We start from the raw sequence: 72,089 nt of genomic DNA, 5'->3' as shown, positions 1-72,089 counted from the left end.
GGCCTATTGCAATTCTGAAATCCTGCTTGGTAGGTCTTATTAAAGCCCTTATGCTAGGGAGAAGGTGAGTTATTTAATTAAGCTTTAATTCTGCTACTTGGGAACAATTCTCTTTCCCTCTTTACTCCTTGGACTCAGCTTTTAGGAGTTCTTATTGTGTATTTACTCCCTTTGGTAACAGCTGAAATGAGTGTTACCAAAAGTCTGAGAACCAAAATGTGATTTTACAGCTCAGCCAGTGAGTTTTTTAGTCTGATATTTTGGATTTCTTGACAATAAAATTTTCATCAAAAACATGCTAGACTTCTGTTGCATTTGCTCCAATCTGTAAGTCTCAGGTCTTTCTCTTCCCTCCCTCTCCTTAACAGCTACTTTTATTAGGGTTTCATATCACAAGGCTTCACTCTTAATCAGATCCTTGACCTAAAACTAATTCATGCTAGCCAACTAAAAAGTTTTACTGGAATTTCATGGCTCTATTTAGGATCTGGAGGCAGTTGGCTTCCCAACCACTTTTTACCCCAAGTCTTTGACTGTCTATTGTTTTCTGGTCAGCTTGAAAACTGAGCAACCCTGTCTGAACACATCTCTTTTTTGAAACACCTTACCAGAGGAAGCCAACACACTGATTAACATGCCCTAAAACAAGGGTTCTCAAAGTATGGTTTGCACACACCTAGGAATCCTGGAGATTCTTTTAGTGGATCCACAAGTCAAAACTACTTTTATAAAAACTCTAAGAGGTTGTTTGCCTTTTTCACAGTGTTGACAACACTTGCACAGATGCCACACCAGCAGTGGTGGATGGAACTGCTGGTGCCTTAGCACAAATCAAGGCACTTTCGGCAAACTGCATCACTGTGTCATTGGACTTTGGGTCCTATTTGTCACCATAAACTTGCTGCAAAAAAAAAACAAAAACAAAAAAACAAAAAAAAACACCTTTCACTTAAGAATGCCCCTGCTGAAACAGGAAAAATTATTCACTTTATTAAATCTCAACCCTCGTGTACAAGTCTTTTCAATATTCTGTGGGATCAAAAGGAAAGAACACGTAAAGCACTTCTGTTGCATACCAAAATACAATGGTTGTCTTGGAGGAAAAGCAATATGTGATTGTTTGAGTTGCAAACTGAACTCATCTCTTTTTCATGGGACACCATTTTTACTTGAGAGAACAAGTGATAAACAAAATATGGTTATTCAGACTTGGGTATTTGGCAGTCATTTTCTTGAAAATAAATGAAGTGAGCCTGTCACTTGAAGGCGAACAACCTGACAGTATCTGTTGCCAATGATAAAACTCAAGCTTTCAAGTAAGAATTAGAATTTTGGAAAAATCATCTCTGACACCATGCGCCTGACAGTTCTGAATCTTTAAAGACTTTTCTGAAGATATCAGTACTGATATTAACAAATGTGATTTTTAGAAATATTATATAATGAGGTGTGCCAATGTGTAAATCAGTGAAACAATATTTTCTAAGAAACCGATGAAAGATATTACAAAATCATGCATGGGTAAAAGATCCCTTTGAAGTACAGTAAACTAATAGATTTTAATGTAATAATGTGCAAAAAGTTCCTTGATATGGTTTCAGAATCCATTTAATGTAATCAATTTAAATTATCACCTGTTGAATTATTACATAGTATCAAAAACTATCCATAGTTATTTGAAAAGGCTATTCGAATACTCTGTCAAAAGAAGATTGCCCTTCTCACAGGAAATATGTCCACATCTGTGTCAGGTCACGTTTTCCTCATATACTTCAACATATTGTAACAGAGCAAATGGGAAGGCAAATGAGAATCTCTATGCCTATTAAACTGGACCGTATAGAGTTTTGCAAAAAATGTGAAACATTGTCATCCTTTAATAAAGTGCTTCTGAAAATACAGTAACAATATATTGTTTATTTTAACATAATGGATTTATGATTATTTTCAGCTCATTGGTATCTTTAACTTCTCAGTTTTAATGTGGTAATTCTTCCTAAATATAGCCCATAAACAAAATCTTTTTGTAATTCTCAGTAGTTTTTAAAAAGATAAATCAGTCCCAAGAAGAAAGTTTTTGAGAATCACAGGCCTAGAGAAAGGATCAGCAAACAAGTGCCCACAGGTAAAATCCAGCTGTTTTGCCTGTTTTGTAAACAGATTTTACTGGAACACAGCCTACCCATTTGCTTACATATTGTCATGGCTGCCTTCATGCTCTAACAGCAGAGTTGAATATGTGCAACAAAGATGATAGTGCTCTCAGAGCCCAAAATATTTACAATTTTGACCTTTACAAAAAAGCCAATTGCTGATCTCTGCCTTGAGCTTTGGTTCTCAAGCTTGGCTGCATATCAGAACTACCGGGAAAACTGTTAAAATGCTACTAATGATCTTCCCCTTCTCCAACACATACACACACGTTAAGTCAGAATCTCTGGGGGTGGGGACAGAGCATAGATAGTTTTTACAGTTCTTCAAGTGATTCTAATATGTAGCCACGGTTAAGAATCACTATCCTAAAGCTATAAGATTTTCAAGCATAAATCATGCCTTCTGGATTCCCAGACAACATCCAAGGTTCTTCCCATTCATGACCATATTTGCAGCTTCTAATATCACAGTCCTCGCTGCCCACTGGCAAACACTAAATCGGTGCCACATTTGTTGTTATACCGGTGCCCCACTGGTAGGTACAAATTTCAAAATCAGTTAGGATAAGCTATCTGCTGTAGCAAACACTTCGCAAATTTCAAAGACTAACACAATAAAGGTTTATTTCTCAAGCAAATCATGGTGCAATGTGCTTTGGTAGGGGTCTCTGCTCCACAAAGGAACCCAGCTGCTTCTAGCTAGAGACTCTACCATTCCTCAGGACTTCAGAGTACATTGCTGGATCCTCCTACATCCAGCCAGGTGAGGAGAAAAAGAGCATGGAAGATTGAGTGAGAGGTGTTTTATGGGCCATGCCTGGAGAAGGCATTAATAACTCCTCTTGGCCAGAACTTAGTCTTCCTGGTCACAACTAAGTGCAAAGAAGGTGCAAAACATAGCCAACCTTTCTGCCAAAGAGGTTAAGCAAAATCGTTTTGGTGAACTAGCTTATCCCTGTGGCAACCACCTTCCTTACCAGTCTTAAAGTCCAGTGCTGTGAAGTACCTTCAGGACCCCTGTGATAGGGAGAATGGCCTCTAGACTCCCTCCTTTATTTTTTACTGCTAATTTGATATATCCAATTTAGTACTTAGCTCACTGACTTCATCTGCCCCTTCCTCTGCTTTTAAAAGATTTGGAGAGAAATTCCTAGCAAAAAGGCTAGGAGTTTGTTCTTTCATGCATTCATTCTCTGAAAATAAGTTCGTCATGACACAGACATCCTCAGAACTTAATTCTGTGGGAAGGTGTTCAGTATCACAAAAACAACAAAATAGGAAAACCAGACAAGCTTCTAAACATCTTTTGCAGTATCTTTCCCGGGATGGATCTCCTATTCATTTCAAAGAGCTTCTTTCCTGAAGAAATGCAAAACAGGAAGGAAGTCTGAGAAGCCTACATAATGACTATCCTACCGAAGAGGACTACCATGAAACTTATATTCTGCATGTTCCTCTTCCAGTGAATTTCTCCAGTTTACTCAAATTTCATGAAGGTGTATAGCGCCTATAATTTCAACACATACCTATAGCAGATAACCCATCAGGGGGCTGTTTGTATGAGTCCTTTCATTTGGATGGATTTATTTCATCTGCCTATATAAGAACTGGAAGAAAAACTCAGACTTTTACAAATATTCTGAGTATAGAATATTAAACTTATATTGTGAAACAGTTTTGTTGTGGATTAGGGTTGAGTTTTTCTTGAAAAAGACACTGGTCAGCTTCATGCACTGACACATTTTCCTGGTAGAGTCAAGCACTCCATGCAAGATTCACATTCTATTTAATTAAGTGGACAAGGATCTTCCTCATCAATTACTCAATTTCCTTGCATCTGGATAGTTTAGGTTCACCACAATGAACAATAATATATTTTACTCAGTAATATAACTGTAATATAGGAATTGTGACCTGCTAATTGATTTACCATTTATAGAGAATATTTTGATAAATTATCATCACTATTGCAGAGCCATTCTGCAGAGCCAAATTCTAATGGACTTTCAACCATTTCTTGAACTATTTTGCACCTACTATGTGTAAAGACAGATAAGAAACACCTGTGGAATAATTATCATTTGGTGGATTGAGTCAAATTTATTCTAACCATAGACACATGATTTTCAATATGAGTCCTAAATGTCCGTACATCAAGTTTCTCTGAACATCATCCCTTATCTTTTATTAAAACCTCTCATTCAGAATCTGGCAGACATTGAATTCCTACTGGCCCCTGTGGTTTAGTGTTCTTGCACACTAGGTATTAATAGTAATTATTAATTACTGGGCACCTGGGTCGCTCAGTCATTAAGCATCAGGCTCCCTGCTCCCTGCTCCCTCTCCCTCTTCTACTACCCCTACTTGTGTTCCCTCTCTCGCTATGTCTCGCTCTGTCAAATAAATAAATATAATATTTTTAAAAAAATAGTAATTAGCTGTTGTCCTCATCCTCACCTCTCAACACAGTATCAGTTTTCCAGTGGCCATTGATTCTGTACTATGAGCTCTAAACTGCTAACCACAGTGATAGAGAGTAACCATGGAATTATCCTTCTCAGAGGATAAGAGGTCTTTCTACCCTTTAGTCAGTGATCATTAAAGCCAACTAATACATTGTTAAGCTTAACAAATCACAATGCCTGTAGGGACCCATTGGGACTTCACCATTGAAACTGCAACAGTGAAGTCACAATTATCCAGCAATTAGGTTTACAGCTGTATTCACCTTTTAATAGTCAAGTCTACAAAAATGTGCCCACACTTCTTTCCGTTGAACTTAATCTGGAAGGTTTATAAAGCCTTCATTTTTATGTAGGTTTCTGAAACCAAGGAAGCAATTGCATCTGAATGAAGTAATGACAAATTTTATGAAGCAGAAAAAACAATTTTTCCACCTAACATAAGCCTTATTTTAAAAAATGGGGTATTTCCAAGTTATATTTCCAAATGGAATATGCTCTGAGCCATCATAAAAATCTGGCTGCCAGAAAAGTATCTAGTTTAGTAAATATGAACATGGATACCTAATGTTTTAGGAATGCTTTCAAATATAGGTAACAAACAGCCTAACTAGAGTGACTTTTTTTCTTAAATTAGGGAGTTATTTTTCCCCCTACAGTGAGAAATCCAATTACTAATGCTTGATTGGTTCAGCAGAGCAGTCATGCCAAAGACTGAGATTTCCTTGATCTTCCTCATTATTAAAAAAAAAAAAAAAAAAAAAAAAAAAAGACTGCTGCATCTTCTATAAATACATCCTCTTTCCCCCAAGCAGGAAGAAGGGACAGCAAGAAGGGATGGTGCCAATATGTTTTAATAGGTAAAATCCAATTTTAACGGAAAGATCCCAGAACATGTTTGAATCTCTTTGGCCAGAATTTTGTCCCAGAGTCACTGCTGGCCTAAAAGTGGCAAGAGAGAAGATAACACGGATAAAAAGAAAAGCAGCTTCTTACATTCAGAAACTGGCCTAACACAGCCAGACATTAACAGTGTTAAGGACTAACGCATCACTCACAATAGGCCTTGATATTCTACAGTTGATCATAAATAAGCTTCTAAATCACCACCAATACCTGTGACGAAGAAAGACAAAACTATTCCATAACTTCTTTAAGCACAGAAACAAGGTCATTGTGCAAACCATAGAAATACCAAACATCCCCATGTACTGGCTAATATGGAAACTTGCTGCTCTTTTCCCAACTGCGGCTTTGGGCTTACTTTACTTTTCCCATCTTATACACAGGATTTTTAAAAATGTCCAGTCTTAGTCCGGGCTTAAGTCTTAGTTCAGTTGGGTTCTGGGTGTCTCAGTCAGATAAGTGGCCAACTCTTGATTTCGGCTCAGGTTATGATCTCAAGGTCCTCAGACTGAGCCCCATATTGGGCTCTGCTCTCAGTTTGGAGTCTGCTTCTCTCCTTCCTCTCCCTCTGCCCCTCCTCATGCTATCTCTTTCTCTCTCTCAAATAAATCTTTTTAAAAAAATATCCAATCATAGAATCATCCCCAACTATGGATAACACCCAAATGAGGGCAAAGCCACTTCCTTAAACCATCCCCCCAAGTCATTTCACATTTGTCTTGATCCTGTGATAAGCCCTTCAAAAACTTCTGAAATGTCTCATATTGCCCAATGAAATTCTCCCTTCCTTGCACCCAGGAATAAATCTAGCTTGTCCAGTCATAGGTATGTGTTCCTGGTGGGCTTTCCCTAGACGGCACTGAGAGATTGGGTCAACCAAACAAGTGTATTCACCACACCTTTGCTTCATTCTAGTATATTTTCAGTTAAAATGCAATACCTTGATATGCCATGCTTCAAGATCCTTAATTAAGAAAGAGAACTGGGGTACAGTGAACTGAGCATAGGATGAATAATTAAGAGATAAGGATTCTAGTCTGTTTTGTCCGGTTAATTAGTAAAGTGACTCCAGGTAAGTCATTAGAGTATAAGAAAGGAACTGACCTCACAATAGTCTAGTGAACCAGTTAACATTAACCATGTTTGAAAGATGGCAAAACCAATGTTCCAAGAGGTTGAGTACATTTTCCTATTTACTTTCGGTAAGTGACAGAACTAGGATTTGAACAAGGGTTCTAACTCTAAAGTCTAGAGGTTCTCCACCTTCTTCCTCTGTGAACCAACCAAATTGTTGAACTAGAGCTTTAAAGGTCCTTTCCATTCAACATTCTAAGACTTTGAGTGATGTGTCATAATATTTGCATTTACTCTTTTTTAATCCCATCTGATCTGTAGGTGAAAGGTACAGGAATAATGTGAGATGATGTATGTTTATAGAGTTCTGAATTTAAGCAAGCCCTTTTCTAAAGGGCATAAATCATAAATTTGATCTACCATTTGAAGTTCCAAGTCGAATCAATTTTCAGTTCCTTTTAAGTCAAAATAGGACCACTTCACTTAAGGAACTGTGAGACCCAGTACAAAAAGGGCTGAGAACAGCAAAGCAGGAAATGAGAAAAAGCAGGAAAGCAAATAAGCATGTTCCTTTTTTATATTCAGATCTCAACTTTAACACCTTAACATTTACATATTCATGTGGCATACCTTTACAAATCAGTAATAGACAAATACAAGAAAATATAATCACATAATTGAATAAGGACAAAGTAAAATCATATGCATTTTAGTCTTACTGATTTAATAAAAATTTTTTTAAGAGAAATAATCGAGGCTTTGGGGAAATAAACACTGAAGGACTGGAAGAAGTGATGTCCTTTTGTACTTGCTTTTGAAAGGCAATTTGAGATATATATCCAACAGTTCTAATATTTTTACATATCACATTTGACCCATAATTTACTTTGAACAAAACCACAGAAGTATGCAAAGAGTTAGCCACAAAAATGTCTGTGGAAGTACTATATATAATTGAAGAAAATTAGTAAAAAGTTAAAAGGTTAATGATACAAGATTGATTAAATTGGGGTTTATTCATGCAATGGAAGTCTTTGGATGTTAAAAATATAAAGAAAAAACGATATGGACAAACATGCAAAACACATTGCTGGGTGAATAAATGTAAATTCCAGATGTGTGATTGTGTTGTTTTAAATAGATGTAGATACAAGAGTGATTATGGATTAAGTATTTATGTGCCCCAAAACTCACCCATCGAAATCTAATTCTCCATGTGATGGTATTTGGGAGGTAATCAGGTCATGAGGGTGGAGTCTTCATGAATGGGATTAACCCCCTTTAAGAACCAAGATGCCCTTCAACGGATGAATGGATAAGGAAGATGTGGTCCATATACACTATGGAGTATTATGCCTACATCAGAAAGGATGAATACCCAACTTTTGTAGCAACATGGACGGGACTGGAAGAGATTATGCTGAGTGAAATAAGTCAAGCAGAGAGAGTCAATTATCATATGGTTTCACTTATTTGTGGAGCATAACAAATAGCATGGAGGATAAGGGGCGTTAGAGAGGAGTAGGGAATTTGGGTAAATTGGAAGGGGAGGTGAACCATGAGAGACTATGGACTCTGAAAAACAGTCTGAGGGGTTTGAAGTGGCGGGGGGGTGGGAGGTTGGGGTACCAGGTGGTGGGTATTATAGAGGGCACGGCTTGCATGGAGCACTGGGTGTGGTGAAAAAATAATGAATAATGCTTTTCTGAAAATAAATAAATAAATAAAGTTTAAAAAAAAAATTATTCTTAAAAAAAAAAAAAAAGAAGTGGCCAGAGGGCTAGTGTGCTCCTTCCACCCCTGTGAAGATATAATGAGTACTCAGCAGTCTGCAACCCGGAAGGGAGCCCTCACCAGAACCCAACCACACTGGAACATTGATCTTGAAATTCCAGCCCTCAGAGCTACAGGAAATAAACATCCATTTTTACAGGCCACCTGGTCATTGGTACTTTTTATAGCTGCCAAAACTGAGTAAAATGGTATAAGTGAATTTTTAAAAGACTCGAAGATATCCAGTAATTATCTCTGATAGGAGATAGGATTACGGGTGGTTTTGTCTCTTTATTTATCTACATTTTCCAGATTTTCTATGAGAAATATAAATGTTTTTATAATAATTTTTTAAATGTATTAATTCTTAAAACAAATACTAATATATATTAATAAAAATATACTGTTTGGATGTTAGCTACACTTGTGAGCATAGCTTAACACAGAGAAGTTGAATCACTATGTTGTACACCTGAAACTAATGTAACTTGGTACATCAGCTATACTCAAAAAAGAATTTCTTTAAATATAGTCTTCAGTATCTCAACTGCCACATTCACTTGTCCTAAAAAATAAATAAATAAATAAATAAATCAAAGATAAGCCCTTAACATCATGACCATCAGATCACAGACCCCATGGCTGTAGATACCAAGCCAAGGGCCATTTCTGTTCTAAGAAACACAAATACACTTAGCTCAAGGAGGCTTTTCAAATAATTATATTAATTCTCTTTCAAACTTGGAAATCTAGGTTGAAAGGAATACTGTGTATACAAACTGGAATTTTTAAAAAGCAAAATTATTTTTTAAAAGTGTTATTTATTTTGTAAGGTTTTCCATTGTGGTATTAGCCACATTGACTTTGGAATTATAAAAGAAATTTGTTTACTTGGAATATTTGCTTTAACAAATATTGCATTTCTTTTTTTTAAGCCAATGCAATGTTGCAAACCAACAGTTGTGCAATGATATTTGGCAAGAGTTAGTATCACAGCAGAAACTTGTATTTAGTTGTTTTCCTTTGGGCATTTTTTCTTTTAACAGAAAGGACTTTTAAAAACAAAAGTATGTGCTTTATTAAATGGCAACATTAATGACATAAATTTACACCCTATTAAAAAAAGTTGAAGAATTAGTTTGCCTTTATAGAAAATAGTGCAATAGCTACCTTGTATTTGTTGCCTATTGTTATTTAGGTTCTTAAATAAATGCTATCTTATTTTATCCTCACAGCCACCCTGTGAAGGAGATATGATTACCCCCATTTTGCAGATGAATAAGTTGAGGCACAGAAAGTTTTGAATAATTTGAAACTTTAAATTACTTGAGCAAAATCATACAGCCCAAAGGAGGAGAATCAGGATCTGAACTCAAGTCTCTGACACTAGTCTTATGTTCTGTTCACTAAGTAGGTTGTTCACAATATACTATGGGATTTTCTTTGGGATTACATTGTATTATTTGGCTACTTTTCTTCTTTGGAAAGATGCCTGGGTGGCTCAGTCCATTAAACATGCAACTTTTGATTTTGGCTCAAGTCATGATCCCAGGGTCCTGGGATTGAGCCCCCACATCAGGCTCCATGCTCAACAGGGGTCTGTTTGAAGATTCTCTCTCCTTCTCCTTCTGCCCCTCCCACCATTCCTGCTTATGCTCTCTCTCTCATTCTCTCTCTCTCAATTAAATAAATCTTTTAAAAAAAATGATGTCACACTTATTCTTCTGTTTGTGACTTGATTTTTCTCTCTTCCCTTGTGAAACAAATACCAGAGGGTAGCCCATGGGGGATGAGTTACCTTAGGAACTCATGTGTACTTTGAAAACTCATAAAGAAAGACTTCTGACAGCTAAGTGAACTTCCCAGGGTAGAAAACATGGGTAGGTTTTACACCATACTGGGCAGACAGGATACCAGTCTTGGGCCAGGACTTGTGGGAGCTACAGTACTTTCAAAGAAAATTGATACAGGGAGTCAGGTTGCTGGGTGCTAGGAACTGTAAACCTGGGACTCCAAGGAAAAGCAACCTGGATTGAAAGTAACACTCAGCTACCTCGTGTGCTCATGCAGTGAACAAGGCCAGAAAGATTAACACTCTCCCGCAGTGTCAACGAAGGGTGGTCATCTGAAGAGAGAGGGTCCGTTTACAGAGCCGCAGGGGTACAGCAGGAAAAATGCCAGCAAAATAACCCCAGATGGATTTAACACCAGGGCTCTTCCTGTTTGGGTGTGGAAATCTAATGGACTCCTCCTGGGAGAGAGATAACCTCAATCAAGATACTAAATCAGCATATGGATGCTTTGATCCCCTTTTAGTTTAATTTGGGGAAGTAAGGGGTATGAAAACTGGCATAGCCATTGCTTCTCCCATGCCTTTCTCTCTCTTCCAAGTTAACTGCAAGGGGCATGCATTACCTTTTAAACTTAACATTATTCCCTTAAAATCATTAACCAGACAAATTGTATTAATTAGTTATGTATTATCTTACATGTTAGTTCAGTGTTTTAAGAATATACTATTGGTTTAAAAAAAATTCATTGTACTTTCAAGCCACAAAGCTATCATACAGAAAGTTTTACCTCAATGTGCTAGAAGATAAGAAATGTTACTAGAACACGCAGTGAACTAAATAGGCAAAAAGCCCTTAGAACAAATGTTTCTTGTGGACATACATGGCCCTCATGTTACACATTCCCTCATCTCCTACAGGAAAGTTTTAGGCAGGGAGAATGTAAATATTTTGCTTGTTAAATGTTGGGTCCTGTTTTATGTAATTCTGAAGATTTCTTCCTAAGAACAGTCATAACAATAAAAACCTCCCTTCTTTTTCTTTGGGTCACTTTGGAGATACAGCTCATTCATCCTTGTGCCAGAGAGAGACTTTGGTTTTTTTGTTTTTTGTTTTTAATTAAAAAATATATTCCTCAAGTGTCCAACTCTTGGTTTTGCCAAAAAAAAAATATATATATATATATATATATTTTTTCTTGTCAACTTTACCCTATATCGTCTTATGTAGGTTGGCCATGTCTACTCAAAAAATGTATTGCCAATGACTGATTATTGTTATGTAAAATAACCAAGGAGAAATTTAAACACATACACCCACACGAAGTTTGCACTTAGACTGTCTGAAATAGTACATTCAACTGTACTTTGACTTCCTTAAAACTATCTAATGATTTATTTTAACCTCTTTTTCTTTAAGAATTTTTTTTTTATTTGACATAGAGAGTGAGAGAGCACAGCAGGGGGAGAAGTAGGAGGAGAGGGAGAAGCAGGCTCCCGTCTGAGCAGGCAGGGAGCCCAATGCAGGGCTTGATCCCAGGACCCTGGGATCATGACCTGAGCCAAAGGCAGATGCTTAACCAACTGAGCCACCCAGGCACCCATATTTTAACCTCTTGTATATAGAAGACATTCTGGCAACAAAATGTATGAATTATTTCAGAGAAGAAATATATAATGTTATTTTGATTAAGAGAAATCTGATTTCTGGAATAAAATAGAATTAAAATTTACCACTTCTTACTTTACTTATATTTTATTTGCTTTTGACAGAAACTTTCTGTTTGTAAACTAACACACTGGGAAGAAATAAGGAGAAAAAGCAATTATTTACTCTCACAGTGCAAGCTTTCAAGGACTCTGGTAAAACTGCTCATCAGTTGCTGAATCTCAGTAGCAAAATATCAGTCAATCAAAACCAAAACACTTTGGCTAGACTCTATAAAATCAGAATTTCCTGAAAGACCCTCATTGCTTCTTTTTAGTTTAAACTCATCTACTTCATCTACCATCTACTCCCACCCACCGTGGTTGTACAGAACAGTAGAACTGCAATTTAAAGTAAAAAATTAATATATTACAATGGATTTCAGAGTGAAGCATTGGAACTAGTCAGACAACTTTCTGTGATGAAAACCCACAACTAAGAAAATTAAACTTCCTATAATTTTGTAAATTATAGCAGGAATACCTGTAATTACCCACATAAATGATGACAAAAAAATTTGCCCTTAAGGGGTTGGATTACATTTGAAGGGAGGCTGCCTTATTTGCTATGCTCAAGAAAGAAGGCATGTTGACACACAGAGAATAATAGCTAATGTGTTTTGGGCACTGAGAAGAAAAGGATTTTTAAAGAAACCTGATAAACAGGACATGGCTCTTTTCTATAAGGAGATTCAGCAAGCCCAACAAAACAAGAAGCCACCTGTGGTAGCCAAAACTATCTCTAAATCTACACGCGCACATACACACACACACACACACACACGTTTTCAGCTACCTCTATCGACACAACATTAACTGGCAGATTGTAATCAGAAGTGAATCCAGATATAATGTTTGTTTTCCTTTTTGTATCTGGCTGCCGAGCCTAACTCCCCTCAAATAGGACAGAGTACTATGTGCTCAGGAAACTACAGAATTCCTGCCCCTGGGTGGACAAAGACCACAAATGTTAAATCCCATCACAAAAAAAAAAAAAAATCACTTTACTCCTGCTAAATTAGACATATAAGATAATGAAAATGGCATGCGATATCCCTACAACCAGTCATCTAAAATACATGGGCTCATTTATAGATAGATTTGCAATTTAAGAGATATCTGAAGGCAGACAAGCTCCAAGTTAGAACATGTTATGTCAAGCAATGTGGAGAATCCCATAACTCATGTTAATTTTTTCCCTCCACATACAGTTCCCATTCATCATTCCAGATAGAAGGTCCATCAGTATCCTCCAGCACATTATGAAATCCTGATATAAGTGTCTTCCATCTATAAGCAAGGTATTTCTCCTCCTTAACTGTACACAACACATGAATTGGGGAGAGCAAATTTCCTCTAACACTTTATTCCTAAGAAGGCTCTTTCCACCACTCTTCCCACAAAGTAAGCACCGATCTTTGTGCAAGGTTTTGACATTTACCTACTTAAATACAAAGGTGGTTTGAAAATTCTTGTTAGGTTTGTTATATAATTCTAATGTGCCAACACCCTTCATAAACAATCCAGTGTTCTTCAAAACAGAAGTAGCTTATTTAGCCCAGCCAAACACATGTGGGAAGTATCACCAAATGGAGCTATTCTCTAAACCACCAGCTACAGTCCTCACTAGTTCATTATTCATAGAAACACATCTATGTTGAAAATTTTAACCAATCCATAGAAAACTGAAAGGAGCAAACTATAAACTGCTTTATTAGAGATAAAAAGGTAATTATATATGTATGTGTGTGTACACTAAAGATCTTAATATAAGAAATAAAGTTATACACACAACCTAGATATGCAGGGGTTTTGAGGTGACCAACAGAACACATCTAGAGCTATAGTCTTTATAGCCAGATCCTTCTACAATTGCTCCAGAAATGTAGTCTGGACTTTTGCTGCATTAGCTTGCCCCAAACTATCAAAGTTCCTAATTTCCAATAAACAGAGCATTACCTATGTTAGGCTGACAGTACAGGAATCCTAGCAAAATGCTTCTGGATGGCCTTTTAAGGTCGTTTAGACATCACCAGATGTTTTTAATTACATTGTCACCAGAACTTATATCTCTGTTTATCTGTCATTGCCTCAAGTCGTGGTTCCTGCTGATTAAATCTGTCTTAGCAACAGTTACATAATTTTGCTTCTAGATATGAAATGGCCATAGGGACTCTACTTCCTGGTTAACCTGTCTTAATGAAACATCACATTTTCATATCTTCCCACAGGAAAGGAACAGGGTATAATAGAAATGAGTTAAGATATAATGATCTCTCCCCCACCTTTTCCCTGCACAAGTCTCTGAATATTCTTGTATCCTTTCATTCATAAATAAGGAAACCACTATGGATTTTAGCTTTTAAAAAGCAACGCTAACAGTGGTCACATTTCCTGCAAAGACCTAGAACCCATTACAAACTTTTTAAAATGAACAACAAAAAAGGAACTGATTCTCCAAAAGGTCAAAGTTTCAGCTAATTTACATAATCACTAAAAATCAGCACCAAGTGATACTGAAAAAGTTAGAAACCACCTCACCCCTAAATCTGTCATTCCTAGACCATACACATACATATTCACTAAATAGGAAAATACCTGGCCACAACTCTCAGATTTCCTTTGTTACACTTCAAAGTATTTTTCCAGAATTACATAAATCATGATCTCTTAAAACTCCTTGTATCTGCTGTATAAGGTCAAAAATTATTGGTATTTAATGGTAAGTAAAGTATATACGCTGACAAATTTTTTGTATACAGATAACATTCCAGAAGCATCCCATTGTTATTTTCACGTACTATTTAGACAAAAGGTACTGAGAATGAATGTGTTGAGAGAGTATTCACAAAACCTCTTAAGGGTAGGCTGTCCACACGTTGGAGGAAAAACAGCCTGCCAGGCACTTATCACTGTCAGGTTTTAAGGGACCCCATATCTCTATGGAATTCTGAGACCATATAGGCTGCTCCAGGACAAATCTGGCTTCTGGTGGATCAATGATAGATCCATCTTTTGTTATATTTTCCTACTTATTTTGCTAAATAGGTTGCAAAACTCTCCTTCTGTAAGGCCTATGTGGTAAGCATTTTTTTTCTAGGAAATAAAACTGGGATACCAAGAAAATTCTCAATCACAATAAAACATAAAATCCTAGCAATGTTCCAAGGCTTATGACAGTCAAGCACCTAATCCATTTATTGGAGACTCCTATCAAATACTAGGTGTTTGTTGATAAAGCCTAACCTCTTAAACTTGCCTAGAGACCTCTGAGATTTTGCCACCAACTTCATTTTCCTCCTCCTATGTGGAATACTGTAGATTGACTTCGAACTGCCAATATGCCTTATTTCTACTGGTAGAAGTCCAGTCTGCATGTGCTCCTTATGATCATTCTAGGACAAAAATCACAATGTTTCCTTTTGCCAGAAAGTCATTCTTGCACCTACTTTTGCAACTAGGAGTGATTGCATTTCCTGATAAAGGGAACAGATGTGGCTGGAAACTTCTCTTGCCTCTTCTTCCTTTTTAAAAATATTTTATTTATTTATTTGAGTGAGAGTGAGAGAGAGAAAATGAGCTGGGGAGGAGCAGAGGGAGAGGGACAAGCAGACTTCCTGCTGAGCATGGAGCCTGATGTGGTGCTCGAAATCAGGACTCCAAGATCATGATCTGAACTGAAATCAAGGGTCAGACACTTAACCAGCTGAGCCACCTAGGCACCCCTTGCCTCTTCCTCCCATATGGAAATGACACTTGATGCTGTGGTAGCCATATTAAAAATCAGGGAACATCAAGCAGAGGAGGAGAGAGCCAGCAGATGAAGAAAAACAGAATGAAAATCTAGAGTCTATATGCTTGATAGTGAAAAGAACAATGGAAACAAGACCAGCAATCAATCACCCATTATCTTGCTTCTTGCTATGTGAGACGGGAAAAAAAAAAAAAAAACTATTTACTTAGACCACTATTAGTCCAATTTTCTGTTACTTGTAGCCAAAATCATCTGTAATAACTTCTGCTTCATGGCTTCTGTGCAGTCCCATCAGTCAATATGCCTCGCCCCAAACATCACACGCTTTCCTACCTTCACCTCTTTTCTCCACTTGGCTTTGCATTTGGTGAGGGTTTAATAAATATTATAAAATGAATGATGTAAACCGATTGATGAAATTTTAAGTTTAAATTAGTGGCCCATGTTTAGATAAATAATAATTATTCACTAACTATGGTATGTAAGGCATGGTGCTATAGTTATTTTACATTTTGAGCTTTCATTTATTCAGAATTATTTCATACATTCCAAATGAAAACTTTTGTGCTTTGCTTTTATAAAGAAACAAAAGGCCTCAATATATATATATATATATATATATATATATATATATATATACAGGGTGGTTGTCTAGAGGACAGGAACCAGCTCTCATGTAGTGTTTTATAGAAAGTCTAGCTCACTGCTGGCACTCAATGAATATTAAATTATAATAATACTGCTATGGGTATCATTCAGATTCTGACATTGTTATAACTTTTGACTCTGTTTCTGAAGTGTATGAGATCCTATAGTAAAAATGTTTTATAGAAGTGAATGCACATTACATACAGTTTGTCAGTCATCTTAGCCAGGTTGTATTAGGAACGTGTTGGGCTCAAATAAAAATGTGCTTTAAAATTCTATGTCTAAAATGTTGATGTGATTCAACTGCTAGGGTATAAGTTTTCTAATTTACTATAATAAATTTATTTTCAAAAACATTCTAAGATTGCAAGTATATTCAATATCCACCCTTTTCTACAGGAAAACTGAAATAGGGCAAAAAAAGATTTTTAAAGTATAAAATCTTGGGACACCTGTGTGGCTCAGTCAGTTAAGTGTCTGCCTTTGGCTCAGGTCATGATCCTAGGAACCCCGGGATCAAGTCCCACATTGGGCTCCCTGTTCTGTGGGGAGTCTGCATCTTCCTCTGCCTGCCAATCCCCCTGTTTTATGCCCTCTGTATATGTCTGACAAATAAATAAAATTATATATATGTATATATATGTGTATATATATATATATATATATATAAGTTTAAGTCATACTTCTATTTAAAAGAATTCCTACATGATTTTGTTTTAATAATTTTAAAACTATTGCATTTAGAAGAAGCATATAATTATTAAAGAAAAAATTTCAAACTCATTCATATAACTACCACTTAAATAATACAGTCAGAGTCCTGACATGGTTCAGATGGCATTCGCCATATGTCAAAACTTCCAAAGATATCTTAATGCTTTATGGAATTTTGCTTGAAATTGTCCTTGCTTATCAACCTAAGGAATTATTAACGCAATGATGATCCACTGTATTTTTGATGATCCACTGTCTTTTAACTATTTGTTCATCCACTCCATTTCTGAAACTCTAGCTAACAAACTTTCTCTTTGCTTACTTACCTCTGTTTTCATAATCAGCCCTTCTTCTGAAGGACACCATTGAAAAAAATGTTTAAACTTTAAAGTAGTTCTTTAATATGGAATAATCTTCATTTTAAAACCACATTTATTTTACTTCTGGGCATTTACCCTAAAGAAATAAAAATCTGAGCTCATACAAAAACCTGTATACTAATGTTCATAACAACTTTAGGTACATTAGCCAAAAATTGGCAACAACCCAGGTGTTCTTCAACAGTTGACCAGTTAAACAAACTGCAGCATATCCACTACCATGGAACACTACTCAGCTATAAAAAGAATATTGATACATGTAAAAACCTAAATCAACTAGAGAACTGTGCTGAGTAAAAAAAAAAAAGCCAATCCCAAAAGGTTACGAAGTGTAGGATTTCATTTACATAACATTCTTTAAATGACAAATTTATAGAAATGAAGAACAGATTAGTGGTTACCAGGGTTTAGCAAGGTAGAAGGGCAGAAGGGAAGTGGGTGTGGTTATAGGATGGCAACCTAAGGGATCCCTATTCTGATGGAAACAGTCTGTATTTTGACTACACTAATTTCAGTATCTTGATTGAGATATTATCCTATAATTTTGCAAAATGTGACCATTAGGGAAAATTGGGTTAAAAGATCTCTATTTCTTACAACTGCATATGAATCTTTATCTCAAAGTAAACTCTAAATTTTTGCCTAGCTTCCATTCCATCTCCTTATAACAACTTTTGGATGTTTCTTGGAGATACCTGTCTTATTTTTTAGTCCACGTGGTTCAGATGGTCTAATCCAGCCTAAATTTCATGGCATTTAAATGACATGTAAGTCAGACCTGATCAACCAGCACAGTCCATCTCCTTATTTCTAGCAATTGGTTGAGGATTAGTCACTGCAGTGGTATTCAACTAAACTGTGGAGGAAGAGAAACTTTCTTTACTGCAGTTGCTTAATTTGGAAGATGAAAAGCTAGAACCAACAGGCTGACCTCGACACTGAGCCAGTGCAGGGGAAGCAGAGCCAACAGATGGAATCTTGGGTCCTAACAACAGTTTGCACCCCTGAATCCAACCATGCCTAAAACTTGTATACCTTCTAGACTTTCCAATTATGTGAGCCAGTATATACATTTTTAAAAACCTTTATTTTAAAAGATCTTCAGTGAAGATTAGAATCACATTCAGTATATGACAAATATTTCTTTTTTTTTTTAATTTTTTTTCCAATTTATTTATTTTCAGAAAAACAGTATTCATTATTTTTTCACCACACCCAGTGCTCCATGCAAGCTGTGCCCTCTACTATACCCACCACCTGGTACCCCAACCTCCCACCCCCCCGCCACTTCAAACCCCTCAGATTGTTTTTCAGAGTCCATAGTCTCTCATGGTTCATCTCCCCTTCCAATTTACCCAAAAGCACATACCCTCCCCAATGTCCATAACCCTACCCCCCTTCTCCCAACCCCCCTCCCCCCAGCAACCCACAGTTTAGTATATGACAAATATTTCTATAACTATTGTAGTGAAGTTGGAAATACTTCCCACTGTAAGGAAAACATTTTATTATTCCATTAGTAAAAATTCATTTCTGTACTTTTATTTCAGGTTTAATGTCAGTTACCCTCTTCTGATCTTGATCTGCCACTAATTTTCTTGAACAAAGTTTCTGGGATATACTATATTTTTGTGTTTTGCACATATTCTTATTAATTTCTAAGATTTTTGTATATTAAGGATAGTAGACCTCTGTCTCATGCCCATGTAAAATACTTCTGTGTACTGGCCATTTGTCTTTCAATCTCATTTGGAGTGTTCATTCCATACAGAAGCATTTTAATTTTTATAGTTAAATTCATCAATCTTCTTCTTTTATTGTTCCTGGCTTTTATATCATACTTAGAAGAGCTTCCCTACACCAATATCATCTTTAAAATCTACCCATACTTTCTTCTACTAGTTTTATAGTTTCCCAAATGGTTACATATTAAACATTTATTCACTAATGCATATTTTCCTCACTGGTTTAAGACTCTTTCTCAAATGCTAAATCCTTATACAGAAAAGAGTCTAAGGATAGGTGTTCATTTGTTTCTTAACCATCTATTTCTCAGTTCATATTATTTCAATTTCATCAGCTTTATGATACATAATATCTGGTTAGGCAGATATTCCTTTTTAGTATTTTGTGTTTTTTAGAACCCTTTCAGCTATACCTGCACATTTATTCTTCCACTGAAAGTAGAGTCTTAACTCTGCTAAGATTAACATTTTGTCAAGTTCCACCACACGTCCCCACAACACATCAGGATTTTGGATGATGACCACCTTGTGTATAGCATAAATTTAAACCAAGTTGACCTCTTCAAAAAAATTAAGCCTACTTTTCCTAAGGCATGTCTGTCCATTTATTCAAACCTTCTGTCATGTTCTCAAATCTTTTTGTCACACCATTCTATATGTTTTAATTTTATTCATCTAGTTTCTGTACATTTCTTAAGAATTTTCCAGATATGGGTGCCTGGGTGGCTCAGTGGGTTAAGCCTCTGCCTTTGGCTCAGGTCATGATTTCAGGGCCCTGGGATCAAGCCTCACATCAGGCTCTCTGCTCAGCAGGGAGCCTGCTTCCCCCTCTATCTCTGCCTGCCTCTCTGCCAAATTGTGATCTCTCTGTGTGTGTCAAATAAATAAATAAAGTCTTAAAAAAAAAGAATTTTCCAGATATTAAATGCTATACAGCTGTAGAAGTAAATGCAATGTTTCCCTTTATATTTTCTTTATAAGAATGTGATATATCAGAAAACTATTGGTACTTGTTTGTAGCCATTTACCTTAATGAACATCCTTGTTTTCTTAAAACTTTAACAAGTCTGGAAGATGGATCATTTTTTCAATATTTTCAAAGATCAGACGATTTAAAATAGCTCAAGAAACAACTGGGTCATCAGAATAACTTAAAATGAAAAAAAGCGATGCTGGTTTAAAATATATGCACACACATGTCCTACACAAATATATACATATGAATCCTCTAGATTGGGACATGCTTTCTTCTAGAATTTAAATATTAGCAAAAGCAAGGATTTCAGTATTTTTATAAAGCACTCACACTGTTCATAGAGCTCTTCCTGTTATACCATACTATTTCTCCAATGAGAAAGATTGCCCTAAAGAACTATTTTTTCTGTGATTCTCAAAAATCAAATATTGCAATTTTAAAATTGGTATAAGAGAAACATCTCATCTGATGCTTCTGCTACTTAAAAAAAAACAAAAACAGGTTCACAACATGTGATTAACAATGCACATAAACTTGCCTCTGTGATTTTGTGTTGAGATAATGGTTAAAATCCATTAAAGTATCCTTTTATGGTTGATGATCTGTCAGCTGAACATCCAGCAGTTTCTTTTTATAGAAATATGATTTGATCTGCAATGTCCTGGAACATGTTTTTCCTGCTATTTGGCTTCAAGTTTATGCTAATTAATGGGCTTTATCTCACAATTTCCTTGGTACATTAAAATCCCCTCCCTCTAGAAGCATTATTTGAAAAACCAATGGAATTTCTGCAGCATTTGCTGTAGGTACTACTCAAATGATAAGACTTTTTTTTAAAATCCTTTGTTGTACTAAATTTTTACTTTCTGTATGTCTTCTTTCTCTATACCACTTACAAATTCCTTGAGAGAAGAAGAAATTAATAGTTTTTGAACTCCTAAGTGCCAAGTAGTCTAATTTTTTAAATACACTTTTTCATGGTAAATATTGGTTCCTATTGACTGTTCTATCTCCTAAGAGAATCTAATGCCCAGTAAATAATAGATGGCTGTTACTTATATAACTGTTACTTAAACAATTATTAGTATTTCTTTCTTAAATAATTTCCACCTAAGTGAAATAATAGTTTCCTTATTGGCCTGATATTACTGTAAGTTGCTAGTATTAACAATCAAAGTTCATTGCCAGTCCAGAAATGTAAGGAATTTGAGGCTTTAATTATGAAGAAAATAGGTTTCTATTAGAGAATTATATTTTCTCAAAGAAATACCCTGAGCTGTAACAAAGCCTTGTGGAAAGCTAGAAGCTTCATTTGTCCTTTTGTAACTAATCTTTTGTCAAATAATTACATTGTAATTTTAGTTAACTCCTACTACTTTTTTTTTCCTCACTGATTGAGCTAATGACCCATGGATTAGCTTGTATCTGAATCCCAAAAGTATAGATGAAACGCCTTCATATATACATGAAACGAGACTAATAACAGCCATTTATTGAGTGACTATTATGTGTCAGGTACTGAACTAAGGGTTCTACATGCTTAATTTGATTTAGTTATCATGACAACCCATGAAGTTGATATTATTATCCTGATTTTAGTGCTTAGAAAAAGGCTTAGAGGAATAAATTCAAATAGAATGCAAAGCCTGAATTCATTCATTTTCATGCACAATAAAAGAGTCTAAGACTTGAATCCCCATTAGCATCAGGAATGAGCTGTCTACCTTCCCCATGAACTCTCAAAAAGCAGGGAATGTCTATATGACAGATATTATGACTGGAAACAGAAGCTAGGATAGTGAGAATGAGCTCTCACTGAAAATATTTTCAAAAATATTTTCTCACTGAAACTCCATGACCATCCTATTAAATTAGTGTTGCTCCCATTTACAGATGGGAATACTTCAAAGTCACATACCTAGGAAATGACAGAGACAAACCTATGTCTGGGTCTTATAGATCCAAGACCAATACTCCCCCATTTAACTCTAGTTCAAACATGACAGAAGAGATGGCAAAACCTGTCCCTCACAGTGTTATACCCATGGTATTGCAAAGTTCAGATCACCTTCAGTCTAGACACTGTCTCAAGCATGCATTAACTAAAGTAACTGCTGATCTCTAACTTTATAAAAGAAAATACATCTCTTAACAGTATATTTCCTTTAACACCCTGTTTTTCTTCTTCTGGTGTCGGGGACCACCTCCAGTCAGGAAAATCCCCGCCATTACAAGATGGCACTTGGCTCACTGCCAGCAAAATACGCTGCAAGTAAACAACGAATGTTCTGGTGAAGCTCACCTAAAGGAGGACATAGTCATTGGCTGTTTCAAATTTAATCAGCATAGTAACAGGACTCTCATTGGCTCTCCCCATTGTTTGGCCCCTTATTGGTCACACTGCTCGCTGATTGGTCATGTAAATGTATATAAGCGTGTAGACTTGCGGAAATAAAGAGAGAGAAGATACATCTGAACCGGGGCTTCTTGTCGTCCTTGCGGGTCGAGGGCGACATTCTGGGGTATCAATAATGTTCAGTTCAAATTCCATAAATAACTTGTAGTCCAATTGATGCTATACAGTTTGACTATATTTTATCAAAGTAGCTATTTGAAAATCATGTATGTAAATTATTTCAGCTTAACTATTGTGTACAATTCCAACATGCCACTCACCATGGACATTTTTAAAATCTTCCAGTTGCTTCCCAAATTCTCCTACATACTCTGGGCCCTATCTACCTATGGCCAAGCTAGCTGTGCAGCCCCCTCCACCTCAGTCTCTCAAGCAGTAAGACTGAGGACATAAGACCAGGTTGAGCTAGTGAACTACTTACATATTAAATCATAAAATGTCACAATAAGGTAGATATTATGTGTTTTATTAGATTCAGTCTATGTCTACTTGACATCCATTGATTATATGTCCAATTATATTAACTATATTTTCTGTATGTCTGATGCTCTGGTATTTGGATACCTCACAGAACTGGAGAGAGATGCCCTCCCAGGACTAGCCAATTCTTAGAGATAGTAAAAAGTTTGTCTGGGAGCAAATGTCCTACATGCAAACCAGCCAATCCTGAGTCTGTAGCTCCAACCACCTCTTTATCTCATATATAGCAAGCTTATATTTCCCTGCCTGAAATTACCTCAGGGCTAGATATCCGGCCACATGAAACCACCCCTTTAGCCTGAAGCCCATGAGAATTATTCAAACTGGCCAATACTAAACTGTTTACCCTACCCTTCCTTACCTTTTCTGTGGAAACCCCAAGAAAAGCCCTGGTGTAGATTTTCCCTTCCCCCCTATTTTTTGCCACCTGACCAAGACCTGGCACTTTCCATATGACCCCTCTTTGGGACCTGTAGTCTCATAAACTTCTTCCTTCCAAGCCCCTTTCCCTTGGCTATGTCATCTTTACCATACCACATTCAACAATCACATTATTGGAGCTGTAGTTACTATCTTTAACCTCATTTTAGAGATGATGAAACCGAAGTACAGAGTGTTTAAACAATTTGCCAGAGATAACATGATGAACCAATATTCTAAACCAGACAGGCAGGTTCCAGATAGCACTAAATCAAGGCTTTGTCTCCTTTGTTGTCCTCTCCCCCTCTGCCATACCTGGAATAGTTCCTGGCCTTATGGTTTTTGTTTGCACTCAACTGATGGAATATAAAGCCACTCATATTTTTGGTGTTCTCAAAAAGCAATAGCCATAGAGAGGAGCAAGATTGCAGAGGAGTAGGAAACCTAAATATTATCGGGTCCTAGGAATTCAGCTAAATAGTTACCAAACCATCCTGAACATTTGCAAACTCAACAAGATATCAAAGAGAAAAATAGTAGCAATTCTAGTAACAGAAAAGCAACCACTTTCTGGAATGTAGGATGTAGAGAGAAGTGAATCTGATATGATATACAGGAAGATAGACTATGGATGAAGGGCAGGTTCCCAGCAAGTGGTAGAGCAGCAGAGCACAAAAATCAAAATTTTAGAAGTCTGCTCCACTAAAGGATGTTGTTCCAGAGGCTAAGCAGGGGGTGGAGCCCACACTGAGACACTGGGGTCTCAGAACCTGTGGGGTCACAGAAAACCAGGGGTATCTGAGAGTGTCAGAGCTACTAGGTATTGGAGTGGGGAAGCTGACTGCAGAGACAGGGCTGAGGAGGGGGCTCTCAGCTCAGAGTTACCTTAAACTGTGAGCTGAGTCATAGTCAGGCCACCACTCGTCGAGCAGGAAACCTACAAGCTGAAGATATGGGGATAACCCCCCATCCTCCTCTGGGAGGAGCAGCACAGGAGTATGCAGCAGGAATCTGCTGGGTTTGAAGACTCCAAATAGGGCTGTGCGCCAGAGATAGAAATGTTCAGTCATAGGCCACATTGGCACAAAGCACAGCTGAAGACCAGGGAGATGGAAGTGATTGCATTTTCTGAGGGTGCACTGAGGAGTGGGGCCCTGAGCTCTTGGCTCCTATAGGGCCAAAGATTGGGAGGCCTCCATCTTAATTCCTGTCCTCCAAATCTGTATGGAAAGCATTCAGAGAACAAAAGATACCAAGAGCGAACCAAACGGATTACTCAGCCTGATCCCTGCCAAAGGCGGTGCAAGTCCACCTCAGGCAAAGACATTTGAGACTCACTAAAATAGGCTCTTCCCCCAGAAGATCAACAGGAACAGCAAGCCAAGACCAAGTTCACCAATCAATGAAAAGTGCAAAACTTCAGAGCTATGGGAATACAGCACATAGAATGCATGGCTGTTTCCCCATGATTCTTCAGTCCTTCAAATTAATTTATTTTATTTTATTTTTTTCTTCTATTTTTATTTTTTCCTCCTTCCTATTTTAACATTTTTAAACTACTTTATCTTATCAATACCTTTTTAAAAATCTTTTTAATTTTTCATTGTTACAGTCATAGTCTTCATTGTATTTAACCTTATTTTTATAGACATCTAGGTTTTTCTTTCTTTAAAATTTTGGTATACAATTTTCTCTAACAGATCAAAATATACCCTAATTCTGGCACATGACTTTGTTATAGTCTCCAGCCTGATCACATTCTTTCTATTTTATTGCCTTTTTTCAAACAACTTCTTATCAATTCCTTTTTTAGAATCATTTTAATTTTCATCTTTATAATCATACATCCCATATATAAATATATGTATACACACACACACATATATATGATTTTTTTTCTCCTTTCTTCTCCCCCTGCTTTCAGATCTCTTCTGACTTCATTAGTGAATATTTTTCTGGGGTCATTGATACCCTATTAGTATTTTGTTCTCTCATTCATCAATTCTTATCTGGACAAAAAGACATGGTAGAAAAACTCACCTCAAAAAAAAAAAAAAAAAAAAGAACAAGAGGCAATAGTGATGACTAAGGACCTAATCAATATGGATATAAGTAAGATGTCAGAACCAGAGTTCACAATGATGATTATCAAGCTGCTAGCTGGACTCAAAAAAACCAAGGAAAATAATGGATAATCCCTTTCTGGATAAATAAAATCCTTTCTGGAGAAATAAAGGACTAAAATCTAACTAAGTTGAAATCAAAAAGTTCTCAATGAGGTGCAATCAAAAATGGAGGCTCTTAATACTAGGATAAATGAGGCAGAAGAGAAAATTAGTGATAGAGAAGACCAAATGATGCAGAATAAAGAAGCTGAGGAAAAGAGAGATAAACAGCTACCAGACCATGAAGGGAGAATTTGAGAGATAAGTGACACCAGAAGATGAAACAATATTGGAATAACTGGGATCCCAGAAGAAGAAGAAAGAGAGAGGGGGGCAGAAAGTGTATTGGAACAAATAGGAGCAGAGAAATTCCTTAATTTGGTGAAGGGAACAAGCTTCAAAATCCAGGAGGCACAGAAACCCCCCTGCCCCCCCCCAAAAATGTTCATACCCCATCATCTAAGAGTATAACTTATAAGTCTCAGTGACAAAGAAAATCCTGAAAGCAGTTCAGGACAAGAGGTTGGTAACATACAATGGTAGAAATATTAGATAGGCAGCAAAACTACCCACAGAGACCTGATAGGTCAGAAGAACTGGCATGATATATTAGGGCACTAAACAGGAATAATGTGCAACCAAGAATACTATATCCAGCTAGGTTGTCACTGAAAATAGAAGGAGAGATAAAAAGCTTACAGAACAAACAAAAACTAAAAGAATTTGAAAACACCAAGCCAGCCCTACAGGAAATATTGCAAGTGGTCCTCTAAGCAAAGAGAGAGCCTAAAAGTAAGAGACCAGAAAAGAGCAGAGACAATATACATTAACAATCACCTTATAGGCAATACAATAGCACTAAATTCCTATCTCTCAATAGTTACCCTGAATGAAAATGGACTAAATGCCCCAATCAAAAGACACAGGATATCAGAATGAATTAAAAAAAAGACTCATCAATATGCTTTCTGCAAGAAACTCATTTTAGACCCAAAGACACCTTCAGATGTAAAGTGAGGGGGTGGAAAACAATTTATCATGCCAATGGTCATCAAAAGAAAGCTGGAGTGGCAATCCTTACATCAGATAAATTAGATTATAAGCCAAAGACTATAAGAGATGAGGAAGGACACTATATCATACTCAAAGGGTCTGTCCAACAAAAAGATCTAACAATTTTAATTATCTATGCCCCTAACATGGGAGCAGCCAACTACATAAACCAATTAATAACAAAATCAAAGAAACACATTGACAACAATACAGTAATAGTAGGGGGCTTTAACACCCCCCTCACTGAAATGGACAGATCATCTAAGCAAAAGATCAACAAGGAAATAAAGGCCTTAAGTGACACACAGGACCAGATGGACATCACAGATATACTCAGAACATTCCATCCTAAAGCAACAGAATACACATTCTTTTCTAGTGTGCATAGAACATTCTCCAGAACAGATCACATCCTGGGTCATAAATCAGGTCTCAACCAGTACCAAAAGATTGGGATCATTCCCTGCATATTTTTAGACCTCAATGCTCTGAAACTAGAACTCAGTCACAAGAGGAAAGTTGGAAAGAATTCAAATACACGGAGACTAAAGAGTGTCCTACTAAAGAATGAAAGGGTCAACCAAAAAATTAAGGAAGAGTTGAAAAAACCATAGAATCATAGAAGAGATCAATGAAAGTAGGAGCTAGTTCTTTGAAAGAATTAATAATACTGATAAACCTCTGGCCAGACTTATCAAAAAGAAAAGTAAAAGGACCCAAATTAATAAAATCGTGAACGAAAGAGAAGAGATCACCACCAACACCAAAGAAATATAAACAATTACAAGAACACATTATGAGTAACTATACACCAGCACATTTGACAATCTGGAAGGGATGACTCCTAGAGACATATGAACTACCAAAAATGAACCAAGAAGAAATAGAAAACCTGAACAGACCCATAACCAGTAAAGATACGGAAGCAGTCGTCAAGAATCTCCCAAAAAACCAGAGCCCAGGGACAGACGGCTTCTCAGGGGAATTCTAACAAACATTTAAAGAAGAATTAATTCCTACTCTCTTGAAACCATTCCAAAAAAAAAAAAAAATAGAAATGGGAGAAATAGAAACCATTCAAAAAAAAAATAGAAATAGAATTCCAAAAAAAAATAGAAATATAGTGTCCATCATCATCAGTTCATTTTATGAGGCCAGCATTACTTTCATCCCCAAACCAGACAAAGACACCATCATTTACAGAGCAATATCCTTGATGAACATGGATGCAAAAATTCTCACCAAAACACTAGCCAATAGGAACAAGCAGTACATAAAAAGGATTATTCACCACCACCAAGTGGAACTTATTCCTGGGCTGCAAGGTTGGGTCAACATCCACAAGTCAATCATTGTGATACAATACATTCACAAAAGAAAGAATAAGAACCATATGGTACTCTCAATAGGTGCTCAAAAAGCATTTGAAAAAGTATAGCATCCTTTCTTGATCAAAACTCTTTACAGTGTAGGGATAGAGGGTACACATTTCAATATCATCAAAGTCATCTATGAAAAACACACGGCGAATTTCATTCTCAATGGGGAGAAACTGAGAGCTTTCCCCCTAAGGTCAGGAGCATGGCAGGGATGGCAACTATCACCACTGCTATTCAACATAGTTCTAGAAGTCCTAGCCTCAGCAATCAGACTACAAAAAGAAGTAAAAGGCATCTGAATGGGCAAAGAAGAAGTCAAACTCTCACTCTTCGTGGATGATAGGATACTTTGTGTGGAAAACCCAAAGGAGTCCACCCCAAAACTGCTAGAACTCATATAGGAATTCAACAAAGTGTCAGGATATAAAATCAATGCACAGAAATCAGTTGCATTTCTAAACACCAACATCAAGACAGAAGAAAAAGAAATTAAGGAGTCAATCCCATTTACAATTGCACCCAAAACCGTAAGATACCTAGGAGTAAACCTAACCAAAGAGGCAAAGACTCCGTACTCAGAAAACCAGAAAGTACTCATGAAAGAAATGGAAGAAGACACAAAGAAATGGAAAAATGTTCCATGCTCATGGATTGGAAGAACAAATACTGTGAAAATGTCTATGCTACCTAAAGCAATTTACACATTTAATGCAATCTCTATCAAAATACCATCAATGTTGTTCAAATAAATGGAACAAACAATCCTAAAATTTATATGGAACCAGAAAAGACCCTGAATAGCCAGAGGAATGTTGAAAAAGAAAATCAAGGTTGGTGGCATCCCCAACCCGAACTTCAAGCTCTATTACAAAGCTGTCATCATCAAGATAGTATGGTATGGGCACAAAAACAAACACATGGATCAATGCAACAGAATACAGAGCCCAAAAATAGACCCTCAGCTCTATGTCCACCTAATCTTCAACAAAGCAGGAAAGAATGTCCAATGGAAAAAAGACAGTTTCTTCAACAAACGGTGTTGGGAAAATTGGGACAGCCACATGCAGAAGAATGAAACTGAAACATTTCCTTACACCACACACAAAAATAGACTCCAAATGGATAAAGAATCTCAATGTGAGAAAGGAATCCATCAAAGTGTTTGAGGAGAACACCGGCAGCAACCTCTTCAACCTCAGCCACAGCAACTTCTTCCTAGAAACATCACCAAAGGCAATGGAGGCAAGGGCAAAAATGAACTATTGGGACTTCATCAAGATGAAGAGCTCTTGGGGCGCCTGGGTGGCTCAGTGGGTTAAAGCCTCTGCTTTCAGCTCAGGTCGTGATCCCGGGGTCCTGGGATCAAGCCCCGCATCGGGCTCTCTGCTCAGCAGAGAGCCTGCTTCCCCCTCTCTCTCTCTGTCTGCCTCTCTGCCTACTTGTGATCTCTCTCTGTCAAGTGGATAAATAAAATCTTTAAAAAAAAAAAAAAGATGAAAAGCTCTTGCACAGCAAAGGAAACAGTCAACAAAACCAAAAGACAGCTGACAGAATGGGAGAAGATAGTTGGAAGTGACATATCAGTATAAAGGCTAGTATCCAAAATCTATAAAGAACTTATGAAACTCTACACCCAAAGAACAAATAATCCAATCAAGATATGGGCAGAAGACATAAACAAACTTTTCTGCACAGAAGACATCCAGATGGCGAACAGACACATGAAAAAGTACTCAACATCACTTGGCATCAGGGAAATGCAAATCAAAACCACAATAAGATACCACCTCACACCAGTCAGAATGGCTAAAATTAACATGTCAGGAAACCACAAATTCTGGCAAGGATGCTGAGAAAGGACAACTCTCCTACACTGTTGTTGGGAATGCAATCTGGTGCAACCACTCTGAAAAACAACATAGAGTCCTCAAAAAGTTGAAAAGATAGCTACCCTATGAACCAGCAAGTGCTCTACTGGGTATTTACCTTAAAGATACAAATGTAGTGATCCGAAGAGGCACCTGCACCCCAATGTTTATAGCAGCAATGCCCACAATAGTCAAACTATGGAAAGAAACTAGATGTCCAAGAGCAGATGAATGGATAAAGAAGATGTGATTTTATACACACACACACACACTTACATATACAATGGAATACTATGCAGCCAGCAAAAAAGCCTGAAATCTTGTCATTTGCAACAACACGGATGGAAGTAGAGGGTATTATGCTGGGCAAAATAAATCAGAGAAAGACAATTATCATATGATCTCTCTGATTTGAGGAATTTGAGAGGCAAGTCAGGAGGTCTTGGGGAGGGCAGGGAGGGAAAAGTATGAAACAAGATGGGACTGGGGAGGGAGACAAACCATAAGAGACTCTTAATCTCACAAAACAATCTGAGGGTTGCTGGAGGGTTGGGGGGAGGGAGAAGATGGCTGGGTTATGGGCTCTGGGGAGGGTATGTGTTATGGTGAGTGCTGTGAATTGTGTAAAACTGATGATTCATATACCTGTACCCCAGAAGCAAATAATACATTATATGTTTAAAAAACAAAAAAAAGCAATAGCCTTAGGTTTAATACTTCAACTGGCAGTCTGTTATCATGAATCCTAGCCTTTTTTTTTTTTAAATTTTACTCCATTTTCTCAGTTTCAGCCTGACATTTCTAGATACCCTTCTATTCCATTGTCTTCACCACCTCCTGGCCACAAAGCTTTCTCAGTATTCTTGCCCAGCTCTGACAAAAATCTGGTCCCATTGTTTCAGAAATACATAGGGGGAGGAAGACAACAAAGTCTGGAAGTTTATTCATAAAGTATATTCACAAAGACAGGTAAAATAGCATATAGGAGGATGAGAGCTGACCTTTTTTCTAGGTTAAACTATATCCAAGTCACCTGTACATCAAGGTATCAATATTTTCACCAGTCTCATCAAAGCTCCCAGGATTTCTGCTACACTCAAGCAAGCTAATCTAGCATGACTGGATATAAAACCAGATATTATAGCCCCAAGCTTTGGTGGAGAAAGAAACAGGGCAAAATTGATTAAGAATGTATTAAGTTAGTTCCTCCCAAGAAACTCTCAATACAATCTCAAGACATCTAAAAAATTCCTTGACCTCCATGAGTAAAGCTTATATTAACTCATACCCACAAGGGTCCTTTGGAAAAAGGCCAGAATACTTATATGGAATTCCTAGGCAAGAATTCATGCGTTCATATTAGATCAAGGCCAAGAGCAGGGAAGAAAGGTTTCATACTAATCAATGTACAATTGTTTATAAACAGCAGTTTTTCCTTGTATATATTCAGCTTTAGTGTTAAAATCTTTTTTAGTGGGGGAAAAAGAATTTTTAATAAATATTGCCAACACAAGTAGAAAGATAAAGCTGTTGTTAGAGAAAATTACCAATACCCTAATCTCCTGTTTCTAAGAAAGAGCTTCTAGAATAACACTTCCTCCAGCTTCTCCACATTCCCTTCTGTGTTCCCCAGACAAGAAGGAAAGACAGCTGATGGGGTAGATTAGAACAAGGAGCTGTGTAAGCATGGCTCAGCCTTTCTACCTTCAATCTTTCAGGTCTACAGAGAATAGAGAACTTTCTGTAGGATGATAGAGAACAGCCCAGTCCTGGAGAAAAATATTTTGGAGGTCCCCAGTAAGGGTAGACTAACAAAAGTCCTCATTGGATTCCAAATGCAGACCCACATCCTTTTCAGACCAGCAGCCCCAGGAGCTTGTACTGACTTCTTCCCCCTTTCACTGACACTGGCCTTCTTCTCCAGATCTTAAAATTTTTGTGGTGAATATTCATAGGTCAGGGTCCCAAATTCTTTCTTAAAGAACCATCTCCCTCCTTGTCATCTACTATAGTTCAGCAGATGTGAGGCGGGAAATCAAAGTACATCTTCTTTAGAGAATTCTGGCAGATCACCCCAAAGCCTATACTTACAGGAAAATAGTCAGAAACAGTCAAATTTTCCTCTACTAAGGGAATATCTAAGAAATACACCCAAATCTGGCCTTGTGAGTCTATCATTTGATCCTGATCTATCTGGCTTTACTTATTTCTCATTCAGGTCCAAACTCGGGACTTATGGGATAGAAACAATGATCCTCTACCTCTTCAAACTTCAACAAAATCCTGCCAAAGGTAATCTAAAAAGCTCTAAAATGTTTAACACCTAGCCTGTATTGAAGAAAAAAAGAAATCATCAAACCTATCTCCCTCGGTCCCAAGTTCACTTCCTCATAACATCAGGTATGGGTGTATGCCTTCATTCTGACTTGGACTTCCCTGTTGAACTCCCAGAATCTTGGAACTGAAAACAACTGTATGGACTACTAGAGTAAGGATCTCACTCCAGGTCACAAAACTAGTTGTAGACAGAGTTAAAACTGAGACCCAAATTCTCCAGTTCCTGGTTGGGTTCTCTTTCTGTCATACTAGACCTCCTTCTCAAGTTTTCTTCATAAGCTGATACTATGAGTGCCATCATTCCTTAATTAACATCAAAGATGTCTTGCAGTGGCAAGTAGAGAATGTGAGAACCATTTGCTTCAGAACTTGAAGCAAAATTAGAGAAAAATACCAGCCCTCCTTTCATTTTACAGATGAGGCAAGAGAGGGCCATAGAAATGGCCCTGCTCAGCTAGACCATGCATCTCCTGCCTCTCAGCTCACTTCTCTTTTCTACACAGAAATGCCCACTTTAATTATTGCAAGCTAAAACCTAAGTGTCCTTTCTCTCTGCTTGGTCAGTATCAGAGAAAAAAAGTAGGTATTTAACCTCCTAAATAAAAAAGTGGGCAGTATATTATTATAATTTTCATGTAATGCTCTATAGAGACTGTTTTATTGATTGATTTAAGTTAGTTTCCTCCTAAAACTTACTATGCACCTTCTTGGTAATAAGATCCCTATTCCTAGCATAGACACCATTTAGAAAACAAACCCCATGTCTTAGGTGAAAAACAATTCCATGATAAATGCTGATGAAAACCATTAATCGTGCAAAACCATATTAAGTTGTTTCAGTAATGAGACAGGAACTGTTTAATGAAGCATGTCTCAACAATAAATAACAATAATAAAGGGAAATTTACTGCTTTTAGCTCCATTGGACATTTGTCTCACATCCCAGAGCACTGTAAATTAAAATTGGAAATACTTAAGTCTGGGTATAAGTAAAGAGGTAGAAAATGTTTAAAAGAGGTCAAATTATACTTTGGTCACCATAGTTTTAAAAAATAGGTTCATTTCTAAGGCAAATATATGAACTAAATAACCGTCACATTTATTATACATGCATTTATAATATCTGCTGAATAATAATGTAAACATTGACACTCTTACCCAGTTGTTACAGTTTTGGAAGGATTTGTTGAAAGACTGATTATTTTCACAGAAAATGCGAGAATGAACAAAGTGCTGACCTAAGAACAGCCACATTGTGTGCGTCTCAGGCCTGAGGTCTCTGTTTCTAGAGCAATAGACCAAAAGAGCTCACAATCTACAATGAGATCACCATATAGAAATGGTAAATAAATAAATAAATACAATAAATAAATAAAATAAAGAAAAAAGAAAGAAAAGGGGCAGCTCCCAAGGTTTGAATCCTAGGCAGAACCAATCAACACTCTTTAAAGCATGGCTCACCCACCTGGACTAGAGGCTCTTTATGAGCTGGGATGGCATATCATTAACCACTATGCCCCAGGACCAACCTGGACCAAACTGCCACATCCCAGCCACTGTTCAGAAGCATCCCATCTCTTTCCCCTCTGACCTAGAGCAACTTCTGAGTAGATTCACTCCTTTCCTACCTTTTCTACTTTCTAGCTCTGCCAAACATTATGCTCAATATAACCTCTGGAAGGGAAGGACTGTGGCGGTCTTATTTTTTGTAGTATCTGCAGCATCCAATGCTAAGAAATCTGTAACATCATTGAAAATTGGTTCTGTGTCTATTTTAACACTTTTAGGAAAGAAGTATTTGAGATGGTCCCACAAATCCATCTTAACACAATCCTAAATGATAAAACCTTCTTGAGAAACCTCAGATGTGTGGGTGTCTTATGGGTGGAAAAGGGTAAGGGTAGAATTATTTTTTCTAAAGGTAGATTTTCTATTATATTTGAACAAAAATTTTCCTATTTTTTTCTTCCCTTTAGAGCTATACAAGAATAACTATAAGCCTCATCCCCAATATTCAATTAACTGACAATAAATAACATGTCCCCAACTCCCCAGTATGGTTCAGATTAGATATGGCCAATTTTTTGTACAGACCCTCATATTAACTTCTACCCAACCACCTCACCACCATTGTATGTTTATAGTTCCACTTCTTTAGTCCAGCTGTATTGCTTACTAACAACACTGGATAGGTTTCTTAACCATTCTGATCATCAGTCTTTTAGTTGTAAAATGGAAACAACGTCACTTAACTCAGACTTGAGGATTGAAATCCAGGACATACACTCAGATTGTGGTTATCACATAAATTCACTACATAAAAAATATGCACTCAAAGTGTTTTGATTCCTGGCGTAACTTTTTAAGTTGCCTCTCAGATACAGGACACTGGCTACCCTTTTGGAGAGAACAGAATTAGTAGAGAAAGGAGAAGGAAACAGAGAAAGAATGGATCAAATATAGAGAAAGGAATATCCATCAGGATTAGATCACTGACATTTCTTTTTTTTTTAAGATTTTATTTATTTATTTGACAGAGAGAGATCACAAGTAGGCAGAGAGGCAGGCAGAGAGAGAGGAAGGGAAGCAGGCTCCCTGCTGAGCAGAGAGCCTGATGTAGGACTCGATCCCAGGACCCTGAGATCATGACCTGAGCCGAAGGCAGCGGCTTAACCCACTGAGCCACCCAGGTGCCCAATCACTGACATTTCTGAAGGAGAAAAATAAGTAGGAAAATATACCCATAGGTAAACGCTTTGAGGAGATTCTCAAAAGAAACCAGCATGGTTGAATAAAGTCCTGTCAGACTAGTCTAATCTCCTCTGACAAAGTAAAAGATCAGATAGATTTCAAATTTTAAATTCTGATCTTGGAGCATACTTCCCTACAAAGGTAAATTCCACCTATCAAATAACAATTATGGTGACATAAAGCTGACTGGAGAACTGCACCAACAGTGTGGTTGATTCTATCTTAACTGAGGAACATAACAACCATGCTCCACAGACTGGAGTCATGCAGTGATTAGAACCAAGTCTAGTGAAATCACATGATTTTATCCATTTGAATCTTGCACATGCATTTTCTGAACTCTATCTGATTGCACACTCCCCTTTACACACTTAAACCTTACACACAAGAATGAGAAAAGCAGAAAAAATAAGGATACACCTCACATTTACACAAAGGTCTCAAGTTAGAAAAATATGGCCCCTTTCTAAATCAGAAGGGGGAAAAAATGAGGTTAAGTTTTTTTTTCCAATTACCAAGCCCTCAGAATGCATTTTTAAAGCGCACAAAAAGTACAATTAAGGGTAAGTAATACAAGGTTCTTTTGAGTGTTTTACCCACATTGACATTAACAAGTAAGTCAAAAGTCAAAATTTCAATTTCTAAAACTAAACCAACAATCTTAGCTACCAAGGATTTACTTTAAAATTCTCTATTTGTAGGCCAACCTACTATTGCTAAAGTGTCAAGTTGTTGCTGTTGGTCAGAAACACTCTTGTCTTCTGTGTTGCTGTTTTTAACATGTCTATAATGGGGAAGAAAATGAGGGTACACAGAGCTCTTGTAAAGCTCTTGACCTTGTAGCTTCAGAGGGGGTTCATACAAGAGGAAGGCAAATATTCATTATTGTGAGATCCTGGAGGAATAGGTCCATCTTTGCAAAAAGATACATTAGGAATACTAAATTAGAAATTATTCACTCCAACAATGCCCACCTCCTCATTCACATTCTATACAGAAAAAGTTTCCATCATTCCTAGGAGCTGCAGTTAATAAGAAGAGACTTGGACTCAAAATAAGAACAAGCTTTCATAAATGAAACAAGATGTATTAAAGAGCTGAGTAACAGATCAATGGAAAAGAGGAATAAATTTGAAGTGTTATAACTAATCATTCAAGTTGTCTAAAAATGAAAAAGTCTGCCTGAAAAATTCTGCATGTCCCATAACTAAAAGAGTTCAAGTAGTTCCCCTAAGGCCAGTGGCAGAGGGAATCCCCACGCCACATGTTTTGGTGAAATTTTAAAAGTTCCTCCCAATAGCAAAGAGATGATATACCAGAACCTAACTTACTACTCCAAACCCATCCACTGTTTTTATAAATTATAAATGCATGTTTATGGCCTGTTCTAATTGTGTTCTGAGTGAATTCAAAAAAAAAAAGTCATTTTTAATGAGAACTTGAAAGCAGATATCTGTTCTTTAAACAATTATAAAATTCCTTGCAAATGGGCAAAAAGGAATTCTTTAAGAAAATCCAAGTAGTATAATAAGGTTGTAAACTTTGTTAAGGAAGAAGGCAAGAGTTTATTAGCTGTGTGAACTTGGACAGGGTAATTAAACTGTTGGAGTCATTTCATCATCTACTAAACAAGAATCACAATCCAGTGGGCTTGTTAGAAGGACTCTATGAGTTAATACAGCAAATTCCTAGGGCTCACTGTCTGCCCAACAAATGATATCCATTATTATTGCTGTTCTTGAAATAGAGTAAAACAAAGATTTTGTGATGCTCATTTGTGGAAGTACTGAACACCTTGAAAAGAAAAATTATCATCCTGGACTTACAGGAATTTTTCTTCCTAAGTATTTTTCATTAAAAATCTTCCCTGGAAGAAGGATATGATACAGGAGATAGAATATTTCTTTTGAGCCAGACTGTTAGACAGTGCTATTTATTGTTGAAGCCTTTTAGTCCCGTTCCAGGGAAAATGATGGGTGGTCTTGGCATGAGGGCAGGGATAGCCTGTTGTAAAGAGATCTGTTAGGAATGATCATTCTTAGAGCTCTTGAAACATTCAGGTTCCCAAGAACAAGGAGTTACTCGAGAGTACCTCTCATGCTAAAACAGAAAATATAGGAAAAAATTAAAAGTGACACATTAAAATCTTTCAGCATAATTCTAACCCATCAGGTGCATAAGTGGAAAAACCATCCAGAATATTCCTTTGTTAATGCCAAACTTTCCTATGAAAATGAAGACTTGCAAACTTTAACACACACACACACACACACACACACACACACACACCCCAATAGTATATAATCAGAGTGTTCTTCATCTCCCTAGAAAACACAATACACATTTAAAGTATGTCAGCACTCTCTAGAAATGGAACAGTTGGATGTATAATGTATAATATTATGAGCTCTCAAACACCAGAAGAATTTAGCAGGAGGTGGAGCTTCACATGGTAAGATATAAAGTTTTCCCTGAGGCAGAAGAATAAACTGCCATATTTCTTCAGATCGCCAGAAATGTCCAGTTGGTTGTGTTTCAATCTCTCAAAGACCATCTGTGGAGCACTATTATTCCTTAACCAAGTTTGATATCCTTGTTTTGGTAATCAAGCAGCCTACCTTCAGGTTTCAAAACATCGTTTCATCTCCTAGTCCCAATTTCTCAGAACACTCATGACTTCTTATTCAAACCAGGAGCTGATAAAAACTAGTTACTTTTCTCCCCTCAATATCTAGAATGCTGTCAGCAGTTGGATTAAGCCTAACCACCTGCCTCTTAAGTGAGTTTTTACATGAGTTGATAAACTTGATTCCAGTGTATCTGCCAGTGAGACCACAGAAGATTTAAGAAAGCACAGGGAAATACTCTAATAAAACTTAAGAGAAAAGCATTCTTCACTGTGATTGAGCTGGGAGCAAACTTGAGGTGTTCTAATCCCACACTTCATGTTACTGATGAGGAAATGAGTTGCTCACACCCAGCTTGTTAAAGGCAGATCTAAAATTAAAACCTGATACCCAACCCATAGTTCAGTTTTTACTAATGCACCTACATACTGGATGCACACAAACACACACACACACTCAACTTCACTTGAATTTCTTCCTTGTTTGATAAAGGGTGAAACCACTAAAAAATTATTGTGAAAAACTGGTTTCACAGTTGAATGATTTAGTTCCAGGGGAGAGGAAGGGATACCTCAAAGATGCCATGATTACTGTACTCCCATCTAGTCAGGCACATTCATGGCAGACGTGGGAGTGTAGGAGATCTCTGAGGGAGAAAATATAGGAAAAGAAAAACAAACATCCTATGATTTAACCATGATTCAACCATGGGAAAAACTTCTATTTGAGGCATGGGGGAGGATGAATAACATTAATTGCCACCTTGGGCTTCTTCCCCAAAGTACTCTAGGACTGGTTTTTCAAGCATAAAGGAACCAGACAAGCTACAGCAGCCCACAGCATGTTTTCTCACCTCCCATATCCCTCCCAGGGACCAAGACTAGTTCCTGGTCCCTGGTCTCCATTTGGAATGCACACCAGGGCAGGATTTCTATAGAAGAGGGAAAAGAGGTGGTGCACAAGAAGACAAAATGTATGGCAAGACTACAGTTCTGGTGTTTCTCAGTATGCATTTGTCGATTTTTTAGGAGTTGCCTGCATGCTCAACTGGGTCTCACCTTTAGTACTGATTCTAGCTTTATTTTTTTATTTTTTTATTTTTTTGTCCCTTTGCCACTCAAATGAGTAGGTCATCTGGAGCTATCACATCAGCTCCCTGTTCAAGAAAACTTTGCATTCAGACATTAATAGAGTTCTGGGTCAAAACCAATGGTTTTGGTTTTTCTTTATCCTTTTATATATTTCCAGCAGGTTTGCCATGGTTGACTTTATGAAGATTTCTGAAGTTAAATTAGGCCTGAAGGAATGGGTAGAATCTGTTCCACCATATTCCAGAAAGTGAAAATAACATAAATCACTATTTTTATGGATGTCAGCTATTCATGTATTACCTTCAGTTTTTCCCATATTACATATTTAACATCTTATTTAAATTGATCCTTTAAAAAACTTGAATATTTACTTTAGTCTCAGTCTAAGTCATAAAAATCTGTCAAATCATAGATTTGAAGTACATGTGCACTTTTCTGGTTTACATTAAACTTAAATATATAACTAAACACTCTTGAAGTGTATTCATATACCACCCAAAATCATTTCAAGTGCCATCAGTGAGAAGCATCAACTTTGGGAAACACTGAATTAATCAAAGCATGCTGTGTAGCATACATGACAGACGTCCCAGAAAAAAAGAACAGCATTAAACAATGTTAGGTGGAAAGTCTTAGGTCAAATTATCCAGACCTTTGACATGAGAAAATAAATAAATAAATAAAATAGGAATCAATGCCAAGTGGGAATGAAATTAAAACAATGCTGAAATTCATCTGCTAATCATACAGAGGATACATCAAAGGTCAGAAGGCCTACATTTGGGAAGGCTAGAAAGCTGTTACAAAAAACCATGCCAGCTGGTGAGAGCCTTGGGTAAAGGTACAGACTCCAGGTAGAAAAGTCTGAAGAGTTATACTTAAAGGAAGCAATCAGAAGGAAAGGAAAGGAATTTGGGAGGAAGAGATAAGGTCAAAGATGATTGCAGACTTTCACAGGGGGGACTGATAATGCTGTGGAAATGATCATGGGAGGTTTGAGGGGAAAAATTTAAATAAAAATGTCCAATAAGCATTTGGTGATACCATTCAAGACCTCAGATAAGAGACAGGATTGCAGTGATTTTGAGTCACCAGCAGAGATTTGACAAATTCATAAAATAGATATGTACCCCAAGACATAGAGTAAGAAACAGTGCAGTTCTGTTTAGGAAACCAAGCCTCACCAGCTGAGAAGATGGTTGTAAATCAATAACAACAAAAACCTACACTAGAGCAGCTTTCCCAACCTTGGGAGAATATTAGAAAAACTGGGGAACTCTAAGAATTACCAGGATCAAGGGTATGTACTATGGTGAGTGCTGTAAATTGTGTAAGACTAATGAATCACAGAGCTTTACCCCCCAAAATTGTACATTATATGTAAATTTTAAAATTCAAAAATTAGAAGGAAGCAAGATGGCAGAGAAGTAGGAGACTGAAATATCATTAGGTCCCAGGAGTTCAGCTAGATAGTTATCAAACCATTCTGAACACCTACAAACTGAACAGGAGATAGAAGAGAAGAAAAGCAGCAATTCTTGAAACAGAAAAATCGACCACATTCTAGAAGGTAGAACATGAAGATAAGTGAATCCCAAACAATGGGAAGGTAGGCCATGGGGGGAGGGGCTGTCTCCTGGCAAGTGATGGAGCAGCTGAGCAAAAAATCAGAACTTTTAGAAGTCTGCTCCACTGATGGAGATCCCTTCAGAGGCTAAGTGGGGGTGGAGCTCTCACAGAGACAGTGTGGTCTCAGGACCCACTGGGTCACAGAAAGACTGGGGGTGTCTGAGTGCTGCAAAGCTGCCAGGTATTAGGATAGGGAAGCCAGCTACAGAGACAGGGCCAAGGAGAGTGCTCTCAGCTCAGTGTTACCTGAAACCATGATCTGAGGCACAGTTAGACCACTGCTCTTTGAGCAGGGACCCCACAAGTGAGAGATCCAGAGAGATTCACCTTCCTCCTCTGAGAGGAGCAGAGCAGGAGCATATGGCAGGAATCTGATGGGTTTGGAGACTCAAAACAGGGCACCAGAGATAAAAACACCCAGTCAGAGGACAGGTGAGCACAGAATGCAGCCAGAGACCAAGGAAATGGGAGTAATTAACGGCTTTTCTCTGAGGGAACACTGAGGAGGGGGGCCCTGAGCTCTCAACACCTCTGGGCAGGAGATTGGGAAGCTGCCATTTTCATTTCCATCCTCCAAAACTGTACAGAAAGTGTTCATGGGAAAAAAAAAACTACCAAGAGCAAACCCAAATAGAGTGAACCAAGCAGATTACTTAGCCCAGCCCCCAGCAATGGCAGCGCAATTCTGCTTTGGGCAAAGACATTTGAGAATCACTATAACAGGCCCCTCTCCAGAAGATCAGCAAGAACATCCAGGCAAAACCAAGCTCACTGATCAATGAGAACTGTGGAACTCCACAGCTATGGGAAAGCAACACATAGAATTCATGGCTTTTTAACCATGATACTTGTCTTTCAAAGTGAAATTTTTAAAAAAATGTTTTATTTTATTTTTTTAACTCTTCATCTTTCCTCTATTAACATTTTCAACTATTTTATCTTATCAATACCATTTTTAAAAAATATTTTTAAATTTTCATTGTTATATTCATATTTTAGCCTTTATTTGTATTTAACCATTTTTTGTATACACATAAGGTTTTTTTCTTTAAAAATTTGGGTTACAATTTTTTCTAATAGATCAAAAAATAACCTAAACTTAAGCAGATGACTTTGTTCTCATCTCCACCCTGATCACATTCTTTCCTACTTTTTTTGTCTTTTTTTTACCAACTGCTTATCAATTTCATTTTTAGAATTTTGTAAACTTTCCTCATTACAGACATATCCCATCCCTTCATTGTGTTTACACTTATCCTTGCATATATAGAAGTTTTTCTTTCTTTAAAATTTTGGGAGGTAGTTTCTTCTAAGACACCAGAGTAGACTCAAAATCAAGTGCGAGGCTCTGTTCTACTCATAACTCATATATATATATATATATATATATAGTCTATTATATATATATAAATAGAATAGAATATATTCTATATTATATAACCTATTCTATATTTATATATAAATATAGATAAATAATGTATATATAAATATATATATCTTACATATAGTTATATTAAATCTATATATTTATATTATATAAATAGAAAGAAGAATATATTATAAATAGAATATACACATATATGGAATAAAGGGGGCGGTTATGTATAGATAACCCCCCCTTTATTCTGTCACCCCCTAGGTTTGGGTCTCTTCTGATTTGGTTAGCACACATTTTTCTGGGGTCTTTGCCTCCCTTTTAATATTTTATTTGCTCATTCATATATTCTTATCTGGATAAAATGACAAGGCAGAAGAGCTCACAGAAAAACAAAACTAAACTAAACAAAACAAAGAACAAGAGGCAGTACCAAGGCTAGGGACCTAATCAATACAGATATTGGTAATATGTCAGATCTAGAGTTCAGAATGATGATTCTCAAGGTGCTAGCTGGGCTCAAAAAAGGCATAGAATATATTAGAGAAACACTGTCAGGAGAAATAAAAGCCCTTTCTGCAGAAATAAAAGAACTAATATCTAACCAAGGTGAAATTAAGAAAAGCTATCAATGAGGTGCAATCAAAAATAGAGGCTCTTAATGCTCCGGTAAATGAGGCAGAAGAGAAAATTAGTGATAGAGAAGACCAAAGATGCAGAATAAAGAAGGTGATGAAAGACAGACAAAAAACTACCAGACCACAAGGGGAGAATTTGAGAGATAAGTGACACCAGAAGATGAAACAATATTAGAATAATTGGGATCCCAGAAGAAGAAGAAAGAGAGAGAGGGGCAGAAGGTATATTGAAACAAATTCCCTAATTTGGTGATGGGAACAAGCTTCAAAATCCAGGAGGCACAGAGAACCCCCCCCCACAAAAAAAATTGGTCCATACCCCATCATCTAAGAGTATAACTTATAAGTCTCAGTGACAAAGAGAAAATCCTGAGAGCAGCTCAGGACAAGAGGTTGGTAACATACAATGGTAAAAATATTAGATGGGCAGCAAAACTATCCACAGAGACCGGACAGGCCAGAAAGAACTGGCATGATATATTCAGAACACTTAATGAGAAAAACGGGCAGTCAAGAATACTATATCCAGCTAGGCTATCATTGAAAATAGAAGGAGAGATAAAAAGCTTCTAGGACAAACAAAAACTGAAAGAATTTGCAAACCCCAAGCCAGCTCTACAGGAAATATTGAAAGGGGTCCACTAAGCAAAGAGGGAGCCTAAAAGTAAGAGACCAGAAAGGAGTGGGGACAATATACAGTAACAGTCACCTTACGGGCAATACAATGGCACTAAATTTCTCTCTCTCAACAGTTACCCTGAATGAAAATGGGCTAAATGCCCCAATCGAAAGACACAGGATATCAGAATATATAAAAAAACAAAACCCATCAATATGCTGCCACCAAGAAACCCATTTTAGACCCAAAGACACCTCCAGCTTTAAAGTGAGGGGGTGGAAAACAACTTACCATGCTAATGGACATCAAAGAAAGGTGGGTGACAATCTTTATATCAGATAAATTAGATTTTAAGCCAAAGACTATAATAAGAAATGAGGAAGGACACTATCTCATACTCAAAGGGTCTGTCCAACAAAAAGATCTAACAATTTTAATTATCTATGCCCCTAACATGGGAGCAGCCAACTACATAAACCAATTAATAACAAAATCAAAGAAACACATCAAAAATAATTCAATAATGGTAGGGGACTTTAACAGCCCCCTCGCTGAAATGGACAGATCATCTAAGCAAAAGATCAACAAGGAAATAAAGGCCTTAAATGACACACTGGGCCAGACGGACATCACAGATATACTCAGAACATTCCATCCCAAAGCAACAGAATACACATTCTTTTCTAGTGCGCATGGAACATTCTCCAGAACAGATCACATCCTGGGTCATAAATCAGGTCTCAACCAGTACCAAAAGATTGGGATCATTCCCTGCATATTTTTAGACCTCAATGCTCTGAAACTAGAACGCAGTCACAAGAGGAAAGTTGGAAAGAATTCAAATACACGGAGACTAAAGAGTGTCCTACTAAAGAATGAAAGGGTCAACCAAGAAATTAAAGAAGAGTTGAAAAAAACTCATGGAAACAAATGAAAATGAAAACACAAGTGTTCGAAATCTGTGGGACACAGCAAAGGCAGTCCTGAGAGGAAAATACATAGCGGCACAAGCCTTTCTCAAGAATCAAGAACGGTCTCAAATACACAACCTAACCCTACACCTAAAGGAGATGGAGAAAGCACAGCAAGGAAAGCCTAAACCCAGCAGGAGAAAAGAAATAATAAAGATCAGAGCAGAAATCAATGCAATAGAAACTGAAAGAATCATAGAACAGATCAGTGAAACTAGGAGCTAGTTCTCTGAAAGAATTAATAGGATTGATAACCCCCTGGCCAGACTTATCAAAAAGAAAAGAAAAAGGACCCAAATTAATAAAATCATGAATGAACGAGGAGAGATCACAACCAACACCAAAGAAATACAAACAATTATAGGAACACATTATGAGCAACTATACATCAGCACATTTGACAATCTGGAAGAAATGGATGATTCCTAGAGTCATATGAACTACCAAAAATGAACCAAGAAGAAATAGAAAACCCGAACAGACCCATAACCAGGAAAGATATGACAGCAGTCATCAAGAATCTCCCAAGAAATCAGAGCCCAGGTCCAGGCGACTTCCCAGGGGAAGTCTAACAAACATTTAAAGAAGAATTAATTCCTATTCTCCTGAAACTATTCCAAGAAAAAGAAATGGAAGGACAACTCCCAAATTCATTTTATGAGGCCAACATTACCTCATCCCCAAACCAGACAAAGACACCATCATTTACAGAGCAATATCCTTGATGAACATGGATGCAAAAATTCTCACCAAAACACTAGCCAATAGGAACCAACAGTACATAAAAAGGATTATTCCCCACACCAAGTGGGATTTATTCTTGGGCTGCAAGGGTCAACATCCACAAGTCAATCATTGTGATATAATACATTAACAAAAGAAAGAATAAGAACCATATGGTACTCCCAATAGGTGCTCAAAAAGCATTTGACAAAGTACAGCCAGCATCCTTTCTTAATCAAAACTCTTCACAGTGTAGGGGTAGAGGGTACACATGTCAATATCATCAAAGCCATCTATGAAAAAAACACGGCGAATTTCATTCTTTATGGGGAAAAGCTGAGAGTTTTCCCCCTAAGGTCAGGAATATGGCAGGGATGGCAACTATCACCACTGCTATTCAACATAGTTCTAGAAGTCCTAGCCTCAGCAGTCAGACTACAAAAAGAAGTAAAAGGCATCTGAATTGGCAAAGAAGAAGTCAAACTCTCACTCTTCGTGGATGATAGGATACTTTGTGTGGAAAACCCAAAGGAGTCCACCCCAAAACTGCTAGAACTCATACAGGAATTCAATAAAGTGTCAGGATATAAAATCAATGCACAGAAATCAGTTGCATTTCTAAACACCAACATCAAGACAGAAGAAAAAGAAATTAAGAGTCAATCCCATTTACAATTGCACCCAAAACCGTAAGATACCTAGGAGTAAACCTAACCAAAGAGGCAAAGACTCTGTACTCAGAAAACCAGAAAGTACTCATGAAAGAAATGAAGGAAGACACAAAGAAATGAAAAAATGTTCCATGCTCATGGATTGGAAGAACAAATATTATGAAAATGTCTATGCTACCTAAAGCAATTTACACATTTAATGCAATCTCTATCAAAATATCATCAATGTTGTTCAAAGAAATGGAACAAATAATCCTAAAATTTATATGGAACCAGAAAAGACCCTGAATAGCCAGAGGAATGTTGAAAAAGAAAACCAAGGTTGGTGGCATCCCCGACCCGAACTTCAAGCTCTATTACAAAGCTGTCATCATCAAGGCAGTATAGTATGGGCACAAAAACAGACACATGGATCAATGCAACAGAATACAGAGCCCAAAAATAGACCCTCAGCTCTATGTCCATCTAATCTTCAACAAAGCAGGAAAGAATGTCCAATGGAAAAAAGACAGTTTCTTCAACAAATGGTGTTGGGAAAATTGGGACAGCCACAGGCAGAAGAGTGAAACTAGACCATTTCCTTACACCACACACACAATTAGACTCCAAATGGATGAAGAATCTCAATGTGAGAAAGAAATCCATCAAAGTGTTTGAGGAGAACACAGGCAGCAACCTCTTCAACCTCAGCCACAGCAACTTCTTCCTAGAAACATCACCAAAGGCAATGGAGGCAAGGGCAAAAATGAACTATTGGGACTTCATTAGGATGAAAAGCTTTTTCACAGCCAAGGAAACAGTCAACAAAACCAAAAGACAACTGACACATGGGAGAAGATATTTGCAAATGACATATCAGATAAAGGACTAGTATCCAAAATCTATAACAAACTTATGATACTCCACAACCAAAGAACAAATAATTCAATCAAGAAATGGGCAGAAGGGTGCCTGGGTGCCTCAGTGGGTTACGCCTCTGCCCTCTGCTCAGGTCTTGATCTTAGGGTCCTGGGATTGAGTCCCGCATTGGGCTCTCTGCTTAGCAGGGAGCCTGCATCTCCCTCTCTCTCTGCCTGCCTTTCTGCCTACTTGTGATCTCTGTATGTCAAATAAATAAATAGCTCTTTTAAAAAATGGGCAGAAGACATAAACAGACATTTCTGCAAAGAAGACATCCAGATGGCCAACAGACACTGAAAAAATGCTCCACATCACTCAGCATCAGGGAAATACAAATCAAAACCACAGTGAGATTCCACATCACACCAGTCAGAATGGCTAAAGTTAACATGTATGGAAACCACAGATTCTGGCGAGGATGTGGAGAAAGGGGAACCCTCTACACTGTTGGTGGGAATGCAAGCTGGTGCAGCCCCTCTGGAAAACAACATAGAGGTTTCTCAAAAGCTTGAAAATAGACCCATCAATCACATCACTGGGTATTTACCCTAAAGATACAAATGTAGTGATCTGAAGGGACATGTGCACTGGAATGTTTATAGTAGCAATGTCCACAATAGCCAAACTATGGAAAGAGCCTAGATGTCCATCAACAGATGAATGCATAAGGAAGATGTGGTGTATATACACAATGGAATACTATGCAGGCATCAAAAGAAATGAAATCTTGCCTTTTGCAATGACATAGATGAAACTAGAGGGTATTATTCTGAGTGAAATAAGTCAATCAGAGAAAGATAATTATCATATGATCTTCCTGATGTGAAGAATTTAAGAAGCAATTTGGGGACTTGGGGGGAGGGAAGGAAAAATGAAACAAGATGGGATCGAGAAGGAGACAAACCAAAAGGGACTCTTAATCTCACAAAACAAACTGAGGATTGCTGGGGGGAGGAGAGTAGGAAGAGGGTGGTTGGCTTATAGACATTGGGGAGGGTATGTGCTATGGTGAGTGTTGTGAAGTGTGTAAACATCATGATTCACAGACCTGTATCCCTGGGGCTAATAATACACTATATACTAATAAAAAATTAATTTTTAAAAAAGAAAAATCCCAGCAGGAAATGTACATTAAGAGTATCAAAAATGAAGCAGGTGATATTTTTCTCCCTGTAAGTTTTGATTGAACTTCACTCAATAGCACACTTGCTTTTGCAAGGCACTAAGTTCAGGAGATGCAAACATCTTTAGGAGTTCAGGGGAGAGTAACCAGGAGGAGGAGATCTCAAGAGGAACAAGTCAATGAATGTGGCTGTTTGGCTGGCAAAAGAGAGAGTTTACGAGGGGACATAATCAATGTTTTCAAATATTTGAAGGGCTCATGTGTGGAAGCTCCACCCAACTTGTTCTGCAGATGCCAAGGGGGAGAGGCTAGGGGCATAGGGTTCATTTAAAGGATGTGAAGCATTCATGATATAAAATATCATGATCTCCAAGAGAACATTTCCGATTCTGGGATATACACGAATCTCCTACACATTGATTTCTTAGTGAATTTTCTCCAAGTTAATTTAGAATTTAACAATGGTCTATTTATTTCTTCTTTAGAACATGTCTGTAATCTTAGGCTAAATTATCTTGGACTCTTTTCCTTGTCTTAACCACCTAGTAAGCTCTATATACCCTGATTATCATCGTTGCTTAGAAAGACATTTTAAAAAGTGTTAAATCCTTAACATGATTTGGTCTGTACAGAAAAGAAAAATGATTTTGATGATCTGGAACAAGTTGTTCTGATAAGTGAGTTATGAGGTTGACTTTCCAATATCCTAGCCTTATCTGTACATATAATTTGAGTAAATTACCTCTACCCATTGAAATGCACATCTGAGGGGCACCTGGGTGGCTCAGTGGGTTAAAGCCTCTGCCTTTGGCTCAGGTCATGATCCCAGGGTCCTGGGATCAAGCCCCGCATCGGGCTCTCTGCTCAGTGGGGATCCTGCTTCCCCCCCCACCCTGCCTACCTCTCTACTGCTTGTGATCTCTGTCAAATAAATAAATAAAATCTTAAAAAAAAAAAGAAATGCACATCTGAGAAAATATTGTAGATGAGTATCAAGTATTATTGCTCAGGGCAAATGGAGGAACAGAGGCATGGTTATTTCCCCTGATGAGCGAAAGTGAAGTAAGGATGGGAATCTTCTTTTGAAAAGTTACTCCTATTCTATAGAGTGTGAGATAATCAGGAAATAAAAATTGAAAAAAATTGTTTGAACTTTTCATTGCTTAATTTTTTATTTTAAAAGCCTTGAAAATGAGTAAATACCAAGATTCCATTAAGAATGTTTCTGAAAGCACTAGGTGTGGGCAACATTCAAATGGGTGTAAAGAAAACATTAAAACATAAAGAAAAAAATCTCTTATGAGGCCTTAGGACTTCAGAAGTATTTGCAACTGAGGGATGCCTGGGTGGCTCTGTTAGGTAAGCATCTTCCTTTGATCCCAGGGTCCTGGGATTGAGTCCCACATCGGAATCCCTGCTCAACTGGGAGCCTATTTCTCCCTCTCCTGGTCCCCCTGCTTGTGTTTTCTCACTCTCTGTTAAAATCTTAAGAAAAAAAAAAATCTTAAGAGAAGTACTGACAACTGAGATATAACCTGGCAATGTGCACATAGAATAATACCACTTTTTTCTTATTAAAAGACTGGGTACTCTAGTCCTTCTAACTGAAACAACTAATATGAAAATAAATTAAAAAAAAGTCATAAAAATTTCAGAATAAATGAAAATAATTGAAATCCTATGCAGATAAAATCACTATAAATATATTCAAGTACTTTGTTTGTTTATGTAGAGAGCACTCTAGAAAACTAGCATGCTTCCCATAGAGAAGATTAAGAGACATGACTTAAAGTTTTTTGTTTTTCTAGAATTTTCCATACTTATTAGAATATAGGTAAAAGTATTAATGCTTTGGTCCCAGAGACCTGTGATTAGTTTGGGGTGGGGCCCAGATCCTTTTAATTATTTTCTTTTTTAGATTAATTAATTAATTTAGAAGTTTTTATTTATTTATTTTTTAATGACAAATATTAGTTGCCCCAGTGTGTAGGTCTGTGAATCATTAATTAGGCTTACACATGTCACAGTACTCACCATAGAACATACCCTCTCCTGTGTCCATAATCCAGCCACCCTATCCCTATTCCCTCACCCCCCAGCAAACCTCACTTTGTTTTGTGAGATTGATCTCTTATGATTTGACTCCCTTCCGATCTGATGATTTTTCGTTTTTCCCTGTTCAGGTTTTCTGTTTCTTCCTGGTTCGTTTTTGATAGTTCATATGTCTCTAGGAATCATCCATTTCTTCCAGATTGTCAAATGTGCTGATGTATAGTTGCTCATAATGTGTTCCTATAATTGTTTGTATTTCTTTGGTGTTGGTTGTGATCTCTCCTCGTTCATTCATGATTTTATTAATTTGGGTCCTTTTTCTTTTCTTTTTGATAAGTCTGGCCAGGGGGTTATCAATCCTATTAATTCTTTCAGAGAACTAGCTCCTAGTTTCACTGATCTGTTCTATGATTCTTTCAGTTTCTATTGCATTGATTTCTGCTCTGATCTTTATTATTTCTTTTCTCCTGCTGGGTTTAGGCTTTCCTTGCTGTGCTTTCTCCATCTCCTTTAGGTGTAGGGTTAGGTTGTGTATTTGAGACCGTTCTTGATTCTTGAGAAAGGCTTGTGCCGCTATGTATTTTCCTCTCAGGACTGCCTTTGCTGTGTCCCACAGATTTCGAACACTTGTGTTTTCATTTTCATTTGTTTCCATGAGTTTTTTTCAACTCTTCTTTAATTTCTTGGTTGACCCTTTCATTCTTTAGTAGGACACTCTTTAGTCTCCATGTATTTGAATTCTTTCCAACTTTCCTCTTGTGACTGCGTTCTAGTTTCAGAGCATTGAGGTCTAAAAATATGCAGGGAATGATCCCAATCTTTTGGTACTGGTTGAGACCTGATTTATGACCCAGGATGTGATCTGTTCTGGAGAATGTTCCATGCGCACTAGAAAAGAATGTGTATTCTGTTGCTTTGGGATGGAATGTTCTGAGTATATCTGTGATGTCCGTCTGGCCCAGTGTGTCATTTAAGGCCTTTATTTCCTTGTTGATCTTTTGCTTAGATGATCTGTCCATTTCAGCGAGGGGGCTGTTAAAGTCCCCTACCATTATTGAATTATTTTTGATGTGTTTCTTTGATTTTGTTATTAATTGGTTTATGTAGTTGGCTGCTCCCATGTTAGGGGCATAGATAATTAAAATTGTTAGATCTTTTTGTTGGACAGACCCTTTGAGTATGAGATAGTGTCCTTCCTCATTTCTTATTATAGTCTTTGGCTTAAAATCTAATTTATCTGATATAAAGATTGTCACCCACCTTTCTTTGATGTCCATTAGCATGGTAAGTTGTTTTCCACCCCCTCACTTTAAAGCTGGAGGTGTCTTTGGGTCTAAAATGGGTTTCTTGGTGGCAGCATATTGATGGGTTTTGTTTTTTTATATATTCTGATATCCTGTGTCTTTCGATTGGGGCATTTAGCCCATTTTCATTCAGGGTAACTGTTGAGAGAGAGAAATTTAGTGCCATTGTATTGCCCGTAAGGTGACTGTTACTGTATATTGTCCCCACTCCTTTCTGGTCTCTTACTTTTAGGCTCCCTCTTTGCTTAGTGGACCCCTTTCAATATTTCCTGTAGAGCTGGCTTGGGGTTTGCAAATTCTTTCAGTTTTTGTTTGTCCTAGAAGCTTTTTATCTCTCCTTCTATTTTCAATGATAGCCTAGCTGGATATAGTATTCTTGACTGCCCGTTTTTCTCATTAAGTGTTCTGAATATATCATGCCAGTTCTTTCTGGCCTGTCCGGTCTCTGTGGATAGTTTTGCTGCCCATCTAATATTTTTACCATTGTATGTTACCAACCTCTTGTCCTGAGCTGCTCTCAGGATTTTCTCTTTGTCACTGAGACTTATAAGTTATACTCTTAGATGATGGGGTATGGACCAATTTTTTTTGTGGGGGGGGGTTCTCTGTGCCTCCTGGATTTTGAAGCTTGTTCCCATCACCAAATTAGGGAATTTGTTTCAATATACCTTCTGCCCCTCTCTCTCTTTCTTCTTCTTCTGGGATCCCAATTATTCTAATATTGTTTCATCTTCTGGTGTCACTTATCTCTCAAATTCTCCCCTTGTGGTCTGGTAGTTTTTTGTCTGTCTTTCATCACCTTCTTTATTCTGCATCTTTGGTCTTCTCTATCACTAATTTTCTCTTCTGCCTCATTTACCGGAGCATTAAGAGCCTCTATTTTTGATTGCACCTCATTGATAGCTTTTCTTAATTTCACCTTGGTTAGATATTAGTTCTTTTATTTCTGCAGAAAGGGCTTTTATTTCTCCTGACAGTGTTTCTCTAATATATTCTATGCCTTTTTTGAGCCCAGCTAGCACCTTGAGAATCATCATTCTGAACTCTAGATCTGACATATTACCAATATCTGTATTGATTAGGTCCCTAGCCTTGGTACTGCCTCTTGTTCTTTGTTTTGTTTAGTTTTGTTTTGTTTTTCTGTGAGCTCTTCTGCCTTGTCATTTTATCCAGATAAGAATATATGAATGAGCAAATAAAATATTAAAAGGGAGGCAAAGACCCCAGAAAAATGTGTGCTAACCAAATCAGAAGAGATCCCAAATTGTCAGAAGAAAGGGGATAAAAAAAGTTCAAAAAAAAATCTTAATTATATATATATATATATACATACATACACACACACACATATATGTATGTATATATTAGACTGGTGAATAGAAGAGCTGCCCACTTGATTTTGGAAGTATTTTGTTCTCTTAGAAGGAACTACCTCCCAAAATTTTAAAGAAAGGAAGAAAAACTTATATATACACAAAAATAAGGGTAAACACGATGAAGGGATGGAATATGACTCTAAAGATGAAAATTTTTTTAAAAAATTCTAAAAAAGGATTTGATAAATTGGTTGCGAAAAGAAAGAAAAAGTAGAGAGAATTTTCTCAGGCTGGAGAATAGAACAAAGCCATGTGCTAGATTTGTATATTTTGATCTATTAGAAGAAGTTGTATCCCAACAATTTTTAGAAGAAAAAACCCTATATGTATGCAAAAAATAAAATTAGATTCAATGAAGGGTAAAATATGACTATAATAATGAACGTTCAAATGGATTTTTTTAAAGAAAGGTATTGTTAAGATAAACAAGTTAAAAATGTTAAAAGAAGAAAGAGTAAAAGTTAAAAAGTTAGAATAAGAAAAAAAATCAAAAATAAAATTTAAAAAATTTAATTAACATTGCAAGTCTAAAGAATCATGGGCAGAAAACCATGAATTCCATGCTTTGCTTTCCCATTCTCTGGAATTCCACTGTTCTCCTTGATCAGTAAGCCTGGTCTTGGATGGATATTCTTGCTCATCTTCTGGGGACAGGGGCCTATTGTTGTGATTCTCAAGTGTTTTTGCCCAAGGCAGAATTTCACCACCCTTGCCAGTGGTTTGTGCTAAGTAATCTGCTGAGGTTTGCTCTTGGGAACTTTTGTTCCCTGAATACTTTCTATAGAGCTCTGGAGGATGGGAGTGAAAATGGTGCCTCCCAATCTCTGGCCCAGAGGAGCCAACAGCTCAGAACCCCATTTCTCAGTGTGCCCTGGGAGAAAAGCACTCAATCATTCCCATCTCCCCAGTCTCCAGCCATGCTGTGACCAAACATTTCTGTCTCTGGCACACAGCCCCATTTGGAGTCTCCAAATATGGCAGATCCTGCTGCTCTGCTCTTCCAGTGGCTCTCCCAGATCTGCCTCTTGTGGGGTCCCTGCTCAAAGAGCAAAGGCCTGATTGTGCCAGAGATCACAGTTAAGGTAACCCGGAACTGAGCGTTCACTCATCAGTTCCATCTCTGTAGCTGGCTTCTCCACTCTGATACGTGTGAGGTTTGCTACACTCAGACACCCCTGATCCTTCATTGACCCTTCGGTACCTGAGACCACACTGTCCCCAAGAGGGCTCCACCCCCATTTAGCCTCTGGAGCAATGTCCCTCTGTGGAGCAGACTTTTAAAACTCCTAATTGTGTGCTCTCTGCACCACCACTTGCCTTGAGCTGGCCCTTTCCCCCATAGTCTATCTTCCTGTCACTTCAGATTCACTTCTCCACACATCCTGTTTTCAGAAAGTGGTCAATTTTCTGTTTCTAGAATTGCTGCTCTTCTAATCTTCGATCTCCTGTTGGATTTGTAGTTGTTGGGAATGGTTTGATACCTAATTGAACTCCTGCAACCTGATGTCATCTCAGCCTGCTATTCCTCTCCCATCTTGACTCCTCCTCTGCATTCCTTTTGGGATTTTTCTTTTTTTTTTTTTTTTTCCTTTTGGGATTTTTCATACTGAAGTCCCATTCTGGATTCATTGCTGATGTGCTCTGTGAATAACCACAAGTTTTTCCCTCACAGGTGCTGAAGTCATGCCGTATGACATACTTGTATGCTTACAAATTGTTTCTTTTTATAGACATTAGAGGACATTAAAGTCCCTTTAACTCACCATAAGAGTAGCCTAGACATGGCAAGAGAAAAAAGATATAGAACCAAACCCTACATAAAATTCACTGAAGAAAATATAATACCAGTTGTCAAATACTAAAGTCTTAGAGTATTTATCTTATTTGAAGATTTCAGAACATTTTTATGATGATTTTTATAGCAAATGATACTTTCAAGTGCTTTTTTTCTCCCTGGAGGATTTCTAAAATTATCATTGGGGTACCCTGACAAAATTGACAAAATCAGGCCATATTCTCTAGAAACATGTCCTTTAAGGTTTTAAGACTGGTTTTCATTTGACTGGGGGAGGGTAACTGGTATTGCTACCATTTCATCAGGAAACAAAATTCACACTACATTTTAAATGTAGAAAGGGATTTGGCAGAATGAATAAAAGAATGAAAGTTTCTCCAAGCAGGAGCCACGCCTTCACAATCTCCAACAGCAGCTCTCACTGTTTGACTACTCTGTGGGCAGAACAGAAGCCTGTGGGATGGCAATGGGTCAGAGCTGCTTAACAAAGAGAGTGAAGACAACCAAAGTTGAAATAGGAGCCAAAAGTAAAGATAAAGGAGGAGAAGTAGTATATTGAGGTGAGGAAAGTAATAGTTGTCAAAATGATGAAGTTAGAGAGTCAAGAGTTAGGAAGCAATGAGAAGTAATAGAGGATGATTTACAGAAGAGGTAGAGAAATTCAGAGAAAATTGCTAGAATAGAACAGAACAATCAAATAGCACAGTAGCTAAAAATCCCAGCTTCCCAGGAGAAGAATTTTTAATATAGATGTTTTCTAATATTGGCTTGATATGAAATTAAGAAATGTTTTACTTTCAGGAATCCTGGCTAAGTGAGCCAAAGAGAAAATCATGTGTCAAAAGAAAAGCAGGATTTCTTAACTTTGGCAGGATATTAGAATCATCTGTGGAACTTTAAAAAAGTGGTTTAAATTGTGTTTAAAAAATTGGTTTTATTGTCTTTAAACTTTAAGTAAAACAAACAAACAAAAAACCAAAGAACAAAAAACAAGATCCACAAAACAGTAATACTTTCCTTTCAAGTTTAAAGCTTAACAAGGAGACATTACTGAAGCTATGGAAAATTACTTTTCTAGTTTTATTGAATTTTTCTTGAGGGTTTGAACCTTAAGACATCCTCCTTCCCTTGCAACTTCCTTGTAATTTTCGTTTTGAATGTTTTATGATGTCACACTGAACTGCTTCTTCAGTATTTCTATACTGAGTCAACAGTTTGATTCCCTATTCAAATGATGTCCCCACTGAGAAAGACATACTAATTTCAAGATCTGCATGACTAAACAGTGTCAAGTTCAAATTCCCCACCACTATCAACAGATTGTGGAAAAAAGAAAAATACTGATTAAAATACTAAAATGAAATTACTGGTTGCTGGAAAAAAAGCATGACTTTCAGAGAAAAATAAGATGCTTTACATGAAAATATTCCTGTTAAAACATATTTTTAAGAAAATTATACCTTTTTGCCATAGGACTTGATGGTCTAGAATTCACATTTTTTCCTGAACCAAATTTAAGTATCAAAGTTTTCTTTGCAGTTCTAAGATTGAGATAATCTTAGAATATTCAAGCTTTCAAGAAAAAAGGGGGGGGGGGGACAAAAGACCAGAAATTCTACTTTTTATATTTAAGTACATTTTTAAAGATTCTCCTTTTGATACTTGTAAAACACTCCCATGTGTCCAACTATAATTTTGGATTAGTTGATATTGAATGTTGACCTGAATGTTTAAAATCAGTACATTTCAACACTGTAGTGTCACAAAAAGGGAAACTATTATAATATTGAGGTGTAAAAATAGCAAAAAAAAAATTCAGCTTAATAAATGTGAAACATGTAATTGTTTTCTATATCACGAAGTTTTGCAAACTGTCTTGCTGTCACTTTACACTATATAGATTGGTGGCTTGTGTATCTTTGGTGACTTTAAAAAAACAAAACAAAAACTCACAAAGGTTTGATAAATTTCATTCAGTGGAGTGTTTTCCTTTATCACCCAAGGATGAGCTCTCCCTTTCTCACAAGAATTTGATCATGACACATCTCTTGGATTTTGTTTGTGTTTTTATCTTTGATTGGATTATTACAGTATTTCTCTAAACCCAACTATCCTTCCTTCAAGTAGCACATCTTCCATGATAGCTTTCAAAACACCGGGTTCACCTTTCCCCTCTTACTAGAATCATGAAACCACAGCCAATGAAAAACAAAAGTGAATAAGACACCTCATTGGTGTGTTAGATATAGTCATTCTCTTATAATAATCATCATGGCAATCAGATTTAATGACAACTCAAATGCGGTCTAGGAGTTAGTGCCTTAGGAAGTAAAAGGGGATTCACATTTACTGTGCATTGACTATGTGCAGGTACTTTCTACATGTCTTAATCTCCACACCTCTCCACTAGATACCATGCCTGAAAAGATATCTTTACATTATGCCTTACTGAGCACTCCTTCATGAACCTGGAGTAGACCTTGATCTGCTGCAGGAGAGAAAGGGTAGATATACCCTAAATCGTGGTCATTGGCAAACTTCATCAAAACTCACTTGGTCACTATAGGGTCATACCATGTAGCAAAACAGTTACTAGAAATTATTATAGCATAAGCATGTCTGTAAAGCATAGTTCTTAGAATCGAATTTGCCAGTCCTACAGATAAGTTTTCTAGGTCAAAAGTAAATTTAAAGCATCTACTTTAAAAATCCTTTCAGATTAAAATATCATATCTCATACTCCATACTTGTTCCTTGTACAAATCTGTAAGAGTTAACAGATACAGGACAACTAAGAGATATGCAAACCATTCACACTCTAGGAATCTAGTACATATCCCTAAATCTCACACACTAGAAAGTTGTATATTCAGTCCTTATAACCTCTGACATTAAATTTACATTTTATTGTATAGTCCTTAACTTCTCAAAACACTCTTAAGAAATCATCCTTGAAAGCCATTGTCATAATTGCTATAATGTGTTAAGGTTGATAAGTCTAACACTCTGTGCACCAGTCATAAAAAGCTCCAATGTGATTCAAGATTGGAAGACATTCCTTCTGAATAAGTAGTTCCTTCTCCCCTACATTCCTCTTTCTAGTTGGGAAACTGGATATCCTGGGAATAAGCTTAAAGCTGAATCAAAGAAACCATACACTTATTTTTGCAGAGAGATTTTTTTTTTCCTTGGCCTCAATTCTCTACTTACATTTAGCCAAGTTGTTTAAAGTCATCTGGAATTAAAAATTCTCTTATATCATTAGGACAGAGGAGTTTGAACATATGTAAATTTAATAAATAAAGGCTAAGCACTTACCAGGATATGTAATTGAAGTAACTGTATATGTTTGACAATTTTATGAAAGTAAACATTCTAAAATGTAAACCTGGGTCACTCCTTGATTACAAGTCCTTCCATATCTGTCACAGGTTTCAGAATAAAGTCAAAGTTCCTAAGTGTCCAAGTTCCTACAGCCACGGTCAGCCCTTAGTTCCTGCCATCTAAAAAATGTTCTACCTCCTGCAGGCTTGTTTTGGGTCTTTTGGGATGTCAGATCCAGTGGTAATCAAAGAAATGGCCAGAGAAGGAGAAAGACTCAAATAACTTAAGAAAACTGAACAAGGAGATGAGAAAGGAAGTGGGCAGTGGGGTGTTGGGGGGAGGCAGGGAGGAGAGAGAGATGAAGGTTGGTGCCAAGAAAAAACTGGAGAATGAGAAACGCAAGGCCAGTCTTGAGGTGTTCAAAAGTACGATGGGACTGGGAGGGAGACAAACCATAAGAGACTCTTAATCTCACAGAACAAACTGAGGGCTGCAGGGGGTAGGGGGTAAGGATAGGGTGTCTGGGTTATGGACATTGGGGAGGGTATGTGCTATGGTGAATACTATGAAACGTGTAAGCCTGATGATTTCCAGACCTGTACCCCAGGGCAAATAATACATTATATGTTAATAATTTTAAAAAATAATAAAAATAAAGTTGAACACCCTGTAAAAAAAAGAATTCAGATTGGGGACAGATGAGGATTTTAGTGTTCTTCTGAGAAACACAAGTAGAAATCAGAACTACTTGATGCCCTTCTGTGATTAGACTGAGCTTTCTTACATGCCACTCCATAAAGAAATTGGGCTGTGTGGGACTCTGGGTTCTGTTCACACTAGAAGTAAAACACACTAACCTTCTATTAATTTGACCACTAGGACTTCCCCTGACTCCAGCACCACACTCACCCTGGCTCCAAGAGTTGCCTGCAGTTTATAGAACCCATGTTTTTCTCACATCAGAATCTCTGAACTTCTGAAACGTTGCTCTATCTAGAGCATTCACTGTTACCCCTCTTTTATACTAGGCTAAAGCCTGCAGCTTCCTCAAAATCAGTTTAAATATTCATCCTACAGGAAGCCTTCCTTCCCACCCCATCTCAAATCAGAGATGTGTACACAGAGAAAGCACATCTGCTCCATCAGTCTGTTTCCTTCCATTTCTCCCATCGCACTAAGCTCCATGAGGGTAAGACAGTGAGAGCAAGAAAATGAACAACATTTAAAGTGAAAGCAGGAAAAACAAAAACACTTGGCATCAAGAACTCAGAATGGTTATAAAATTAAGCCTTCTTTCACAAAATATACTATCAGAAAATGACTCATACAGAGGTTTTCTGGTTTATAGTAAAATACTACCATTGAGGCTTTGAAGATATGGGGAACTTATGAAATCTCCAAAAAATTATCTTACTTCTTAAGCAAACTTCCAAAGATACAAATGAGAGTAAACACAGAGGCTGATTTGATTAAATATCTGGAATATTAAAACTCATCTGAAATAAAGACGACTCATAAAGACATACATAAAAATGTTTTAAAAGACTTTCAGACAAGATGGTAGTATGGTAGCAGATATCCAAAATCCTTCCTAGAAGTTGAGCTAAGTTCTAAAGGAAAAATAAGAATAGTGAAAAATCCTACCTTGAAGTTCACATTGGTCAAACTCCAAGAGGCAGTTAGTGAGTTTAATTAACTTTAGCAGCAAGAGTTCACACAGTCTATTAGATGACTATCAAAATCATTAGAAAACTGAATCAGCAGGCAAGTTTTCAGAAATGCAGAGAATATCACTGTAGAACTGAGCTAGGAAGGAAATGGCAGCTCTGCCATCAGACTCTGACCTGCAAACCTTGGAAGCTGAGACCCCCCCCCAATCAAGCACCACAAAACTGGATACCCCAGCATGGTATTTGCCAGCAGAACCTAGAACAGCCAGCACCTCACTCTTCTCTTCCAAGTAACATGCAAGTGCATCTGAATGAGAAACCTAAGTCCCATTTAGACCTCCAGATAAGAGAGTATCTGGGAAATGTACTTATTTTTTCAGCTCTTGCACACAAAAAGGCACACTAGAAATAGGGGGATTCAGATCCTGAAAGTCTGTCCCCCAGGTCACACACAAACATGTGGGTATCTCCTCAATACAGCATGGCAAAAACCCCAAGGGTTTTTGCTGCCTATAAAGAAGGTATTAGCTTGAAGGGCTCCACATACACATAACTCCCCCTCCCCAAGAGTAGCGCTGTGACATAGGGAAGAGCTAAGGAAATCCTTGGGGGGTGAGGGGCAAAACCAAAAACAAATACTTCTAAATTTGAGGTGATAGGGCTAGAGGTGAGACTGGCACCTCTCCACTTAAAGTCCTATCACCAGCGCAAACAAGGGCCAGGATATCCCATTCAGAGAGGGCCCTGGTCATATCAAATAAAAACCTGCAATGGAAGGTTCTCTGATCGTGTTTCTCACCAATGTAGCAGAATTTTTCAACTAGAAATACGCTCTCCTAAAGTATAAGAGCATTCTAGATTTCTACCAACAAGGTAGGGCTGGCTCTAGTAACATTATATTCCTGGATTATAGGAAATGTGACCTTTGGCCCTACTAGAACAGTTTCAAGTAATGAAACTGTAAAAATCATGTTTCCTGTAGATGTATTTATCTTTCTCTGCACACCCCTCAGACTGATCAATCAATGAAAATTTAACAGAATTCAGTTAAACACCTTAACTTCTGAAAGGAGAAGGCCACCAATAGCCCTGTAAATACTATTTGGAGGAAACGGGATTCAGCAACAGAACTGCTCCAGCTGAGTAATGAACACATGAGGAGAAGCAGCCAAAATGAGGGGAGTGGGAGTAGGGGTAGTCAACCATTTATATCACCTTCAGTGAAATTAAAGAAAATTAATGGGACCAAGGAAGGATACAGAGAGAATGCACAAGACTAGAGATAAAAAGAATACTAACATTAAGTGAAAAAAATAAACAATGTAATAGTACAGTGACATTTTAAATGGCACTAGAAATAGCCAAGATCAGATCCAACTACAGAAAATAAACTGCAGGGACTCTCTCACAGTTAGATTAAAAAGATAACAGCAAATGAGGCACGTAAAATATATGAAAAACAGCCTAGATATTTAAAATGTGAATGAGTATTAGTTTAATACACGTTTTTTGACATCTTTGTAGCTGGCTTAAAATGAAATGTAGGGGGATGCCTGGGTGGCTCAGTTGGTTAAGCAGCTGCCTTCGGCTCAGGTCATGATCCCAGGGTCCTGGGATCGAGTCCCACATCAGGCTCCTTGCTCGGCAGGGAGCCTGCTTCTCCCTCTGCCTCTGCCTGCCTCTCTGTCTGCCTATGCTCGCTCGCTCTCTCTCCCTCTGTCTCTGACAAATAAATAAAAATCTTTAAAAAAAAAATGAAATGTAGGACATACAAAGATAGAATATTTTCCTAACCTGAGGAAAGATTCAAGCAGATCAAAAGGGCGCCCAATCTACTAAGAAAAGTAGCAAAATAATAAACACTTGGTTATATCATGAGGAGATATTGGTTCAGGGGGCTGGGTGGGAGGGATGAGGCTGTCCCTGAGGTGTTTTTTGTTCTGTTTTGTTTTTTAGAATTTTTGTTTATTTATTTAAGAGAGTGTGAATGAGTGAGCCAGTGAGAGGTAGAGGGGGAGAGGGAGAGAGAGAGCAGGAGCCAACACACACATAAGAATGGTGGGGAGGGGCAGAGGGAGAGGGAGAATCAAACTCTCCAGTGAGCAGGAAGCCAACTCTGGGGTCTATCCCACGACCCTATGATCATGACCTGAGCCAAAGGCAGATGCTTAACCGACTGAGACACCCAGGTGCCCCATCCCTGAGCTTTTTAATGTGCACAATAGATACAGGAAACAATGGAGGAAATTTGTATGAAAATTTCAGGGAAAATATTGGGAGCCACAAATGTGGAATCTTAAAAAACAGAACAACAAAAATCAGAAGCAGATTCAAATCCAGAGACTGGTATTTGTCAGAGGGGAGGGGGCAAAGGATGGACAGAATAGGTGAAGGACATTAAGAGTACAAACTTTCAGTTACAATGTAAGTAAGTCACAGGGATGAAGAGTACAGCAAGGAGACTATAGTCAATAACATTGTAATAATGTTGTCTGGTGACAGATGTTAACCATTTATCTTAGTGAGCTTCCTATAATGTATAGAATTGTCAAATCACTATGTTGTTCACTTGCAACTAACGTGACATTGTATGTCAGTTACACTTAAAAGAATTCTGTGGAACTGAATGAGTTATTCACACAAAAAAGGCAAAAAATATTCCCAGATATACTTCCTCAAATTTTTTGTATACCACTCTTGCAATCTTCCTGGAAAAAAAATCTTAAATATTCCAGTCAACCCACCAACACAGTAAGATATAGATTTCAAAAATAAACTGTGATATTAAAAAGAGGCAACTCAGAGAATACTTCTCCAAAAAACTAGCTCCAAACATGGAGCTTTTATAGCCACACAGGAATATGAAGGTACAACGATCCTTAATTTTCTTTTCAGTAAACTGAGGAAATATTTTCCTTAAAGTCTAATATATTTTCAACCCATTAATTCCTCATCCTAGGCAGGTTGGAATTCATCTTCATAACTGCCACCTTGTGAAAAAATGCTTTCTACCAGGACAGACATCACTCCTTACACTCCTTACACATCCAAAGGGCTAAAAAGAGACCTTTCTGACTTATAGGTCCCTCCTTTTAATCAAAAATTCTTGGGGTGCCCAGGTGGCTCAGTCAGTTGAACATGTGACTTGATTTCAGCCTAGATCATGATTTCAGGGTCGTGAGATGGACCCCCATCTCAAGGTCTGTGCTGGGCGAGGAGCTTAGGCTCCTTCCTTATGATGTTTCACGATGCTTTTTGAAACGAGCCAAATGTTGGATGAAGCTGGATTGCCTCCAGCTTTCCGAAAGCCAATATAATTCCAAAAAGGGGCCAGAGACTACCCAAGCACTGCTTCCTGAAATTCAGGTAGAGTTTCCCTCCTCTTCTCTAATGAAGCCTTTTTTTAAAACCAGGAAATACTTCAAGGATCAAAGTGTCAAATCTTTTCTTTGGCCAATAAGGAAAAAGAATCAGTCACAATAAGTGGAAAAGCCAGGAATGAATTCCATGTTTTAATTTCCAGTTAATTTTTCTCACTGTACCATATTTCCTTAGTCTCTAATTCATCTTTCACCATCTCTAATCTACTCGTTTCCCAGCCAGTCAGCCAAGCCAAAACATGAATTCTTATTCAGGACAGCCAGTCTCAAAAAGCCCGATTTCCCAAAACAACTTTGAGTCCCATTTTCTTTCTTATTGGACCATCTCGGTTTCTTCAAAAAGAAAAAGAAAGGAAAAAAGAAAGAAAGAAAGAAAGAAAGAAACTGAAGAAATCACATAAGAGGAAAATAGCAGGAGTAGCTACTAGTTAGTGTCATTTTACCTTACAAATTCCAAGGATTTCAGCATAGAGCCTCCTAGGGCTGGCTTAGTTGCTCACTAGTTCTCAATTTTGGCTCCACATTAGAAATGCTTGGTGAGGTTTTAAGATCCCCTGTACCCAGACCAATTAAATCAGAATCTCTGAGCAGGAAATCCAGATAGCAGAATTGTTAAGGTTTCCCAGGTGATTCCAAAGTGTAGAATCACTTCTCTAACAAGCCATGTGTTGGCTCCTGATCCAGAATCTAAGGCTGCCCAGCTGGGGTATAAGTTTTCTGGGTGAGAAACAGCTGTGGATGAGAGAGGGCAGTTCTTTGGCAGCAATATAAATAGTTAAGCAGCCACCTAGCAGAGAATAAAGTCACACTAAAATTTTAAAATAAAACCTCTAATTTTATTGGATCAAACTTTGCTGCTCTTCTAGACTTTTTTTCTCCTTTCATTTCATAAAATTATAGAGCTAAAGCAATAATGCTAATGAGATCAATACTGTTCATCATCAGGGGTGGATGTCATGCCTTTTCTTAACAGTCTTTAGTGAACCCGCAGAGCTAAAAATAAGTTAAATTAAGTTTTAGACCTCCGTCTGTGTGCTAAGGTGACTGCCTGACCTACTGGTTTTTCTTTTCTACTCCCTCAGACAAGCTCTTCCTCCTATCAAGTACTACCTAAGAGATCATCTGTAGGGAAGAAATCGGGAAGACTTTCTAAGAGAAGTATTTACCTGGTTAGCATTTAGGTATTACCACCTCAAAAAAAAAAAAAAAAAGAAAGAAAAAGAAAAAAACAAACCAGCTTGTATGCTAATTGGCTGGCCAGGACCTGGATAGTAGAAAAGAGCTGGGAAAGCAGTTCCCAGGAAGGAGAATACACAGAGGTAAGACACATTAATGTATGTTCCGGATGCCCATGATATTACTCTACAATTACTCAAATATATTGCTGAGAATTTCTCTTTGATTCCAGGTAAGCAAATGAGACTGTGACTCAGATATGTCTTTATAAATGAGTTAGAGGCAGCATGATGTAATGAAGATAGCAGAACATGACATCAGATTCATATCTGATCTCTGTCACTAATTAGTCCTATTTATGTCCACAGGAGAAACTTTTCAATCTCCCTTAGCCTCAACCTACTACTCACCTGTAAAATAGGGATAATAATATCTCCCTCACATCATTTTTTTTAAAGATTTTTTTTTTTTAATTTGACAGAGATCACAAGTAGGCAGAAAGGCAGGCAGAGAGGGGGAAGTAGTCTCCCTGGTGAGCAGAAAGCCCAATGCGGGGCTTGATCCCAGGACCCTGGGATCATGACCTGAACTGAAGGCAGAGGTTTTAACCCACTGAGCCACCCAGGTGCCCCCACATCATTGTTTTAAAGATGAGTATTCTTTTATATAAGTATCCGGTATGGCAAATGGAAATAATAGGCATTCAATAAATAACTGTGGCAACAAATGGAATAATGATAGCAATCATATTTGCAGTCATTATTGTTAGCTGTTGTTATCTGTACATACCAACAGAGAAATTGTTAGCTTAAATCCCAAATCAAAAGCTCTCACTTTATGTTTCTGAGGTATTTGTGACATGGGAAATATTCCTAGGCATGCAACTGAGGCTTACAGTTATTTTGAACAAAATTTCTTTAATAAAGTCCTTTTAATTTTTAGTCCTAAGGTACTGGAATGATAACATTTCTCAGTCCTTAAAACAATAAGACCAGGTTAACCAAATGGTCTCTGGTTTTAAAAACAATGAGAGAGAACCAAGATGCCCTTCAACGGACGAATGGATAAGGAAGATGTGGTCCATATACACTATGGAGTATTATGCCTTCATCAGAAAGGATGAATACCCAACTTTTGTAGCAACATGGACGGGACTGGAAGAGATTATGCTGAGTGAAATAAGTCAAGCAGAAAGAGTCAATTATCAAATGGTTTCACTTATTTATGGAGCATAACAAATATCATGGAGGACAAGGGGTGTTAGAGAGGAGAAGGGAGTTGGGGTAAATTGGAAGGGGAGGTGAATCATGAGAGACTATGGACTCTGAAAAACAATCTGAGGGGTTTGAAGTGGTGGGGGGTGGGAGGTTGGGGTACCAGGTGGTGGGTATTATAGAGGGCACGGATTGCATGGAGCACTGGGTGTGGTGCAAAAATAATGAATACTGTTATGCTGAAAATAAATAAATAAATCTTAAAAAATAAATAAAAAATAAAAACAATGAGAAAATAAGAGATTAATTCTATAAAAAAGACAGTGTATAGAAATGGATAAATAAGTGTAAAATGAAAGATTTTGAAATCAAGAGAGACATCTTGCCAAATATATGAATAACTCATTCCTTAGCAGAGTATTTATTAGGGAAAATAATGACAAACACAATCTTGGCAAGACAAACCTACTAGTTGGGAGTGTATTGGGCAGATTACCAAGAGATGCATAAATCATTTTCTAGATCAAAGAAAACTATTAAATACTTGTGTGGTTTTAGGAATGTTTCTTAATCTCACTGAGCATCAGTTTCCTCATCAGTAAAATTGTGGTGATAATAATAAGTTGTTTTGTGCGTGGAATTAATTAGCTGGTGGTATACATAAGACACTTCATATAGTGCCTATTGCTGTGTTGGCTATCATTTTTATCTCTGAAGCTAGGATTAAAGTGATTTAGTAGAAGAATTTGAAGACCTATCAGAAAATAATGATTTGGCTAATTTCCAATACCTGAGCCTCCCACAGGATTAGAGTGAGGTTTTGGGTATATCACATGGGATCCTCACTTATTCTTAGTTTGTCAAGTAGGAATTACTAAATGTAGGAGGGTATCCAAAAGGAGTTTTGGGGTTTAATCAAGCAGACTAATTATGGTAAGGGATGACACCTCTTACCACTTGTATTTTTCCTACAAAATTTTGATCAGAAAGCTGTGTTAACAAAGAATTTTTAATTCCTAATAGTGGGAGGATCCCTTTCTAATTGGTTACAAGTTAGTTTTGTCATATGTCTGAGCAACATTTGGCATATGTAAAGGGGAAGAAGCACACAAAGAATATGCTGGAATGGAGTCTGTCTCTATGGGCATTCATCCTTAGGCAATGACACAGCAGTCTTTGCAAAGAGCATGGCAAGCCTCTTTCTTATTCATTTATTCATCAATTATTTCGTAAGCACTTAGGACCAACAAGCAACCCCAAAATTCATTCGTTTTTACACTACATGAATTACTTCTCATACACAGTCTGATCAGATATTCCTGGTCAGCAACTTAAACTCAAATGAGGTCAAAATCCCACAAATTTCCCTTAGTGACTCTGCCTTGTCCTAGAATCTCTTCAGAACCTTCTGCTGGATGCTCTACCTGCAGCCAGACAACAGGCAAAAAGAAAGAGACCTTGGAAAATGGAGTGCCTTTACTTAATAACCTCAACTCAGAATAGAAACACATCACTTCTGTCCACAGTGTGCTGGGAAGAACTAGTTACATTGTCCCACCTAGATGCAAGGGAAACTGGGGAAAGTAGCTAGGTAGCCACTTCGCAGTTACAATTCCATGCTATGGAAGGCGATTCTGATTCTGTTGCTCAGCAAGCTATCACTGCCCTAAGTACCCAGGTGCTGATGAAATTCCTTTCATCATGGAACTTAGAATCTAGTTCACTCTTATTCTGATAAGAGCTTCCTCCTAAAGTTTCAGTGCACTGAATCATCTTTCATCAATTTTACCCTCATCTCGGTCTACTCTGTAAAACTACAGTTCCCAGAATCCCTTTCTAGTATCAGTCAGGGTTTGATTCTGCCAATGAGGCATTCACAAAGATTTTAAAAATAAGCCATTTTTCTAAGCAGCAGCTGTTTGCAGACCGATGAGATCATTGTTGGCAGCGCTCCTTAGCTTTCAGCACTTCTCCCAGGAATCACTTGCTATAAGCAAGCAGCTGAAATCATCAGAAGCTTCCAGTGCTCAGCCATCCTCTTGAGAATAAGTACTCCATGCCACTAGGATCACTGATAGTGGCTCTCCTGCAATTCTTTCAAATTTGCTGAAAAATAATCTTCCAGGCCTCTCCCAAAGCAATTCCAATGCTTTGAATTAATTTTCTTCCTACCCAAAATACTAGAATGACTTCTATTTTCTGGCAAAATCTGAACACACTCAGGATTAAAATGTTCAGTATGCTTAATCAGTAATTCAAAGAATTATTTTCCTCTGCCTGTTATATGCTAGGTCTTATGCTAGATACTAGAGAATACAATTTGACAAGCTAAGTAGATTAACTTCTGCCTTCATTGGGCTTATTTTCTTTAAAGATTTTATTTATTTATATTTAATATTTATTTGACAGACAGAGATCACAAGTAGGCAGAGAGGCAGGCAGAGAGAGAGTGGGAAGCAGGCTCCCTGCTGAGCAGAGAGCCCGATTCGGGGCTTGATCCCAGGACCCTGGGATCATGACCTGAGCTGAAAGCAGAGGCTTTAACCCACTGTGCCACCCAGGCACCCATTTTGTGCTTATTTTTAATAAATAAATATTATTAAATATATTAAATATTAATATTATTAAATATATTAAATATTATATATTTTTATATAAATATATTAAATAATAAATGAAGATTTTAATAAACTCGTTAAAAACATATAAAACATTTTAAGCCTGTAAGTATATGTGTGTGTGTGTGTATATATATATACACTTAAGTGTATACACACACACACACACACACACACACCATCAAGTTGGAAAGGAAAAAAGAAAATCAAGAGTAACTCAATGCTGCTTTACTCATCAAAAGAAATTTGGCAAAATCCTTGGAAGTATGTGACTAATTAAATATCTTTATTGCCTCTGAATTGTAATGAAATGACATATCACACAACAGGGGCCACAATTTGTCAAGGTCATAATAAGTATCTTCCAAAGGCAAGAAACCCTACCTTGTTTTTATGTGCAGGATGAAATATTGCATATTGGTTATGCTGCTCGAGGATTTGGATCATCAGTAAAATGGAAAACGTTTGGCTGCAAATGCAGTTTTTTTTTTTTTATCTGTAAATGTTGGAATTTTACAGTAAAATTCTTTAGAGAAGCAGTACTAAGTAAAGCAGAATAGATCATTGTTTGGGGTAATTCTGATCCAGATAATATGGTGTCTGTGCTCTTCCCACATATTAATTTGTTAGTCAATGGTAAAAATGCTTATTTTGTATTCTTTATACTAATCTAGGTTAGAGAAAGGCCATCAATTTTCACTATTAGGGTGTGTAATAATTGTATGAAGATTATAAAGTATAACTATCATGCTCCCCTTTTCCTCAGTGTCAGTATAATGTGAACATAGCTAACAATAATTAATATTCTATTAGTTGCTTGTAAGTAGAAAAAAAAATCATGTATAGGAAACCATCAGGCTCCATCCTAACCACAACTAAGACAAGCAAAATGTTTATAAGAATCTGCATCTGCTTAGCTCTTTGTATCTATTCACTCCTCAGAAGTACGACTCATAATTTACAATTCCCAACCTCTGAATACAATCAAGGAGATCTCTTGTACTCTGTTCAGTACTTCAAGCCTCGGCATTTGGCTAGTCTTATTGCTTTCCCTATAATATTAAAGCTCAGAATCAAAGACCAGCCATGTTCTTTATAAACAAGCTTCTACCATACATTTATTCACTCAACAAATATTGATTGAACATATAATGTGTGTTGGACCCTGAAGATATAACCAAAGATGACATAGATGATCCCTAACCTGATTGTATTTGGGGGTGAGTGATGAAGTTACAAAGAGGAGGTAGAATGTTCATAGAAGGAAGTATAAGGGCAACTAAATCAAACTTGACAGTTTTGAGACCACTTCCTAGAAGAAATGCCTTTTAACCACAATCTAAATGAGGCTTAAAAGTTATCCTGGCACAGAAGAGAGGCAAAATTATCTGGCAGAAGGAAGAATGTTGAGAAACCCGGAAGTGAGAGAGACCATGGAAGATATTCTCTTGGAGGAACTGGAAAGAGTTTAATATAGCTGGATTTTAAATTATAGTGTTGAGTGGTGAGTTCAGAGAATTAAGGAATAGATTTTATAGGAACTGGTAGACCACATTAGAGAGTTTGAAGTTTAGGAGCAATTTGGAGCTCTTGAAAGGCATAAACTAGGGGAACAGTCGGCTCACTTTGGCATTTTGGAAGTTTTATTCTGGCTGTCATATGAAGAATGGAAAGGAAGGGAAGAAAGATGGAAGGAGGAGGAGGAGCCATATAGGAGATGACTGCCGTAATTCAAGTATGAAAGCATGGTAGTTTAATCTATGGCATTGAGTTTTTCTCTGGATTTACCGACTAATACACTGTTTCATTTAGAATTGGTTTCCTGCTTACTTCTCACAGTCCCTTCCAGATGTTAAAGTTCTACCCCATGTTAGTCTTAATAGCAGCACTTCTACATGATATCAAATATGCTTGATAGTAATTGATTGCCAGGGTGCCCCTCTACTGATTTCCTTAGTCATGTGTTCCCCAACTATGATATGCTATACTCACCTACTGGGAAATGTAGTTCTTGCTACCACCAATCTTTCCCTAAATAACTCCTATTAACCACTTCCTGTTTTCTGATGCTGAGACCTTTCAATTTGCTGTCTTTCCTCTGTGAAAGCATATTCTTTACCATGGCTTTACTATGTTGTCCTAGTTTTCCTATGATCTAAGCTCCAATTGAAACACTGGCAATATCATAGACTCTAAGATACACTGACACAGATTTTAGGATTTTGAACTTGTAGCCTCCTATAGTCCTTGTACTGCTCTCTAGTGTCACAGAAATTTCTTCAGCTTGTATTGAATAGCTATTTAATCTGAATAGGCATATTTTGTAAAGCTTGTATTTAAATTCCAGTTAGTTAACACCCAGTGTAATATTGGTTTCAGGTATACAATGTACTTATTCAACAATTTCATACACCTGGTGTTCATCCCAACAAGTCACTCCTTAATCCCCACCACCTTTTTAACCCAGCCCCCATCTACCTCCCTTCAGGTATCTATCAGTTTGTTCTCTATAGGTAACAGTCTGTTTTTTGGTTTGCCTCTCTGTGTCTCTTTTTCCCATTGTTCATTTGTTTCTTAAATTGCACATATGAGTGAAATCATATGGTATTTGTCCTTCTCTGACTAACTTATTTTGCTTGGTGTAATACTCTATAGCCCCATTCATGGCATTGCAAATGTTAAGATTTCATTTTTTGTGTGTGGTTGAGTAATATTCCATTATATATACCACATCTTTATCCATTCGTTAGTTTATGAACACTTAGGCTGTTTCCATATTTTGGCTACTGTAGATAATGCTGCTATAAACATCAGGATGCATGTGTCCCTTTGAGTTGGTATTTTTGTATTCTGTAGATAAATACCTAGTAGTAAGATTTCTGGATAATAGTGTGGTTCTATTTCTAACTTTGTGAGGAAGCTCCATATTGTTTTCCAAAGCGGCTACACCAGTTTGCATTCCCACCAACACTACAAGAGTTTTCCCCTTTTTCCACATCCTTGCCAACATCTATTCTTTCTTGTGTTGTTGATTTTAGCCATTTTGATGGGTGTGAAGTGATATCTCAGCATGGTTTTGGTTTGCATTTCTCTGATGATAAGTGATGTTGAGCATCTTTTCATGTGTCTGTTGGCCATCTGTATATCCTCTTTGGAAAAATGTCTCTTCATGTCTTCTGCCCATTTTTAATTGGATTACTAATTTCAGGGGTGTTGAGTTTTATAAGTTCTTTATATATTTTGGATACTAACCATTTATCAGGTAAGGCATATTTATCTTTAAATATTATGAGAGCATTATAACTTTTTACAGGTACACTGATTCATTCATTCAGTAGTCATTGAAGTTCAGCCCTATGGTTAGAATCTGGCTGACTCCTAGAAAGGATACGAAACGTTGAATGACACATAATTCTTCTTTCCAAGAAACTAAAAAGCTAGTAGGGAATCCAAAAAATTGTACAGTCAACATTTCTGTAATAATATAGGATATTTAATTCTCTCAAGATGATAGATATCAATTTAATTTGAATGCTTACTATGTGCCAGACTCTACCAAACACATGATATGTCCCGTGTTTTTCAATTATTATAATAATCCTTCAAAGAAGATGTTATTCCAATTTTTTTTTAAGTTAGGAAATAAGACTCAGGGAAGTTAGGTGACTTGCCCAAGATTACATAGAGGGTAAGTGGTAAAAGTGGATTCAATCCCAAGCTTGTTTTATGAACAGAGATTTGCTTTTTACGCATATGCTATGGATACTTGCCTTCTAATGTCCAAGAATCATAATATATCCCATTCTAAAACCCATTACATCCATTTAAAATATATTCTGGAAAGGAATACGATGGAATAAAGCAAGAAAAGGATGGCAAAATGCTTTCAACTTTTATGGTAACTCCGGTATATTTATTGTGGCTGACTGAAACTCTGTCTTAAGAGGACTTATATGAGTTGAAATAACCTATAAAAGTATTCTGAGGCTGCACTTGAGCTCTGTGGGAAAGAGCACCATCTTTAATTTGTGATGTCTGCCCTGAAGTCAGAATAGAGAAGTTGTGATTATTGTACCAAGTTAGTAGCTATCCTGTGCAAGGAAGTCTATGAGAAATCAACCATATGATTGCCTAGTAACAGTGAAGACTCAAATGAATTCTGCTTTCTTATATCTGTCCTGACCAGCATCTACAGCTTTACCACATTTGTATATAGCAATCCAGGATGGGGGTGGGGGGAGTGAAAGAAAACTGGGAAAGAATTATAGACCAAACCTGCTTTTTCTAAAATGGTAACTGCCAGCTAGATAAGGCTTTTAAGCACTTAAAATCTACTGAGAATGACTGAGACACTGAAATTTTAATTTCACTTAACTTGAACTAATTTCAATTTAAATTAAAATACTGGACACTATATTTAGTTATTGGAAATGTTTAAATATGTTTAGGATAACTTGGAGATGTGACTCTACTTTTTAACCATTTTATAAAATCTAGAAACAGATCAAGTAATTTCAATGAATATTGAAATATGCTATAAGTACAAAATACACACTGGATTTTGAAGATTAATCCCACACAAAAAAAGAATGTGAGCTATTTAATTGATAATTATTATACTTGCTATCTCTTAAATCTTTTGGATATATTAAGTTAAGTCAAATATATTTAAATCAATGTCACCTGTTTCTTTTTACTTCCTTAATGCAGTTCATAGAAAATCTAAAATTGCATGTGAGACTCACATTTTATTTCTATTAGACAATATTGGACACTACAGAAGATCACAAGGACAGGGAAGGAGAGGGTGAGAGTAAGTAGGTATTGAATTAATTGAATATTCAGGTAGGTGGTTGTTCTAGA

The sequence above is a fragment of the Neovison vison genome, chromosome 11, assembly GCF_020171115.1.
Source record: "Neovison vison isolate M4711 chromosome 11, ASM_NN_V1, whole genome shotgun sequence".
Taxonomy (NCBI): domain Eukaryota; kingdom Metazoa; phylum Chordata; class Mammalia; order Carnivora; family Mustelidae; genus Neogale; species Neogale vison.
Note: the sequence above shows the minus strand (reverse complement) of the source record.